Source organism: Helianthus annuus, chromosome 9 (assembly GCF_002127325.2).
Source record: "Helianthus annuus cultivar XRQ/B chromosome 9, HanXRQr2.0-SUNRISE, whole genome shotgun sequence".
Lineage (NCBI taxonomy): Eukaryota > Viridiplantae > Streptophyta > Magnoliopsida > Asterales > Asteraceae > Helianthus > Helianthus annuus.
In genome coordinates, this window is record NC_035441.2 from 184277659 (window position 1) to 184349747 (window position 72089).

Here is a 72089-nt window from a genome sequence, read left to right on the forward strand (position 1 = left end):
ACATTTTAAAAAAAAAATAATTTTTTTTTGCTACTAAAAGTAGCGATTTTTATATAAAAAATATTAAAAAAAATTGTGCGTTTTTTAGCTATTTTTAGGCATTTTTGGTTGTGTTCACATTGGTTCTCGCAGTTCTCGCAATAAAGGGTGGTTCCTAACGGATCTTTGTCCTATATATATATATAGTGCCCTTGAAAAAATGTGCCCTGTCCGAAGGTCCTCCCCGGCAGGGGCGGAGCTAGTGCTATAGTAGGGTTAGCACGGGCTACGGCTCAACCCCGTATTCGTAGTGTATTTTTTCAGTTTTATACTAAGGATACCCCTAAAAAATACGAAAATACACCTAACCAAAAAATAAGATACTTGATATTACTAAAATCCAAAATTTTTATAGGCCCAAACATTGGACAATCCAAAACTTGTAGAATAAACAACCCCGAATGATAAAATAAGCCCAAATTAACAATAATAGAATTAAAATAAGTGATCTTGCTCGTCTTATGGTGGAAAACGAAACACATAGTTCTCGTCTCTTGGTTTATCGGGTGGTAAAGCTAGCTTTGGTTTTACCGGTTGCAACCGCAACTGTTGAAAAATGTTTTTTTTCCCTCTAAATTGAAGTTTGTTAAGACGGATTTACGCAACCGAATGGGCCCGGAATATTTGAACAATTCTATGGTTTGTGTAACATCTTGTTTTTTTAGAGTGTAAATAGGATATTTGGATTTATATTCTGAATATTGTTGAATATTGTTAAACAAGTAAGTAACAAATAATATGAATAATTTAAATATGAGATGTCTATACGACTTATTAGGATTTAAGATACGGTTTAATTATAAGAATTTAAATATGAGATGTCTATACGACTTATTAGGATTTAAGATACGGTTTAATTATAAGAAAAGTTATCTCGTCATAATAATATTTCAAGTATTTTTAAACGAGCAATTATTAGGTGAAACGACCATTTGAATTGTGAGTTGTTTAAACGAGTGTTTAAAAATAACAATTCATTGATAATCACTATATAAATATAATATGTGTTGGTGAATGGTCGATTACTTATAATTAGTATGTATGTATGATCTTCCTATACTAATAAATAAAAATCTTTTTTGGACACATGTCACTTCCTCATGATTTCTCAACTTATTTTTCTATTTATCTCTCATATTAAATAACAATAATAGTTTTAAACAAAATGTTAGATAATAATAAATATTTTGATATATTAAAAACTCTATATTTGAAAACTCTATATTTAAAACTCTTTATTTGAAAAAGATGATATCGAATAACAACAAGATTATAATATTTTTGATACATCATAGGGTTATTTCTACATTAAATTAAATAAAGGTTTAGTTTTGTATTCATATAATTTAAATTATGTTCATTATAATAAATATAACACAACCTAAATTTTAGAAGACTATACGAAATTAGCTGTATTTTTAGTTCTATTTTTATTATGATATTTTTTAGATGTTACACACATAATAAGTTTAAAATCACCTTATAGGGTATTAACTTTTCATTTTGTAACGTTTAGAGGTATTAACTTCTAGGGTATTAACATAGTTAGTCCCTGTGGTTTGCACAAAAAAAAAAAAAAAAAAGATACTAATAGAATGTGATTTTAAACCTACAAATAATGTTAATACCTTCAAACGTTACAAAATGAAAAGTTAATACCCTAGAATGTGATTTTAAACTATTAGTACCTAAGTATGTTACTTTGTGCAAACCATAGGGACTAACTATGTAATTAACTCTTCAAATTATGTAATAAACAAGGTTTTTAAAGATATATTGCTTTTATTATTTAGTATATATAATAACATTTATTCAACCCGTGTAATACACGGAGTTCTAACCTAGTTATAATAATGTATATAAAGCAATTTGATAGCAAAGATTACCTTAGATATTTATGAAGTGAACAAAAACTTATCACATATATATCTACTAATAAAATAACATAATAATTTATAAATAATAAAGATAAAGATGATGACTAATACTCAAAGAATATATATGTATACGTATATAACTAGGTGTTGCCCCGCCCGTGTTGCGGGGCACTAAGCCAAATATTTCTCTTTTATATACGTCTGTATTTCGATTACTTGTACATACTACTCATAACACGATCTCCAAAAACATTACATCGTGAAAACCAATTAAAACAAATATAACATACAAATGTATATGTAGTAAAAAAAATTATTAAAATTAAATTAAAAATGAGTTGATCCAATAGAGAAGTGCCAGACAAGCTGCCTGGCACTATTCCCTCAACTTGAATATGTATATGTAATAAATAAATTATTAAAACATAATATAACATACAATAGTTATATGTTTTATGTTTAATTACAACGTCTGTACACCATTTTTAGGATTTGATGAGAAGCATATTTAAATATGGATAAGAAGCAAGTTGTGTCTAGTTTTAGTGGCCACCAAATTCATATTTTTGCCATCTGTTATAGAATCGATCAATGTATTTATTATATCATCTACTAGGTTTTGTTTCAATATTCTGGCAAAAAAAAAAGGGAAAGAAAAGTATAATAAATTAAAAAAGGAAAGAGAAGTATAATAAATAATAAAGTCAGATAAACATAGGGCTTATGGGTCTTTTTTTTACAACTAGAATTGTAAACGTGGCACTATAAGGGAACATTACTCAGCAAGCTACAAAAGTTACATCGGTGGACATTAATCATTCGTTTTGGTATTTGTTGCATTAGCTGCCGCTAAAGTGAAAATATAAATACACACTCGGTTGTTTCCATCGTATTACAATTATGATAGATACTATATTACAACATAAGAAATATTGGTGATATATTCCGTTGAGAGTCGAGGGTGAAACACGGAAAGGTGGTAGGCGGTTAAGGTTGGTGACAATCGGTAGTAAATAACGGTGATCAGTAGCGAATCTTGAGATTTTCGACAGAAGGGTCGGAAGTCACTAGACCAAAAATTATACCTAAAAAATTATAAAACCGGGGAATTAAAAACGTATACGCCTAAAAAAGTTCACCGATATTGAGTGGTAAAATACTTACCCGACTATATTTATAATTTTGTGTTATTATTATCATTATTGTTATTACTATTAATCAGATATGACAATTTATAATTATGGTAAACTTTACCGTAACTATTAGTTATGCAATTTTTGTTAAATACATAATACTGGTTATAGGAGATAAAAAGAAATCGACAAAAGATTCACCGGCAAGATTCCTTAGACGTCAAGGAGGCACGTTTAGATGTACACGAATCCTAAAATGTTAAGATGTGAGTAATCGCAAAGATTATTAAGGTGAATACGTTAACTCTTTTACAAATTTTGAAATGTTTTACAATTTGAATATGGTATGGGTTTATATTAAATATGTTTAGCATGTATAGTAAGTTTATTGAAGCATTTGGCACACGTGAATATATTTCGAATTTGATCAAATTGGTATATGTTGCGAAACTGTAAAACCAAGTATGTAATCACGGTTGGTAAATTGTACGTAAAACCAGGTATGTATTCATGGTAGTACAAACGAGTAATGATACTCGCTGAATGTGTAGTTTACTAGTATGTGCAAATAGCTTTAATGTTGCTTATGCCTTATTTGAAACTATGGTCTGTTAAACGGTAATCACCAACTTGTCGCTGACGTATTATTTTCCAAACGTTTTCAGGTAAACATGAATAACGTATTTAGCAAGGGTAGATGCTCAAGGGATCATGACTCCTTAGGCACGATAAAACCTTGTGGTGAGAGTTGTAAAAATGTCAGAAGACAGTAAATAATATAAAAAGATTACATGTTAAAGAAACCGTGTTGTTTAGATAAGGGGTAATTAAATCCCTGTTTATGGAAGAAATTCTTTTTTTTTACTCATGAGTTCTTTGTAACCAAAGGAAAAGAAATATTTTCCGATGCGTATTTATAAAAAAAGAAGTACTAACCGATGAGTCGCACGCCCAGGGTGTCGAAATCCAGGGTGTGACAGGTTGGTATCAGAGCCACAACTTTTAACGAATTAGATACTTGGTTAGTATCTAGGTTTAAATCGGACTAAGTTATGAGGATAAGCAAATACGAATACGAATACTTGTGTTTAAAAATATATACTATGTAGGATGTCGGCAAACAATAGTTATTACATCGACTTCTGTTAATGTGACTGAAAAAAAAAAGAGAATTGCATATGTTGGACCAACTTGTAAAAGAATGTTATATGTGTAACATCGAACAATATTTCGTATATGTAATATTGTATAATATTAGGCTATGATATAATGTGAAGAAAATAAATCGAAATATAATATATATATAAAAGAATAATTAAGCCGATCTAGGACCCGCGCGTTACGATGAACCTGTCAAACGGAAAAAAATAGACAACGTAAAAATGTTTAACCACACACGCACGTTGCGCCATGTTAACTCGCAAAATTTAGAACGGAACGGAAAACGAAAATTTTGCTAAAAATAAAAAGTATAGAAGACCAAAGTTGAAAGTAAAAAAGTTGTAAGGTTAAATTGTAAAAGATAGTTTGGGGTTAAAAGTAAAAAAAAAATCAATTAGTTTTAGGTTAAAAGTAATGATGAAAAGTTTTGGGGTTAAAAGTAAAAAAATCAAATAGTATTGGGTTAAAAGTAAAGAATCAAATAGTTTTGGTTAAAAGTAAAAAATCAATTTTTTTTTTTTTTAAAACTCTCAGAGCATAAAGTATAACACCTTTATGCCTAAAAAATATTACAAATTATAGTATTGAGTAATGGGTAATGGTAATATAAAGCGTGGCGTGTTTGTACAACTATTATACAATACCATTAAGCATAAAAAACAATTAAACATGATGTACAATAGCTTAATGCATACAAGTGTTACAAATTATATCTTTTAATAGGAGCCACATGTCAGATAATGCCCATAAGAAGGGCTTGAAGTTCAAGTCTCACTACATATGGTCTTATGCTTGCTACAGACTCACGCGTTATCATGGGGTACCCTACGTAATAATCCCATATACTCTTTTGTGCCTCAAAGTTGTAAACCCACATTGGGTACAACCCTAAGATGCATAATACATCTACAAAGCTTGATGTACAAGCTTTAATGCAATAAAATATTGCAAATTATACTATTATATAATATAATATAATATAATATATAATATAATATATAATATATAATAATGTACAACCAACAAAACAAACAATACAACAAAGAAAACTAAAAACACACCTAAAGCATAAAGTACAAATCCACCATGCATAAACATGTTACAAAATTATAATATATAATTTATTATCAGGTACAACAGTGATTGCTAAAACCCCATACGGATTGACGGTAACGAAAATTAATATGCTGAAGAAACACTTGGGTGAACTACTAGAAATATGATGTATAGGACCAAGTTTTTCATCGTAGGGAGCATTTAGGCGTCGATTAAAGACTCTATGATGATTTTTTTTTTTTTTGAGAAAATAAGTAGTTAATACCTGAGTAAGTTCAGGAAACACTTAACAAGTTATAAGTCTGAAAACGGTTAGACTAGAAGGTATGGTGTGGGGAGGATGGGTCGCCACGTAGACGGGTGTGAGGATAGGCCTAAAGGGGATGGACCAAGGGGGTGGGGGATATGTAGGTATGTATAGGTGTGTGTGAGGGGTGAGGCCCGGCTTGGGCGGCAACTGGGCGACGAAGAGGATGGAGCTGGATCGGCGCCGGATGAAGGGGATGGGAGTTAGGGGCGTCGCTGGGCCGAGGATGGGGCTTGATGAACCCCATACCGTTTAGTCTTAGAGATAGACAAGAGTTGTAAAAAAACGCGAAAGCTGGTAGAGTTTAAATTGAAATAGAGTAAACTGCCATTTTGGTCCCTGTGGTTTGGCCAGTTTTGCCACTTTAGTCCAAATCTCAAACTTATTACATCTGGGTCCCTGTGGTTTGCATTTTGTTGTCATTTTAGTCCAAAATCCAAAATCCCTCTTATTTGACTGTTGGAAGCAAGTTATTTTGTCCTTTATTGTAGGGGCATTTTGGTCCATCTTAATTTATTATAACATATTAATAATTAGATTAATTATACTTAATTCATTTAACTCTAATAAATATACACAACAACAGATAATCTTCATCTTCATCTACCCTCATAACTTCATTTCTCTGCTCTCACCCCCTCCCACCTTTCAAATTAACTCTGGTCCATCTTCATCTTCCCCAGTAAAAGATCCCCCAAACCCCACCTCTTCAACACACTTAGGTACCAAATTACACACACACACACGCACCCCTCACAACCCTCATTTACTCTATATTTTCTCACAGCCGCACATGGAGACGAAAGGGAGAGACGACGACAGCTCTGGCGGCAGCGCCGCCGTGCACGGTGATCTAGTCGGAATCGGCTCCGACCGTTTCTTTTCTGTTGATGACGTTTGAAGATAATGATGATGTTGAAGACGACAAGATGACGGGGCGGTGGTGATTGATGGGGCTGAGAACGGCAACGCCGACAGCGACCAAAAGAACCGCCGGCGTTCCTCTCTCTCTCTCTCTCATTTGGCTCTCTCTCTCTCTCTCCTGTTTCTCTCTCTCTCTCTCTCTTTTTCTAGTGCAGAATGGTGGTGGGGGATGGTGCTTGTTTCAGATATGTTGGCGTGGTGGTGGTGGTGCGCCGTGAGAGAACGAGGTCTTGGTTTCTGGGTTTTAGTTCGGCTCTCTCTCTCTCTCTCTCCTGGGTTTTAGATTTCTGGGTCTTGATCTCAGGCGGTGGTGCTTGTGGTGTTCTTGATTTCTGGGTTTTAGTGCAGGTGAACTTTTCATTTTTTTTTCTTTTGTTTTGAAATCGGTATTGATAGTTGATCTGATTTCGATTTGATTTAGTGGGCTTGTTTGTAATTTGGATACGGTTATTGGGTTTTGATCAAGATTTGATTTTGTTTGTGGGTTTGTTTTTTAAGTTTGTGGGGGGTGTTGGAATCTGGGTTTTAATGATGTTCTTGATCTGGGTTTTATTGCAAATATGATATTTGATGATGTTCTGATGATGGTTTTGATGATGTCTGGGTTTTGATGATGTTTTGATGATGTTCTTGATCTGGGTTTTGATAGTTTGGAGTGGCGGTGGTGGTGGTGCTATAGAGAGAGAGAAGAGAGAGAGAGGGAGGAGGTGGCAGTGGTGGTGGTGCTATATATAGAGAGAGAGAGAGAAGAGAGCGAGAGAAGAGAGAGATGATTATTTTGATCTCTCTTTTATTGAAAAAAAAATGAAATTTAAAAAATGACCAAAATGCCCCTGCACTAAAGGACAAAATAGACAGCTTTTAACAGTCAAAAAGGGGGGTTTTTGGATTTTGGACCAAAATGGCAACAAAAACCAAACCACAAGGACCCAGATGTAATAAGTTTGAGATTTGGACTAAAGTGTCAAAACTGGCCAAACCACAGGGACCAAAATGGCAGTTTAGTCTTTGAAATAGGATGCTGTTATAGGTACCACTTTGGAAAAATGTTACCTAAATTAGAAAGAACGAAAAGTTAAATATCGCATTCCGTCAGACTATTTAAAATTTCAAGAGAATTAGATCAGTGGCTTAGGGGGAGCGGGGTGCAGGCGGGAAGGGAAATCGGGGAGGGGGTTGTCGAGCGGGAAGGGTGCCGCCAATAAAGCGGGGAGGGAAATCGGGGGTGTTTATCGGGGAGGGTTCACCGCAATGAAGGAGAGAGAAGATGGTGGGCCACCCTCATTTTCAACCAATCAACATTTTTTCTTTTTCTTTTTCTTTGAATAAAAAAACAATTCCCCTAAGAGGGGAGTGCTGCCATCAAATTGGGGTGCGAGGGGAGTTTAAGAGTGGAGTTGACGTGGCATAACCTGATTGGGTGTGCGTAAGAGAGGGGACTCCCCTAAGAGGGGAGTGCCCCTCTCACCCTTAGAGGTACAATTATTAGGAGAGATGAATGAAGTGTACAATATGTGAAACATATCCAGAAAAAAAAATTCCTGAGAAATCATTAATCTATGCTATATAATAAAAGAAACCACTATTGGGACACTAAAGCATCAATAATTTGGTTTTCTCACATTAGTTAAATATCAAATATCAAATATAGAGGATTTAATGGATAATTTTTTTAAATTTCAAATCAATTTTAAATGTTTCAAATCGTAATCTATGATTTTTTTTATTTAGCTTTGATTTGAAATTATAAAAAAATATAGTAAATGTAGAAGATTTGATGGATAAGTTAAATTTCAAATTAATTCATAAGCCTTTAATCCCACCGCAGTCTCCCTCATCCTCTAGACCACCGTCATCTGCTTGGAGCTTGGAATCGTAACCCACCGTTTCCCTCATCAGTCGTCGCCTCCGAGCCCCTTTCATCTGCTCGGAGCACGGAATCGTTAGAATAGTCGTCGGTTATTACCATGTCACGCTCACTTACTCCATCATGGATTATCTCTCTTTCCAAGGTAATCAACACAAAATAATTTATTAGTCTGTTTATAGTACTTAATTTGATCTTTTTGTTGATGAGGTTTTCGATTCTATAACTCATACTTGTCGGTTGTGATTGTTCTTGAATGTGGCATGTTATGATAATAAAGATATGTTATTTTATATCATCTAAGGGTATGCTTCATTCATGTTTTTTTTTTAATTTACAAATCAGATTGGATATATAATGTTATAAAAGTGATAAAAGTTGATTTGAAAAGATCTTGAAACCAGGGGAAAGTATACTCTATATTTTGAAGATGAATTGGAAAGGGTTGGGGGAACTCGATTAAACTAAAAAAAAAAAGAACGAAAACATATGACATTTTGTTGTAATCAATTTTTAATAGCATATAAGGGATCATCCTTCATCAATATTGGCTCAATTTCAATTTCTAGGTTTAGTTTGTTCATATTGGTTAATAAATCTTCCAAGTATAGATGATAAACTGTACACTATCAATTTTTGTTGAAACTTATTCTTTAAGGTACTGTTTACATGATGTAGCATCTTATTTGGTAATTCTTCATTTAGGTGTTTAAGGTATTGTTACATGTAATTGTTTATCTCAATCCTTTATTGATTGGAGGTCATATTATTAAACTTTTTGTGTTTATTTGCAAAAATAGAGGAATATGAATAATTGAAAGGAATGTGGAGCTTCATTTAGAAATTCTACACACCAGAAGCAACATATGCGGCAACATATGCAAACAGGCATTGCAAATTATTAAAATGGTTTCTGTTGTAGGTAATGTTATGTAAATTTGTGTGTAGACCCATATGGAAATTTGGGTGGCAACTCGAATGTTGCTACTTCTTTATTGACATACATACATGTATGCATTCTTTCTCTTTTAAAAATTGATATATTCTTTAATTCTAAATTATACGTTTCATATTTACTCATTAAACATGTTAGTGCAATATACAAGCCATTACTAGCAAATGAGATTAACCACACTTTGACAAGGTAATGGCACTATTACTCCTTTTTCTCAGGTTACCATTTTGTTTTTATGTTTAATAATATATTACAGCTGGCTTTTCTATAACTATTCATCATGAATGTGTATGTTGTTTATGCTTTTTACTTATTCGATTATATATATAAATCACATATTTGTTTTGTGTTCATTGTGATTGATATTTAACAAAAAATCACACAGTTACTTTTAAGGGCTAAAGTAATATATTCTATTTTCATTTGTTAAACCGTGTGTACACGCGGGCTATAAACTAGTTATACTTCTATAGGATATAGAATTAGTGAGGAAGCTTAATAAAAAAGGCAACTATAAAAGAGTAGAAGGGAAAGAATAGTTATTGATTACCTTATATATAGGAACTATTTGGATGCCCCGCCCGTGTTGCGCGGCGCTAAGCCGAATATTTCTTAATTTAATAACATGTACGCATGTATTTTAGTTACTTGTGCATACTATTCATAACACGATCTCAAAAAATTTATATCGACTCAACCAATTAAACCAAAACACTGCCATAGTTTTGCTAAAAAAAGGATGGCAAGCCTGAACTGGGGGCAAAATAGTAAATTGTCATAAACAATGAGCGAGTATCAGCCACCTGCTTGACAAAAAAGTTAGATTGAGTAAACCAAGTAAAATAAAACTACTATAATTTTGAAAAAAAAACGATGGCAAGACTCCAGATTTTAACTGAGGACAAAATCATAAGTTTTTAAAAGAGGGCAAACTCATAATTTTAAACTGAGGGCAAATTCGTAATTTTTAGCTGGGGGCAAAACCAAAATTTTGTTTTGAACCGGGGGAAAATCATAGTTTTGAACTAAGGGCGAAATCGTAATTTTTAGCTGGGGACAAAAGCATAAATTTATTTTGAGCTGAGGGTAAAAACATAGTTTTAAACTGAGGGCGAAATCATAATTTTTGAAAGGACAATTAAACATTAAACACCAGAAATAAGCAAGATGTTAGTGCATATATGTGTTGTAAGTTGGGCATTGGGAGTCTTTCAAAAAAAAAATGGAAATTCTCCGTTTTAACCCTAAAGTTTTAATATTTGACAATTTAAGTTTAAACTTCTAATCTTTGTTTCCTTTTTAACCCTAAAATTTTAATCTTTGACAATTTACCCTAAAATTTTAATCTTTGACAATTTAAGTTTAAACTTTTTAATCTTTCTTTCCTTTTTAACCCTAAAGTTTTAATCTTTGACAATTTAAGTTTAAAGTTTTAATTTTTGGTAATTTAACCTCTTTGATTAATTTGATTTTTTACTTCTAATTCAAACGTTTCCATCTTTTGCGATTTAACCACTTTGATTTTTTTTTTTACTTATGTGTTGTAATTTTGGCTTTGGGAGGTTTTCAAAGAAAAAATGGTTATGCATATGGTTGTTGTAACCTTGGCTTTAGGGTTTTTTCAAAAAAAAAATGATTTTTTTTATTTTTCACCAAAAGTATTTCATAAATTACTTTTAACCCAAAACTATTTGTTTTTTTTTATTTTTAACACAAAACTTTTTATATTTTGCAATCTATACTCACAACTTTTTTACTTTTAATTTTGGTCCTTTATAGTTTTCATTTTACGCAAATTTTTCGCTTTATGCTTCGTTCTGAATTTTGTGACTTAAAACATCGCAACGTGCGTCTATGGTTTAGCATTTTTCACGTTTCGTTCTAAACTTTGCGAGTTAACATGACGCAACGTGCATGTGTGGATGAACATTTTTACATGGTCTATTTTTTCCCGTTTGACAGGTTCAACATAACGTGCGCGTCCTAAATTGACTTAGTTATAACTAAAGAATCCCCGCCACAAATGCGGCGGGTCGTAATTCTAGTTATAATTATATTATATTATACTCAACGTGGTGGCAGTACTATTGCCACCATCGTAAATGTATATGTAAGTAAATGGGTTAAATGGCTAACTGCATAAGCAAATATATTAAGGGGTGTTTGAGATTGTTTATTTAACTCAAAAATGACTTTTTAGCAAAATGACTTATTGACTTATGACTTATCAAAAAAGAGTTTTTAAAAAAAGTACTTGGATGAGATTATGAGGTAGGAAAAGTTAATAAGTCAATAAGTTGTTTTAAAAATGTGTTTGGATGAGCTTATAAGGTGGGACAATGTAATATTTCATGAAAAGTTAAAAGGAGATTAAAAAAGCCAAGTTTATCTAGCTTTTCAAAATAACTTTTCCACCTAATACAAAAAGTTGTTTTAATTTTTTTTTTCACTTATCTAAACATTATTTTGACTTATTAGTTTTTTCATAAAGCCAACACTCCCTAAGTAGTTGAACTGTATATGATATATGTTATCATCTTGTATGAATTTTAGAATTGAGAATGTTCAAATGGATTTTATTCACATTAATGACATGTTATGAGATATTACTGGAAATGATAGAATAATCAAACAAGGTAAGTTAACAATTATAATGTAGGGAAAAGATCAAAGAGGAAGTTTATTTTGGTTAGGAAGTGTAGGAAGCAATAGAATTAGGACATGTGGCAACATTTAAAATAAAGAAAAAGGGTATTTTTGTCGATCCAACCCTTTCTTCTTCCTTTTCAAAACCCAGTAACTTCAAAACCCACCATTTTCAAAACCCACCATCTTCAACCATTTTTTCACTTTCTATCTCAATAATCACTACATTATATTGTGATTTTCATCACCAATCAATGATTCAAACACCCGATCAACGTGTTCTTCACTCGATTTTTCCGGTGATTTTGGAGATAATCACTCGATTCGTTCGATTCGAGCGCTGATAAGTGTTTCAATCATTCAGACTTCGTCAATTGTTGAAGAAATCACTTCGATCCATGTAAAAATTTTTTAATTTCATTTTTACGATCTGGGTTTTTGATTTAGTCATTACGTTTTACGATCTTGGCGGGGGTCCGGGGCAGCGCCCCTGGTAGCGGGGTCCCAGGGGCGGCAGCCCCTGGCTTCGTAGACAGTTTTTTTCCGATTAAATTGCTGTAATAAAAATGCATCAGAAAAATTAATTTTCTATAAATTGCCTCTGGAAAACTGCATTCGTAGACAGTTTTTTATCTCCTGCTTCCTGGTTCAGACAATTCACATACAAAACTGCATTCGTAGACTGTGACAACCCGTAATTAATGGCTTCTAATTACGCAACTAACAAACGTTTAAGGCGATAATAAATAGTGTTTAAGACACAAACTAACTTAATTAGGCTCTTGGTATGCCTAGTAACACCTGTCTGACTCTACAGTGCACTTATGGTGATTTGTGGAAAATCTGTTGATCGTTAAGCGGTAACGAACGGACACGGTACAAAATACTGACAACACTGACGAATGCGAATTTTATACGCGTATTTTATATTTATAAATTTAGTTTTGCGAAACTTTCATGCCTTCGAATGATACAAAACGCAAACGAGAACGAAAAACGCGGAACCAGTAACACACCGACAATCAACGGCAAAACGGAAGCATCAGACTTGAATTATGCCTCGGTATTAATATATTATGTTATATTTGGCTTCGTTTTCGAATTTTAATATCCGTAGTTGAAATCATATCGAAAAACGAACAAGGAACGACGAACGAAACAATTTTTACGCGATTTAACGCGAACGATCGAACGAACATGTCAGACATTAGTTTTCGACTTAATTTTTTTTAGTGTTTCGGCTCTAAGATTTCATTTTACGACAACTTATGACACTCGGTTGCGAAACGGGCTCTAGTAACGATTCGGGCCGCACAAAACGGGCTTGTGGGCCTAGGGCCCAAGCCCACTTAAAAGAAATCTAACCTAGCTATAAAAAGGTAGCTATAACCCTAACACCTTCATTTGATCAGCCGCACATACTGAATCCTGTTCTTTGTTTGCTTTGATTACACATATAAACCACTCATATACAAGTTCTAATCTTTCCAATACACACAAAAATCCATCTCATCTCCTTCACCTACTTCAAACCCAACTTATCCACACCTCACGATCACCCCCTCCCACTCTCGATTATCGGCCGACCACCACCATTTTTGGTGGTGGCGGATTTGAGCAGCGACAACCACAACACCACAGGCGGCGGCGCCGTGGTGGGTGGTGCTAGGCGGCGAAGACGGAGAGACAAAGAGTGAGAGAAGGCTGCACAGCGGCGACTGACGTCTCCGACGACAACATCGACGGTAGCCACAATGTTCCCGGTAATCTTTTCGTCTAAGCTCTCTTTTGTCCGCGAATCTTGTAAATCCATTTTTTTTCGGTCGACGTTTTTTATTTCAGGCGGGGGTGGGGTACGACGGTGGTCGACAGCGGCATATAGCCACCGGAATTAACGACAGTCGGGGGGGGGGTGCGGCACGTCACTCGCGGCGGCAGTGGAAGGGATTCCATTGGATTCATGTCAAATTTTGGTTCGGGCCGTATTTCAGTTTAAGTTATAGATCTGTTCGGTTCCGGGTGTAAGCGGGTCAGTCCAGCAAGTTCGGTTCAGTCACGAAGTGATTCGGGTTATTTTGGTTTGGTCAACAGAAGTCAAACCTGGTCAATGTGTCGGGTCAGCGGCTCAGTCAAACCGGGTTAGGTTTCGGGTCAACATAAGTCAACGGGTTCAGGTCAAGCGGCTACGGTCAAACTCAGTTACGGGTCAGCATACTCGGTCAAACCGAGTCAACTCAGTCAACAACGGTCAAACAAGTCAACGCCCGGTTAACACAAAGGACCCGGTAAAGTTTTAAGCGTAGCGAATTAGTTACGTTAGATTTTATATAGTTAAACGCGTAACCGAGCTCGACCGATACTTTTAGCGTTTATTTACGGTTTATTTTGTCGCAAATTTATTATATATTGTTTGAATCAATTGAATCATTGTTGATTTTTGACAAAATACGACAACTTGAGTCGTCAGGATCGTCCAAAAACAGAGGAAACTCTGTCCGATTTTCGTAAAAACCCGAAACCCGACATGTATTTATGGTCTAAAAACGACGCCTTATTGAATTTCGAGTTCTTCATATAAAATAAATACAAATATATAATTTATTTGACGACGTCCTACGATTTACAAAACGAGTTATAACTTAATGAAATCCGAAACTTATCTTACATAAACATAAGGTTTATAAGTGTTTTAAACGACGACTTTAAACCCTTGTACACACTAAATGTAGTTTTTATAGTTATTACAAATGTTTAGTATTCGCAAATCTTTTAAAGTAAATATAATTATTTATATTTCTTTCAATTATTTGAAACCCAAATTATTCTTTTAAAACGAATACAATGGTTTATATTCATTTTTAAACGTCGCTAATTCGTGCGACCTTACAAAATAAATGTAATCGTTTTATTTATTTCAAACGTGATCAGTCCGTATACTTTTGTAAAATAAATATAATGTAATGTTTTATATTTATTCCAAACGTCAACGATTCGAACATAAATATATGTATTTATTTAGTTACGTTTTATGAAAGCTACGACGAGACGTACGTTGACCCATCCACGTACTTCTAATTCTCGATAACCAACACGACTTCATAAGTATATTTATTTATATAAATATATATATATATCCTAAACACTCGGAATCTAAGTCGTTTTCGAGACTTAGTTTTATCCCGAATATAAACGGGATCAAATAACCATAGTTGATTATTTCAAACCATAATAAGAACACCTTAATAGAATCGTTTAGTTAACGATTCGGTAGAGCTCGGACACGTAGTTTAACTACGTCGTTATATTAGAAAACTCATAAGTATTTCTTCGTAGGAATGTTAGAGGTTGCACGCTAGCACGTTACCGTTCTTGGAACGACATCACGGAATCACGTTAAGCTAGCTTTGCACAGGAATGTCAAGGTGAGTTCATAACCCCCACTTTTTACTGTTTTACATTTTTATAAATGTTTTCGGGGGTGGAAAGACATGCAAGTTTTGCAAAAATAAACAACTTTTCGATGAACGAAAACTCATATTTCTAAACCGTGTTACGAATGAATTTCAAGGAACTTAAATGGTTTACGAATGATTTCGATCAAACATACCGGTTTTACAAAACGCCTTCATATTTACGAAACGTGCATGATTTTCTAATGGGTACGGGCGACACAGTCGAGGTGATTCGACACAGTCGAGGTGATTCGACACAGTCGAGGGGATTCGACACAGTCGAGGGGATTCGACACAGTCGAGGTGATTCGACCCAGTCGAGGTGATTCGACACAGTCGAGGGGATTCGACACAGTCGAGGGGATTCGACACAGTCAAGGGGATTCACACAGTCGAGGGGATTCGACACAGTCAAGGTGATTCACACAGTCGAGGTGATTCGACACAGTCGAGGTGATTCGACACTAAAAACCGTCTACACAGGTTGAGTACTTCCTATGTCGCTGCATACGTTAATGTCCTCGCGAAACATTAACGATCAACCTGTTCATAGACGCTTTACATACCCATTCACAACCCTAAAACTTTCATATATTCATAAGACTCATTTAATGGAAACTCACAAATACATGAATTACAAACTTTGGTAACGTTTTTCAAGTTATACCTAAGTAAGAGGAAGCGCTGATCCTGCTTACAAAGGTTCGTTTGGGCTCAGCCCATTCTCTCTCGTGCAATGCACAAAGACTCTCGTGGGCTAGACTCACAGTTCTCATATATCATGCCAAGAAAATGATTTTACTATATTTTCTCAACAACTTTTAAACCGGTTATCAAAAAGATTTATTTTAAATCTTTTCAAAACAAACTATGAACTCGCTCAACTTTATGTTGACTTTTTCGCATGTTCTTTCTCAGGTTACATTTTCAAAACTATGGAACGGTCGGAATAGGAGAACCCATGGGAATTCGAGTACTTAGCGGCGTTCATTTTCTAGAAGTCTTAACTAATTGCTTCCGCTGTGCAATGAAGATACCGGTCCAGTCACGCCAGCTCTGATTTTTCGGGGTGTGACAGATTGGTATCAGAGCATTAGGTTTCAGCGAATTAGGTTTCTGTAGAGATACCTAGGCTTTAACCTTACTTCCTCTGGGAACATAGATTATTAAGACTCGGACACATACAGAACGCCTAGGACTGAATATGGGTTTCCAACCGTTGCCGAAAACAATGAGTCAACAGTTTTGGTTTTAAACATACACAATTGTTGTGTTGGATACAAGGTACATGAAGCGATTACATATAGTAAGCAAAACTTTGAGGGTTTTGGATAACATGCATTTAGGACCTTTGGAAAACTTATGTCAAAACCCATTAAAGGTCCACACTTAGAAACCGTGACTAACAACTCGGGCAAACACCATTATCTATATTGTCTATGCTTTTTAGTTACTCGAGCAGGTAACCTACGTGCAACAAAACGCTATTGCACAACTATACATGAAACTTAAACTATACGTCAGCGGACGTCGAAGTACATCACACACAACTTTCAAGGCAAGGCCTTGGGGAAAACACAAATCGGCACGACAACAACGATGCTAATCCCGTCAGCAGGAGAACAACAACCGAAATGCAGTACTTTGCCACGTGATCTTGCAAATGACACGAGTCAAGCTGAGGTATGTTAAAACAAGATTTCATAACAATCGATGCTTAGTCTAATGAGACGCACAGTTATTGGCGCTGCAAAAGAAGTCACACGTCTTCACATTCCCCCTATTTCATAAATGGTGATTACGCTATGTTCGACATTCCATGGTAAGGTCAACTAACAAACGGTTATCACGCGAAATTCCAGGTAAAGTCCTTAAATTTCTTTTGTTGAAATTTCGACTTCTTGCATTTAGTGAGTAGATTTTTGCATTTCTACTCCCCCTAATGGCCATTGCATCACGAAAATTTTATTTCATGATAACGAACACTTAATTGCTTCATTCTTGACAAATTCATATGTTACACATGCGTTGTTGGTTACGCATGTGGCTTCGCTCGAAATTGTTGCTTTAACAACGTTCAATATTGTTTCGCTATGTCGAATTTTACATTATTGCAAAACGTTGACTCTTTGATATCGGGTCAACGAACTCGTTGAAACTCATTTCCTTTCAAGCTACATACATGGTGTTTTCGTTGTAACCATGTCGAAATTTTCTTGTTGATACATACATCCGTTGTTGGATGGTGCTTAAACCAAGTTCAATTGTTTGAACTTACTCGTAATATATATTAGATTCAAGATTCCATATGATGGATTGAGGCCCTCATATTCGAAATAATCCCAACAAGCACTTCATTTGCTTTGAACCATAACAGGCTTGTTTGGTCTTCGACTTCATTGAATCGTTTCTTTGATCACGATCACCTTGTGGTGGCGTATTTCACAAGTTTGAAGCTTGCGCTAATCTCGTTGCTCACATCATGTACGGATTTAATTATTTGTTTATTAAATCCGCCTTGTTGATTTATCGTATTAAATCAGTCTTAATACAATTGTGTGTTAAGACAATGGTACACAAGTTCATGTCATATTTCGGTGTGCCTCTTAACGGTTCTTTCAGCATCGATCAAACATTTTGTGATATTTATTGCTCTTTCATTTTCGATCGAAAAACATTATTTATTTGTTTTATCTTCGGTTGAAAATCATATGAGAATTGTTTGAAACAAATATTCAGATTTACTTCGTTGAACTTCTCAATTGATTTCCAGAATACCGGTGATACTTGTTCGATCACCGCTATTATTGAATTATTTCAAATCACTACGACACCTTGTGGTGTCGGTATAAACTAGTAGCTTGTGCTAATCTTGATCAATCGCTTCATGCGAAACTACGTATGCTTTTTGATTTACTAACCACTCAAATAGTCTTAATGCAACTATGTATTAAGATGATGATACACTAACTTCGGTTGTAATTTTGGTGTATCCTTGCAACTTAACAATGTCAACACACTGATTTTATCTTGTTCATTTATTGGTTCAATAGTTGACAAATCATTTCTTGATACTATCCATCTGAGCTTGTTGATTCAAATTTCAATCATACAACAACCAACGCAAGTTTCCGTTGGTAGTAAATTCTATTGTTTCAAAATTGATTTGCATACTGTGAACGTTCATTTGGAATTCTATTGGTCGAAATTCCTCTTTTGTTGAACCCTGTAAACTTGGTTGCATTGGTGATAGTATCACTACGCTTCGTTCACTTGACATAGATTTCTTGAACAAACTCAGTTGAACCGTTGGGTTCTTATTGTTGATATATCCTCACATTCACGTAATTTGAACGAGTCTTGACTCAATTAATTGTTCACTCAATTGGACAATATATTCGGACTTACCTAGGAATGACACAACTCTGAGGAGATAACATAGACTAAATTTCGTGGACGAAATTTCTGTAACAGGGGGAGAATGTGACAACCCGTAATTAATGGCTTCTAATTACGCAACTAACAAACGTTTAAGGCGATAATAAATAGTGTTTAAGACACAAACTAACTTAATTAGGCTCTTGGTATGCCTAGTAACACCTGTCTGACTCTACAGTGCACTTATGGTGATTTGTGGAAAATCTGTTGATCGTTAAGCGGTAACGAACGGACACGGTACAAAATACTGACAACACTGACGAATGCGAATTTTATACGCGTATTTTATATTTATAAATTTAGTTTTGCGAAACTTTCATGCCTTCGAATGATACAAAACGCAAACGAGAACGAAAAACGCGGAACCAGTAACACACCGACAATCAACGGCAAAACGGAAGCATCAGACTTGAATTATGCCTCGGTATTAATATATTATGTTATATTTGGCTTCGTTTTCGAATTTTAATATCCGTAGTTGAAATCATATCGAAAAACGAACAAGGAACGACGAACGAAACAATTTTTACGCGATTTAACGCGAACGATCGAACGAACATGTCAGACATTAGTTTTCGACTTAATTTTTTTTTAGTGTTTCGGCTCTAAGATTTCATTTTACGACAACTTATGACACTCGGTTGCGAAACGGGCTCTAGTAACGATTCGGGCCGCACAAAACGGGCTTGTGGGCCTAGGGCCCAAGCCCACTTAAAAGAAATCTAACCTAGCTATAAAAAGGTAGCTATAACCCTAACACCTTCATTTGATCAGCCGCACATACTGAATCCTGTTCTTTGTTTGCTTTGATTACACATATAAACCACTCATATACAAGTTCTAATCTTTCCAATACACACAAAAATCCATCTCATCTCCTTCACCTACTTCAAACCCAACTTATCCACACCTCACGATCACCCCCTCCCACTCTCGATTATCGGCCGACCACCACCATTTTTGGTGGTGGCGGATTTGAGCAGCGACAACCACAACACCACAGGCGGCGGCGCCGTGGTGGGTGGTGCTAGGCGGCGAAGACGGAGAGACAAAGAGTGAGAGAAGGCTGCACAGCGGCGACTGACGTCTCCGACGACAACATCGACGGTAGCCACAATGTTCCCGGTAATCTTTTCGTCTAAGCTCTCTTTTGTCCGCGAATCTTGTAAATCCATTTTTTTTCGGTCGACGTTTCTTATTTCAGGCGGGGGTGGGGTACGACGGTGGTCGACAGCGGCATATAGCCACCGGAATTAACGACAGTCGGGGGGGGGGGGGGGGGTGCGGCACGTCACTCGCGGCGGCAGTGGAAGGGATTCCATTGGATTCATGTCAAATTTTGGTTCGGGCCGTATTTCAGTTTAAGTTATAGATCTGTTCGGTTCCGGGTGTAAGCGGGTCAGTCCAGCAAGTTCGGTTCAGTCACGAAGTGATTCGGGTTATTTTGGTTTGGTCAACAGAAGTCAAACCTGGTCAATGTGTCGGGTCAGCGGCTCAGTCAAACCGGGTTAGGTTTCGGGTCAACATAAGTCAACGGGTTCAGGTCAAGCGGCTACGGTCAAACTCAGTTACGGGTCAGCATACTCGGTCAAACCGAGTCAACTCAGTCAACAACGGTCAAACAAGTCAACGCCCGGTTAACACAAAGGACCCGGTAAAGTTTTAAGCGTAGCGAATTAGTTACGTTAGATTTTATATAGTTAAACGCGTAACCGAGCTCGACCGATACTTTTAGCGTTTATTTACGGTTTATTTTGTCGCAAATTTATTATATATTGTTTGAATCAATTGAATCATTGTTGATTTTTGACAAAATACGACAACTTGAGTCGTCAGGATCGTCCAAAAACAGAGGAAACTCTGTCCGATTTTCGTAAAAACCCGAAACCCGACATGTATTTATGGTCTAAAAACGACGCCTTATTGAATTTCGAGTTCTTCATATAAAATAAATACAAATATATAATTTATTTGACGACGTCCTACGATTTACAAAACGAGTTATAACTTAATGAAATCCGAAACTTATCTTACATAAACATAAGGTTTATAAGTGTTTTAAACGACGACTTTAAACCCTTGTACACACTAAATGTAGTTTTTATAGTTATTACAAATGTTTAGTATTCGCAAATCTTTTAAAGTAAATATAATTATTTATATTTCTTTCAATTATTTGAAACCCAAATTATTCTTTTAAAACGAATACAATGGTTTATATTCATTTTTAAACGTCGCTAATTCGTGCGACCTTACAAAATAAATGTAATCGTTTTATTTATTTCAAACGTGATCAGTCCGTATACTTTTGTAAAATAAATATAATGTAATGTTTTATATTTATTCCAAACGTCAACGATTCGAACATAAATATATGTATTTATTTAGTTACGTTTTATGAAAGCTACGACGAGACGTACGTTGACCCATCCACGTACTTCTAATTCTCGATAACCAACACGACTTCATAAGTATATTTATTTATATAAATATATATATATATCCTAAACACTCGGAATCTAAGTCGTTTTCGAGACTTAGTTTTATCCCGAATATAAACGGGATCAAATAACCATAGTTGATTATTTCAAACCATAATAAGAACACCTTAATAGAATCGTTTAGTTAACGATTCGGTAGAGCTCGGACACGTAGTTTAACTACGTCGTTATATTAGAAAACTCATAAGTATTTCTTCGTAGGAATGTTAGAGGTTGCACGCTAGCACGTTACCGTTCTTGGAACGACATCACGGAATCACGTTAAGCTAGCTTTGCACAGGAATGTCAAGGTGAGTTCATAACCCCCACTTTTTACTGTTTTACATTTTTATAAATGTTTTCGGGGGTGGAAAGACATGCAAGTTTTGCAAAAATAAACAACTTTTCGATGAACGAAAACTCATATTTCTAAACCGTGTTACGAATGAATTTCAAGGAACTTAAATGGTTTACGAATGATTTCGATCAAACATACCGGTTTTACAAAACGCCTTCATATTTACGAAACGTGCATGATTTTCTAATGGGTACGGGCGACACAGTCGAGGTGATTCGACACAGTCGAGGTGATTCGACACAGTCGAGGGGATTCGACACAGTCGAGGGGATTCGACACAGTCGAGGTGATTCGACCCAGTCGAGGTGATTCGACACAGTCGAGGGGATTCGACACAGTCGAGGGGATTCGACACAGTCAAGGGGATTCACACAGTCGAGGGGATTCGACACAGTCAAGGTGATTCACACAGTCGAGGTGATTCGACACAGTCGAGGTGATTCGACACTAAAAACCGTCTACACAGGTTGAGTACTTCCTATGTCGCTGCATACGTTAATGTCCTCGCGAAACATTAACGATCAACCTGTTCATAGACGCTTTACATACCCATTCACAACCCTAAAACTTTCATATATTCATAAGACTCATTTAATGGAAACTCACAAATACATGAATTACAAACTTTGGTAACGTTTTTCAAGTTATACCTAAGTAAGAGGAAGCGCTGATCCTGCTTACAAAGGTTCGTTTGGGCTCAGCCCATTCTCTCTCGTGCAATGCACAAAGACTCTCGTGGGCTAGACTCACAGTTCTCATATATCATGCCAAGAAAATGATTTTACTATATTTTCTCAACAACTTTTAAACCGGTTATCAAAAAGATTTATTTTAAATCTTTTCAAAACAAACTATGAACTCGCTCAACTTTATGTTGACTTTTTCGCATGTTCTTTCTCAGGTTACATTTTCAAAACTATGGAACGGTCGGAATAGGAGAACCCATGGGAATTCGAGTACTTAGCGGCGTTCATTTTCTAGAAGTCTTAACTAATTGCTTCCGCTGTGCAATGAAGATACCGGTCCAGTCACGCCAGCTCTGATTTTTCGGGGTGTGACATAGACAGTGTTTCTGGTTCTGTAAACAACAGGTTATGGTCATTGCGTTTTAGTTAGATTCTGGTTCTGTAAACAACAGTTTCTGGTTCTGTGAACAACAGTTTCAGGTCATTGCGTTTTAGACAGTTTCTGGTCATTGCGTTTTAGAAATAAAACATTTTTGAAGTGTTTTTACTCATTGCGTTTTAGGTAAACACATTTTTATGTGTATTCATTTCATTGCGTTTTAGAGAGAACAATTTCTTTTGTGTTTTTAGGCCATTGCGTTTTAGAAATAAGACATTTTTATGTGTTTTCTAGGCATTGCGTTTTAGAAATAAGACATTTTTAAGTGTTTTCTGGCCATTGCGTTTTAGAAATAAGACATTTTTAAGTGTTTTCTGGCCATTGCGTTTTTGAAATAAGACATTTTTAAGTGTTTTGGGTGCATTGCGTTTTAGGTAAAACACATTCAGTCCATTGCGTTTTAGAAAGTAGACTATCTTTTGTGTTTTTAGGCTATTGCGTTTTAGAAATAAGACATTTATTTGTGTTTTCTGGTCATTGCGTTTTAGAAATAAGACATTTCTTTGTGTTTTTGGTGCGTTGCGTTTTAGAAAAAGTCATTTTTTAGGTTTTTTTTTTCATTGCGTTTTACGGAACTGTGTTTTCTCCATGGCGTTTTACGCAACTGGGTTTTCAAAAAAAAAATCGAAAATATAGCAATAGTATACTCGTTTTAAAGATAAAAAACGCTTGTTTTTTGGTGCAATTTTTATAAAAAAAAAAAATAATGTCGTATGAAAAAGTTATTAACGTTTAAAAAATGGGGGGAATTGGAGGAGAGAGAAACTATTGTGCTGGATTGACTAGAATGCCCATAACAAACCCACGCGCCTCTTTTTTTGCTTCAATTTCATTCATTTAATCTTAGCCCTTGATTAAATAAATGGATGGTCAAAATCACTTCCTACCCTTCCTAGCCAAATAAACTTCCTATTGTATATCCACCCTTGTAATCTAATTACATTTGCACATGTACAATAACAAAGGGTTGAGTTATAATACAAAGTGTTTAAAAATAAGAAGGGTAAGAAGCCACCAGAAAATGACAAGTGTCCTATGAGTAATTAAATGAAAAGGATAATTTTGTCTACAAGAGGAAAAAGAATATGCACATGCAAGTCACATGTTATTCCCCCCTCAATTTTTAAACGTCCGTAACTTTTTTATACATCATTTGTTTTTAAAAAAAATTATACCATAAAATCGAGCGTTTTTTTATCTTTAATATGAGTACCATATTGTTATATTTTTCAAAAAAAAAAAAATTCAAAAACCCAGTTGCATATTACACAATGGACATGATGTAAAACACAATCAATGACAACAGATAAAGACACAATGAACAACATACTAAAACACAATGACCATAACGTATAACACAATGGCGATAACAAATAACACAATAAGTATCAGACTAAAATAAAAACACAATTGATGACAACAGATAAAAGACACAATTAATGACAGCAGATAAAAGACACAATGAAGAGCAGATGAAGACACAATGGAAAACAAACTAAAAATACAATACACAACAAACCAAAACACAATGAACAAAGATAATAAAAAAAAAAATTGAACAGATTATTAAAACACAATGGACAACATATTAAAACACAATAAATAAATATTAAACACAATGACCTGAACTAATAACACAATTTATAGAAAACCCAGATATAACACCATCTTCATTGTGTCGTATATTGTGTTATAGGTTCTTATAAAACGCAATGGATAAAACCCAAATTAACATGGTGTTATAGGTTTTGATAATAACACAATGGACATGATGTAAAACACAATGTAAAGTAGATCAAAAACACAATCAATGACAACTAGATAAAGACACAATGGACAACATACTAAAACACAATGACCATAACGTATAACACAATGACGATAACATATAACACAATAAGTATCAGACTAAATAAAAACACAATTGATGACAACAGATAAAAGACACAATTAATGACAACAGATAAAAGACACAATGGAGAGCAGATGAAGACACAATGAAAACAAACCAAAAATACAATACACAACAAACTAAAACACAATGAACAAAGATAATAAAAAAATGGAAAATTGGATTTAAATAATCCCAACTCACTGTTATTGGCCAATAATAATCCCAACTCATTTAATCACCAATAATAATCCGAACTATTCACTTTTGTTTGTAAAATACTCACAGTTAAAAAAACACTAACTAGGTTAAAAATTTGCTGATGTGGCTTGCCACGTCACCTACCACATCAGCTGCCACGCCATCAAAATATGCCACGTAGACTGCCACATCAGCTGCCACGTCATCAAAATATGCCACGTAGACTGCCACATCAGCTGCCACGTCATCAAAATATGCCACGTGGCAAGCCACATCAGCAATTTTTTAACCTAGTTAGTGTTTTTTTTAACTGGGAGTATTTTACAAACAAAAGTGAATAGTTCGGATTATTATTGGTGATTAAATGAGTTGGGATTATTATTGGCCAATAACAGTGAGTTGGGATTATTTAAATCCAATTTGCCTAAAAAAATTGAACAAATAATTAATACACAATGGATAACATATTAAAACACAATGAATAACATATTAAACACAATGACCTGAACTAATAACACAATTTATAGAAACCCAGATATAATACCATCTTCATTGTGTCATTTATTGTGTTATAGGTTCTTATAAAAACGCAATGGATAGAACCCAAATAAACATTGTGTTATAGGTTTTGATAATAACACAATGTATAGAAACTCTACTGACCAAAACCCAGTTAAAAGACACAATGACCTGAACCTTTAACACAATGCAAAAAAAAAAAAAACCCAGCAAAAATGAAATTTTTTATTTTATTTTTATATGATAATATGGTACTCATATTAAAGATAAAAAAACGCTCGTTATTATGGTAAAAAATTTTTTAAAAAAACATGTCGTATGAAAAAGTTATGGACGTTTTAAATCGATGGGGGAATTGACATGTGCCTTGCATGTGGAGAGAGAAAATCCATAAATATAGGATTCCCTTTATGCCCTTCTATTATCTTCTTTTCCCTACAACTAATCTCAGCCATCCAAATCTAAGATCAACGGACTAGAATCCTTCTTACACTTCTTATTTATTTTATCCTTTGTATTTGATCCTAACTCCCAATAACAAAAATCTATTTTGTTATAATGATAAATAACTTTTTCATAAGTCAAGTCAAACATACCTAAATCAGGCAAGATCATCACAAAGGACGAATCTATTAATGGAAATTTGATTCTAGATATAAGATTACCCTATTTTGGTATAATTTAGCTATGGACTTTGTATTCATATTGTTGGCCAATTGAGGCATTCAGAACCGATTCATTTATTCTTGGATCCAGTATATATCATAGAATATACACCAACTAGAAGGACAATTACACTACATGAAAGACCAATCATAGTGAAGTTATGATTTTAAGTTAAGAAAATACTTAGACTAAAGGGTATGGGGGCCGGCTAGGACCGGCGCCGGTCTCCCACACCGCCCCCTGAGGGTCGGCTCGGCCCAAACGGCTCCCCACAGCCGAATGAGACGTGGCCCCACTTCAAAAATCTAGCCGTTTGCAACGGCACTTTTCTTTAAAAAAAAATCATTTTTCAATTTAAATACCCTCTATCTCATCCATTTTTATACAATTCTATCCTATTCTACTCCCATTCTTCTCCAATTCTCTTCATTTTTTATAAAAAACACTCCATATTTTTTGTACCTTTTTCTCTAAATCATGCATCCTTTCAACCCAAACAACCCCAACCCAAACAACCCCAACCCGAATAATTACAACCCGAACCAACCTAACTTTTTTTCGACCCCCGCTTACACTCCGAGTATGGATCAATCGTGGGGGGCTCCGCAATTTCCTTTTTCGGGTTTCCAACAAACACCCAACGCATTCTCACAAATGTCTCAAGTTCAACAACTCCAACAATACCAAGCGCTACAACAAATCATGCAACACAACTCGTTTGAACAACTCCAATCGCAACCGCCAACTTCCCAACCGGTTCACCTTGACGATGATGATGATGAAGAAGTCGTCCCCGAATCGCCACCGCAAGAGCTCAACCGAAAAAAAACAAGGGGAAGGGGAAGAAGGTTGAAAACGTACCCGAAACCGCGCCAAAAAGCGGTTCGAGAGCAAAGGGGAGACCTTGGACGAAAGTAGAGGAGGACGCGCTAGCAATAGCGTATGCTAAGTCCTCTACTAACCCGATAGTCGGTATGAACCAAAGTTTAAATTTTTAATTTAAATTTTAAAAATTGTTATTTTTTATTTTTACTAACGCATTGTTTTTTAAAATTTAGGAAACAATCAAACGGGTGATAGTTTTTGGAAGAAGGCAAAGGCTAAATTTCATGAGATTATGGGGCATAGCTCGGATCGTGATGTAGAAGCCGTCTCGGGCAAGTCGCGTAAAATGAGCAAGATCATCAATAACTTTAACGCAATTTATAACCAAATTTACACTTGTCCTCCTAGCGGGAGTAACGAGTCGGACATTCTTAACCTTGTTATCGCTAAGTGGGACTCTCAAAATCCAAAGCCTTTCCCGCACTTCCGAGCATGGAACGTAGTAAGGAAAGAACAAAAATGGACGCGGATTCCAACTGAGGTAGCAACCGCCAAACGGACTAAAACTTCCGAGTCCGGAAGTTATAGTGCGGGAGGCTCCACCGCTCGTTGTCAAATCGACATAAACGACGAACCGGAAGATGACGAGGACGTGTTGCCCATTCACGAGGCGGAACGTCCCACCGGGAGGGACAAAGCAAAAAAAGAGGCGGCCAGAAAGCGCAAAGGGGCCGGCTCGGGTGGAGGGGGCGGCTCGGGTGGAGGGGGCGGCTCGGGTGGAGGGGGCGGCTCGAAGGCATCAACGAAAATGGACGAGTTGATAAACGAATTCCGTTCGTTCAAAGAGTTCGCGGGCCGAAAAATACACTCACAAGAAAACCGTGTCGGCCGACCAAGCTCGAGCGGAGGATTTTAGGATTATGAGGTTGGATCTCGACTCGGTTCCGGAGGAGGAACGAGTGGTTTATCGGAGGATGAAGGAAGAAGTGATGAAAAAATGGACGTCGTAGGTTTTTTTATTTTTATTTTTATGAAATGTAATTTTTTATTTTTATTTTTCGGTAATTTTTTTTTTAGGAAATGTAATTTTTTTTTATGTTATGAAATGAAATTATTTATGTTGTTTTATGTTGTATTTTTTAATTTTTATTAAGTTTTTATTAAGTTATTAAATTAAAACTTAGAAAATTATAAAATAATGAGGTGGGGCCCCATCCTCCATCCCCCTCAAATATCATGGAGGCTCATCCCCCACGAGCAGCCTACGTGGCGCCTACGTGGAGGCTCATCCCCAACCATACCCTTTAGTCTTACGGAATAATTGTCAGACAGACTTAAGGAGTCAACAGGTCAAGACATGAACACTATAAATGTATAGTATGTATAAAATGGCATACTCATTCAAAGAATAAATAATTAAAATTTTAAAATCAAGGACACCGATGAACCAAGGGTTAGGAAGATTATAAGCAATGTTTTCAGAATCGGACCGGAGGACGATATTTAAATAGAGGGAGGATGTAACATCCCGTTTTTTTAGAGTATAAATAGTATATTTGGATTTATATTCCGAATATTGTTAAACAAGTAAGTAACAGATAATATGAATAATTTAAATATGAGATGTCTATACGACTTATTAAGATTTAAGATACGGTTTAATTATAAGAAAAATTATCTCGTCACAATTATATTTCAAGTATTTTTAAACGAGCAACTATTACGTGAAACGACCATTTGAATTTTGAGTTGTTTAAATGAGTGTTTAAAAATAACAATTCATTGATAATCACTATAAATATATATGTGTTGGTGATTGGTCGATTACTAGTATATATGTATTGCAAAGATTACCTTTGATATTTATGAAGTGAACAAAAACTTAACATATATATCTACTAATAAACTAACATAACAACTTATAAATAAAGATAAAGATGATTAGTTTTTTTTTAAACGGTAAATTTCTTTACTCTTGTCGTCTGTGAGACTCGAACCCAAGACCTCCCCTCTCAAAGTGTTTTAAAGGCATTACCTTTGTCATTAGACCACCACCCCAGTGATTATAAAGATGATTAGTTGGCCGTCAAAGTCATATGTACTAATATTCAAAGATTATATATATGTATATGTAGGGTGAGGTTATTGTAAAAAAGGGGTTTTTGTGAGAAGTGTAAGAATGAATATGGTGAGGACATGTCGCACTAATTAAAATTAAGACTTAAGGGTATAATTGTAAATGCATTAACAATTCAAATATGGTAATCCTTGATTTAAGGATTTGGAGAGAGAAAATCCTTGATTTAATGACTTGATAACCGTCCATAACATCATTCCTACTTCATTTTAATTTTTTTTTTGCATCATTCACAAAATCAGAGCATGTTCATGACATGGTGTTTTAAATAAATTCATAGTTCAATTATGGTGTTTTTAAAATATGCGTTCCAGAAGCTGCTCTTGGTATGGTGTTTTAATAGCGTATGGTGTTTTCCCATTCACAAACATCAGAACACATTCCTAACATGTAAAAAACACCATTGATTGAATCATAAATACAATGTTTCCTACTGTTTAAAACACCACGCTTGAATCTTATTACAGTTCTTTGAGATGTTAAAACACCACCCTATATAACACCATGGTGTTTTAACATGTTAGGAATCACCATTCAGCACATCATTAATGAAAAGAAAAATAACACCATTCAGAGAAGAAAAAAAAATACTATTAAGAAAAATAACACCATTCAGAGAAGAAAATAACACCATTCAGAGAAGAAAAATAACACCATTCAGCGCAATGAAAAGAAAATAACACCATTCAGCACATCATTAATGAAAAGAAAAATAACACCATTCAGAGAAGAAAATAACACCATTCAGAAAAGAAAAAAAAACACCTTCAGCACATCATTAATGAAAAAAAAAATAACACCATTCAGAGAATAAAATAACACCATTCAGCAAAGAAAATAACACCATTCAGAAAAGAAAATAACATCATTCAGAAAAAGAAAAATAACACCATTAATGAAAAGAAAATAACACCATTGACGAAAAGAAAATAATACCATTCAGAAAAGTTAGGGCTCGCTAATTTCATCGGTTTTTGTTGTATCAGAGCTTCGGCACTCGATTTATCATCTTCCGCTTGCATAGGTTCCGGTGTTCTTGTTCTCTGCATTCTAGGGTTTGTCCGTTAAAAAAAGGGGGCATTTCGTGAAACCCTTGCGATCTTCATCAATCGGATCAAAACTACAAAAAAAGACTCAAATCGATGACCTACATAAAGCCGATTCACAAGATCAATTGCTGAAATCCGATATTCGTTTCATGTTTTCAACGATTTCTGCTTCATATTTCCAGATTCTACACTATTCGAACCCAAATCAAACAATCGGAACATAGATCTGTGATAATTCGAACCGAATCTCTCACTGTTTTTGAAGATTCAAACGTGGAGAAATTATTTCAATTCAGAACATAGAAATTGTTTTTGAAGATCTGTGTAATTCACTGCTTCAATTGTTTAATATGGAAGAAGAAAGAGAGAGAGAGAGAGAGAGAGAGAGAGAGAGAGAGAGAGAGAGAGAGAGAGAGAGAGAAATTGTGAGCGTATGAGAGAGAGATGGAACGAAATTGCAGGGATTTGATTTACAAAATGAAGATAAAAAGACACAATTGCCCCTATATATTTCAATTCAGTCCAAATTAACAAAAATATTTTGCAATTTGGTCCCTATTGATCTCAACCATTAGATCAAAAGATCTAATGGCTGAGATTCTTTCTTACCTTTCTCACACTTTAGGCCTTTTTTACAGAATCCTAACTCTGTATATGTATATACAGTGGAGTTATTGTAAAAAAGGCCTAAAGTGTGAGAAAGGTAAGAAAGAATCTCAACCATTAGATCTAAATTAATTGAAAAGGGTAAGATTGTAAATTCAAATATGGTAATCCTTGATTTAAGGATTTGGAGAGAGAAAAACTTGGATTTTAAGACTTATAACCGTCCATAAATATAACACCATTCATAGCATGTTCATACATGGTGTTTTAAATATAACACAATTCAGAAAAAAATAACACCATTCAGCAAACAAAATAACACCATTCGGTACAAGATAACACCATTCAGCAAACAAAATAACACCATTCAGTAAACAAAATAACACCATTCAGCAGTAAAAAAAACACCATTCAGTACAAAGAATATAACACCATTCAGTACAAAGAATATAACACCATTCAGTACAAAAATAACACCATTCGGTACAAAAATAACACCATTCAATACAAAAAAAACACCATTAATGAAAATAAAAAAACACCATTCAGAAAAAAAACACCATTCAGAAAATAAAATATAACATCTCTGTATCATCTTCTTCACTTCCGGCACCACCACCACTGCCACTTCCGGCACCACCACTGCCGATCCAACACCACCACCACCGCCGCCGCTCGAACCACCACCACCGCCGCTCGAACCACCACAATAAACATGCGATCTTCATCAATCGGATCAAAAACCACAAAAAAAACTCCAATCGATGACCTACATAAAGCCGATTCACAAGAACAACTGCTGAAATCCAATTTTCGTTTCATGTTACCAACGATTTCTGCGATTGGAGAGAGAGAGAGCTCTCTGGTAGTAGTGCGATTGGAGAGAGAGAGATTGTAGGGATTTTAATTACAGTTACCTCTTTTGAATGGATTTAAAAGACTTTATTACCCCTATAATTTTCAATTCAGTCCAAAAAATAAAATAAATTTTACATTTTGGTCCCTATTAATCTAAACCATTAGATCAAAGATCTAATGGTGTGTATTCTTTCTTATCCTTCTCACACTTTTAATCTTTTTTACAGGATCCTCTACCTATGTATATAATTATTAAAACATAATATTACATATAATAGTTGTATGTTTTAGGTTTAATTACAACGTCTGTACACCATTTTTAGGATTTGATGAGAAGCAAATTTAAATATGGATAAGAAGCAAGTTGTGTCTAGTTTTAGTGGACACCGAATTCATATTTTTGCCATCTGGTATAGAATCGATCAATGTATTTATTATATCATCTACTAGGTTTTGTTTCAATTCTGGCAAATAAAAAAAAGGAAAGAAAAGTATAATTATAAATAATAAAGTGGGATAAACATAGGGCTTATGGGGCTTTTTTTTACAACTAGAATTGTAAACGTGGCATTATAAGAAAACATTACTCAGCAAGCTACAAAAGTTACATCTGTGGACATTAATCGTTCGTTTTGGTCTTCATTCAATATCTACAAACCCCATAAGGGTCGACAGTGGTTGCCGTCTATTCGGTTAAATGGGCGACAAAGGGAATGGTGCCAGGCAGCTGTCTAGGCAGCTGTCTGGCACTTACCTATTGACCCAACAAATTTACTAATTTATTTAGTTTTAAAATTACGATTTTGTCACCAATTTAAAATTATGCTTTTGCCCCCACTTAAAAATAAATGTACGCTTTTGCTCCCAGCTAAATATTCCAGTTTTGCCCCCGGTTCAAAATTACGATTTTGCCCCGTTCAATTTACAGTTTTGCCATTAGTTTTTTCTCTTTAAAATTACGATTTTGTCATCAGTTCAAAATTAGGTTTTTACCCCCACTTAAAATAAATTTACGCTTTTCCTCCCAGCTAAAAATTTTAATTTTGCCCTTGGTTCAAAGTTACGATTTTGACCCGTATAAATTTATAGTTTTGCCATTAGTTTTTTTTTCTCACAGTAAAGTTACGATTTTGCCCTCAACTTAAATTTACATTTTGTCCATCGTTTTTGTTTGTTTTGCTGGTGAAATTACAATTTTGTCCCCAGTGTAAAATAACAGTCATGCTGGCAGCTGCCTGGCACTCCCCCCCGTTGGTCCATTTAATTTACAATTTTTTCCCTGAATTAAAATTATGATTCGCCCTCAGTTAAAAATTACGTTTTCTCATCGCTTTAGTTGTTTTAGCAAAACTATAAAGGTGTTTTGTTTTAATTAGTTGACTGGATTTAATTTTTTTTCGTGTCAATGAGCTGCATAACACTGTCTCATTAGTTTTGAAAAATTACAATTTTGCCCTGAGCCCAAAATTACGGTCTTATCATCGTTGTTGTTTTTTTTCCTAGCAAAATTATTGTAGTCTTTTTTTTAATTGATTGAGAGTTATTCAGCCATCGTCCCGCAACGCAGGCGAGACATCAACTAGTTTGTTATATTTGCTGCAGCGAAAGTGAAAATATAAATACACAGCGGTTGTTTCCATCGTATTATGATAAATACATGTTTGTTGGTTTCCCTATAATAAAAAAATATTGGTGATATGTATTTTGTTGAGAGTCGAGGGTGAAACAAGGAAAGGTGGTATGCGGTTAAGGTTGGTGACAATCGGTAGTAGATAATGGTGATTAGTGGCGAAGTTTGAGATTTCCAATAGTGGATCGGAAGTTATCGGACCTAAAATTTATACCTAAAAATTATAAAATCGGGATGTCAAAAACGTATATACCTAAAAAATTCTATAAAAAAATTACATATCAGACACTATTGAGAGAAAAGTTCAGGGGTCGCCCAGGCCTCCGCTATGCTACGCCCATGACGGTGGTGATGACGGAGGCCGGTTAGTTGAGTAACTAGGATGAGTCTCGTATAAGTGAAATTGAATCACCGATATTACTTACCCGACTACATTTATAATTTTGTCTTATTATCATTATTATTATTAATCAAATATAACAAATTATAAATACTGTTAACTTTACCGTAACTATTAGTTATGCAACTTTTATTAAATACATAATCTATATTAGTTATAAGAGATAAAAAAAATTGACAAACAGAGCCGTCTTCGAGAACTCTAAAAATAATTTAGGCCTCGGACGAAATAATAAACTGGGCTCAAAATTATGCTAAAGGGAAAATGAATTTACAAAAAAAAAAAAAAATTAACATCTTGGTGTTGGAGCCAAGTCTTAAACTTGAGAACTTCATATTATCTTAAGATAGTTTTTCCACTTCACCACCAACACCTTTATGTATAATGAATGAATGCATATATTAAATATATAATTTACTATACATATAAAAGCTTATAAAAACCTTTCGGGCCCTTTAAAAATTTGGGTCTCGAGCGACGGCACGGGTTGGCCAGCCCAAGAGCCGGCCCTGTTAACAAAAGATTCACCGACGAGATTCCTTAGACGTCAAGAGACACATTTAGATGTACACGAATCCCGAAATATTAAGATGTGAGTAATCGCAAAGATTTTTAATGTGAATACGTTTAACTCTTTTACAAATTTGAAATATTTTACTATTTGAATATTGCATGGGTTTATATTAAATATGTTTAGCATGTATATTAAGTTCACTGAAGCATTTGGAACATATGAGTGTATTTCGAATTTGATCAAATTGGTACATGTTGGAACCGTAAAACCGAGCATGTAATCACGGTAGGTAAATTGTACGTAAAACCGGGTATGTATTCACGGTAGTACACATGAGTAATGATACTCGATGAATGTGTAGCTTACTAGTATGTGCAAATAGCTTTAATGTTGCTTATGCCTTATTTGAAACCATGATCTGTTAAATGGTAATCACCAGCTTATCGCTGACGTATTATTTTCAAAATGTTTTCAGGTAAACATGAATAATGTATTTAGCAAGGGTAAATGCCGAAGGGATCATGACTCCTTAGGGACGATAAAACGTTGTGGCGAGAATTTTGTAAAACTGTTTGAAGATGGTAAATAATATAAAAAGATTACATGTTAAAGAAACCATATTGTTTAGATAAGGGGTATTTAAATCCCTGTTTATGGAAGAGATTCTTTTTTTTACTCACGAGTTCTTTGTAACCAAAGGAAAAGAAATATTTTATGTTGCGTATTTATCAAAACAAGTACCAACCAATGAGTTGCACGCCCGGGGTGTCGTAAATCCCGGGTGTGATAGAACGATTTTAAACAATGAAAAAAGAAGAGAACAAATCGATTAGGTATTTGTTTGACTTTATTTATTGTCGTTTTTATCGTTACATGATTGTACGGTAAAAAAAAATTGGGATACCCCTAAATTAACGGGCTAGCTCCGCCACTGCTCCCGACCACCCTCATAACCGGCTCTTTTCATACTAATACTGTAGCAGTGCCATAATAAACCGAGCCGATGTCGATAAAAAAAATTGGTACTGGTATTGTTATACATTTCGTCGGTTTTCGATTGGAATAAAACACGTGTTAATATCCTTTAAAAACTTTTCTATAATTAAATCTAACAATACCACCGTAAATAAAATTTACTCCCTCCGTCATATTAAATGTGTCTTATTTTGAATTTTCAAAGTTTTTATTTATAAACTTTGACTTTAATTATATATTTTTGTGTTATATAAAACTTGATGAAAATTAACCCGATAAAAACACTTGTAAAACACACTCAAATCATATAACTTTTATCAAGTATTATCTAACACAAACAAAATTATTTAAGGTTAAAGTTTATAAATAAAGACTTTAAAAATTTAAAATAGAACACTTTTAATAGGACAAAGCGAGTATTTTTTATTTTTAACGCATGTATATTTTACGTGCTGTATCGCATAGAGGAATTTCCACTAGCTTCCCATTATGCGATTACTTTATACATTGGATCTCCATAAATATTCGGATCAAGGGTAGCTTCGTACATTCACAATTCACCTAATCGGGTGCCGTTCACAAAGCAAAACTTCGGGGGTGAATATTTAATATTATACCGTAATTCATATAACTAACCCCACTGAACCCTAAAATTGCGCTATATATATCCCTAAGAAACGCACAACAACTTGCAAATGAGGAACTTATTGTTCTCAGTCTCCGAATCCGACGGTGGAAACCAATCTGATCACCGGAAAATACCATTTTCCGATGTGGTCGTCACAGGCACTAGAAACCAATGGGAAAGAAAATGGCGACCCATAGACATCCAAGTGGCGTCATGGGTATTTTTTGTTCATTTGCTTTCACTTTTTGCACCATTTACGTTCTCCTGGGATGCTTTCCGGGTGGCGTTTATCGGTTATTTGCTAACCGGACTTGTGGGCATAACCCTCTCCTATCACCGGCTTCTGGCCCATCATAGCCTCAAACTTCCCAAATGGCTCGAGTATACGTGTGTTTATTTTGGAGTCCATGCCGCACAGGTTAGTTTAGAGTTTATAGTTTTCATTGATCTTTAGAATATGTAATGAAATTGATTTCTTTTGTTATTTGATTAGTTTATTATTTGCATGTAGAGAGATCCGATATTCTGGGTCAGCATGCATCGATATCATCATCAGTTTGTCGACTCAGAAAAAGATACGCACTCACCCATCAATGGTTTTTGGTTTAGTCATATGGGTTGGCTTTTTGACAGCGGATATATTCTTGAAAAGGTATGGGATTTGAATATTTTAATTGTGATTTCGAATTTTCGATCTATGGTTAAATTAACAACTATATATGCGGCCCACAGTTAAAAGCATTCGAATCTCACGTGCTAACAATATAAATAATCCTTTGATTTGGATATTTTGAATTTTAAATATATTTTAATTTTAATTTAATATAGTATGATATAATATAAAGTTTATTTCATTAGAGACACTGAATATATACACACATACTTTTGTCGTGCAGTATCAGGAGCGGAAAAATGTGGAAGATTTAAAAAAACAATGGTTCTATATGTTTATTAGAAAAACCTACATGTGGCATATCATTGGGTGCGGGGCTCTCTTATATGTCTGGGGTGGATTCCCTTACCTAGTTTGGGGCTTGGTAAGTCTTTTTACACAAAAGAACCTATATTTTGATGCATTTTATTTAAAAGCAAATGTTACTAGTCACTTGTTTTCGTAGGGCGTTAGGATTGTATGGGTTTACCACCTCACTTTTTTGGTCAATTCCGCTTGTCACATTTGGGGATACCAAGCATGGAACACCGGTGACCTCTCCAAGAACAACTGGTAATTAAATTTCTTAAACTTTGATTAGTACGTTAATCATATATTAGAGAACTTTAAAATGTATTGTTTCCCTTAAAATTCTCGTGAATTGAAGGTGGGTAGCGGTGCTTACTTTTGGAGAAGGGTGGCATAACAATCACCACGCATTTGAGTTCTCAGCTCGACATGGAATAGAATGGTGGCAGATCGACATTTCTTGGTACATTATAAGGCTTCTTGAAGCCATTGGATTGGCCACCAACGTCAAAGTGCCAACTGAGGCTCACAAGCTTAAAAGATCATTCAACACTTACGATAATGCGCTCAAATGATTCTATCGTTCCGCGAAACAAACTTTTTAAACATTGTGACAGTGAATTTATACGTACGAACCGTGTATATTAGGTTCTTTGTGACGCCTTTTGTTGATACGAAAGGCATAATTTTGCTTGGCTAGTTAGTTTCAGTTGCAAATAAAAAAAACCGGAGGTGTTCTTTTTATATTTTATTTGCTTGTAAACGTAATTTTCGTTCATGATGTTTCTTATATATTTTACCTAGACGAATAAAATGTTGAAGTAATAATATATTAAGTTTAAGTTCTTTATTTGAGATGTCAGAATATTTGTAAGACGATATTAATTATTACTATTATTATCATCTATATTAAATTTGCAAGATTTGTGAATCACACCGAGGGCTGCAAACGAACCAGCCGTTTGGTGAATAGTTCGTGAACTGTTTGGCAAGGAGTTCGAGTGTGTTCGTTCGTAAGCTATGTTAAGGGTATTTAGGGTATGTTTATCTTATCATTATGTTCCGGAGTGTATGTTGCTATACGAATCGGCAGACTTTTGCAGTTTGTCGCAAATAGTCCCTGTGATCGAATAAACTTGTTTTTGCCATATCAAACCCTTCAAAACTTATTTCTAAGTTATGTAAATGTTATTTAAGGTATGTTAAGCTTATGTCACTGTTCCGGAGTGTATGTCGCGTTAAACTGATTACGTTTACGCATCAGTTTGCGTATAACTTTCCAGAAAGCGTTTAAGGGTTTGAATTTGAACAAGGATTGATATTGTGCAAATATCATAGATAATTACACAATCCAATAAATAAAACACAAGGTTTTATTGCTTACGAAATTGTTCGGGGTTGGTTAGTGATAACTGTAGGCACAGTTGTCAGAAGAGTCTAGTTAAGTTTTGCTAGTGTCTCGTGGGTTCGATGTCTGGATTTCATTAGGCTTTGCTACAGTCGATAGGTACACTTGTTGCCTTATAGTCTAGCATTAGGAGAGCCAGTGCCGTCTTCGAAAGCCACAATTTTTTTTGGCCCTGTGCAAGATAAAATTTTTTGGGCCCTATTCATTAATCCATTATGTTTGTTTATTGATTTGGGCCAAGTCATTAATCAAGTACACACTAAAACAGTTGGGCTTCGAAACAATTGGGCTTCTAAACAGTTGGGATTTAATGTTCTTGGTTCATAAATCCAGTAACAAAAGTTAATTTTAATAATATTAACACAGTCTAATTTATTAAAACCATACATTAATAATAATAATAATAATAATAATAATAATAATAATAAAAATAATAATAATAATGATAAGGCTACACTAAAATTCATGTTTATGTAAATTTGCTCACCTTCACGCACAATAAACATGGGTATGAATGGGCTTGAGGGCCCAACCTTGGATTAAGGAAACCAAAGAAATCTGGAAAAAAAAAAAGATGGATAACAGGTCTCGAACTGGAGACCTGTTTATTAATCAGGAAGCGCAGAACCAACCGGATTATCGCAGGATCCTTGTTTTTATTGAGACTATATATATTTTATATACAAACAAAGCAAAAAAAGATTGATGGGCCCTAAATGTTTTTGGGCCCTGTTCGGTGGCACGCCCTGCACACCGTAGGGGCTGAGCCTGAGAAGAGCTAGATTTAACAAGTGTGTCTAGGGTAGGTAAAGTATTAGTTGAACATTTTATGATCAGTTATAATTTTTAAGTCTCTTTTACATAGATCTCTCCTTTTATAAGGAAAGACTAAATAAACCTATGTTATAAAATTTCCATGATGGACTAGGATCTACTTTATAAGAGAACTAGGTTAGAACCCCGTGTAATACACGGGTTGAATAAATGTAATTTTATATACCAAATAATAAAAAATATATCTTTAAAAACCTCATTTATTAATAAATGTAATTTTATATACCAAATAATAAAACAATATATCTTTTAAAACCTCGTTTATTACATGGGTTGAATAAATGTAATTTTATATATTAAATAATAAAAAAGTTATATCTTTAAGAACCCCATGTATTGTACGGGTTGAATAAATTTAATTTTATATGTTAAATAATGAAAAAGTTACATTTTTAAGAACCTCATGTATTGTATGGGTTGAGCACATGTGTAATTTTCTATATCAATCAATCAAAAGTTATATCTTTTAATATCTTTATAAACCCTATGTATACGGATTGAATAAATATAATTTTATATACCACATAATGAAAAAAGTTATATTTTTAAAAACCTGGTGTATTACACGAGTTGCATAAATGCAATTTTGTATAGTAAATAATAAAAATATTATATCTTTAAAAAACCTCTTTTATTGAATGAATCTAATAAAAAATGATATCTTAAAAAAAACGAACGAATATACTCGATATATGATGGATGGGGTGATTGCGGTGATGGTTCTTATAAATGCCACGTAAACATAGTGAATATCGTATTTGAGCACAGAGTTGAACACGTAAATAAAAGTATAGAACCAATAAACATTGATTAATGTTTTTGTTTACCTTTCATAAACATTTTGGAATAAGTTCTACCCTTACCTACTTTAGTTTAATAAAATAAATAAATCATTCACATTATATTAATTTATATTTAGTGTACCTCTTTTTTTTTTAATTTCAGGATAAATAATTTGAAATCTAATAAATGTTTTAAAATATTATATTATCTTCTATACGAATTGTTTAAATTTATATTAAATTTAATTTTATAATTATCTTTTAATTAATATTAATATTATATTATCTCCTATACGAATTTTTTAAATTTAAATATTAAATTTAATTTTATAATTATCTTTTAATTAATATTAATTATCTATATTTAAGTAGGAGAGAAAAATTAGATGGCTCCAATGAATGACATGTGTCCCTCTATTGGTTTCTTTTATTATATAGTATAGATTTTCACCATTTATATTTTTTGCAACCTCTGATATGGGAAGACCAAAATTCATCCTTAGTAGTAATTTATGATCCTGAGGAACTTATATAACACATTGTTGATAACTTATGTAGTATAGTACCTAAATTTGTAGCTCTATTAGTGCAAAAGTCTTTGATATGGGTACATGCTGATATGTCTTCTTGTACCAGAGTGCGACAGAAAAGGCTTCTTTATAGCTTTTAAAGGAACGTTCATGAACTAAAAGATTGCATGGAGTTTATACATGAAGCGATGAACCCAATGTTATAGCAACAAGTATCTCTTCATGGTAAGATACTTAGATTAAAATAAGCATAAATTACACTTTTCGTCCTTTATGTTTGTACCATATTGCAACGGATAGCCTTTAACTTCAATAATTACAGTCACAGTCCTTTTTTTTATAAAAACCATTACACCCTACCTCCTTTGTCTCTAACCTGGTTAAAATTTTTAGTTAAGTATGCAATGTGCAAGACATCTGAGGGTACTTTTGTAATTTTACTAGTATATTTAAAATATGTTTAAACAAATAAACATAACAACCTCAATCCCTCAATCTCTCAATCTGAATCTCATCTCTCTCTCTCCAACCAACCCCTCACCACCATTAACAGCCATCACAATGAGATTTCAAACTCTCACCACCATTAACAGTCACTACAACCAGATTTCAAACTCTAGAAAGAAAAAAAAACTAACGTAAAATAGATGATTGATTTGTAATTTCTCTTTTTCTCAAACCAAAAAATCCCCTTTTTATATAGATGAACTAATGAACTCTGAAAAGATCAATTCTTTGGAAAAGATGCAGCACTAGCTGGCAGTGGCGGAACTAGAAGAAATATTCAGGGGTATCCTAAATTTTTTTACGATACATTTATAGAACAGAATTTTTTTTTCCTGTATTACGGGGCGGGGCCGATCTTGAAAATTCAAGTGCCCTGGGTGAGTAAAAAAAAAGGCCCTTAGGCCTTACCGAATTAAATTTTATAAACTAGTTTTTTTTTTTTTAAGTTATTAGTATTTAGGTTAACGAATCAATATTGAGCATATCACATTTGGGCTAGGCTTTATGAATTAATATTGGCAATAAGTTTTTAGATATTAGATTGGGCTAGGTTTATTTTTAATTTTTAGATCGAAATTAAACAATTCAAGAACTCAAGAAGAAAAGAAATAAAGAATACTCAAAACTCACAATCACAATTAGCACAACAATCTAATACACTATTGGGTTATTATTTGGTTATTTGGGCTAATTACTATTGGGCTATCATTTGTTTTTTTTGGCTAATATAATCAGTATTATTTGGGCTTGATTTCAGTTTGTAAAATTTTTTTTTCAGGGGTGTCCTAGTACTTGTTGAGGGGTGTCCTTAGTATAAAAATCGAAAAAAAAAATAAAATTTTACACTACCGGAAAAAAGTTGAGCCGTAGCCCGTGCTACGCCCCAACCTACATTAGGTCCGCCCCTGCTAGCTGGCACCTAAAAGATGAAAGCAAAAGGATCAGGCCAAATAATAAAAGCTTGTATTTTGCGGAGACAACGATTGTACCTTAAATCTAGAGGAGACAACGATTGTACTGGCAATTTCTTAGATATGAGGAGACAACGATAATAAAAGCTTCAATTTTGCGGATCTGCGATTTCTTAGGGTTCTCGTCACCCCCTCTAGCATCTTGAGGACGACGGTGGTGTTGGTTGTGGGAGTCGGAGACAACGACGATGGTTAGGGTTAAGGATGACGGCGGTGATGATTGAGGTTAATAGTCACGAAGATGATGCTGGTTGTGGCTGAATTTGATGCCGATGATATTAGTTGTGGATGTCGTAGTAGGTGACCATGGTGCGTTTGGGGGTTTCACAGCGACCGGACGATAGAAGGCTTGATTCCATTTAAGGGTTTGAAGACGGTGGTGCGTTTGAGGGTTTCAGGGTGGTGAGTAGTGGTGGTTGTTTGCGAAGGATGGTTGTTGATGGTGGTGATGCTAGGGCAGTTCAACAGAACGTATTAGAGCATTCACATCCATTCCACCAAAGTTTGTGTGAGGAGTTTTTATAATATAAAGAGTATAAAAAGGGTTGTGAGTGGAGGAGAGAGAAAATGTTACTGTTCATCTGTATATTTGGGGGGACACTGTTCACCCCTTATAATTTTTTAATATATTTTGAAAATGATTGTGAGTGGTAGAGAGAGAAAAGATAATGATAAAGGTATAAAAGAATATTATTTAATTGAAAAGGAGAGAGAAAATATAGTGTTTTTTAGTGTGATTTAGGGTGAAAATATAGTGGAATAGATGTGAATGCTCTTAGAGGATAAAGAAGATGTAGTTAGTTTGGGTTTATATTCATGTTTTTTTTTGTTTTATTTATAAATAAATATAAATATACTTTTAAATAAAATGATGGGGTAAAATGACAGGAATACTCTCATGTGCTTTGCACATGACTAGACTTAACTGATAATTTTAACAAGGTTAGTGCTAAAGGACCTATGGTGTAATGCTTTTAACAAAAAAAGGACTGTGGCTGTAATTATTGAAATTAAAGGTTATTCTTTGCACACTGGTACAAACATAAAAGACGAAAAGTGTAATTTTTCCTTAAAATAATACTACATCTAGACCCACACTTCATGTCTATTATATATCTAAAAAGACTTTCAACATCGTTAGTTATGGTGCAAGTAGTTTAAAGGGAATTTAGTTATTTAGCAAAAAATCATGGTTGTAGAAATCGCTAGGCCAGTGGTGTGGGGACTAGCGATTAATCGGAATTAATTGTGATTACCCGGGATTAATCGGTGATTAATCAGCGATCAGTCTGTGATTAATCAGCGACTCGTCAGGATTTTTACAATCATGGCAAAATATGTTGGTTGAAAGTTTTTAATTAGATTTGCATCAATCTGAAATATTGATAGGTTTCTTACATAAGATGAGAAGTATTCTAAAATTTCCACTTATTTTATACACTATTGTCTAAAGAACATCACATCTATATTTCGAATAGCTATATGAGAATCATTTCAGTTCGGTTAATTCAGTTATGGCACATACAAATCTGTAAGTGAGCTACAATTTTTGGTTAAACGGTTTGGCTTAACCAAACTATTTGTTATTTTTTTGGTTTGGTTAAATTGATTTATCGATCCAACCTGTCTGTTCCGATTTTAACAAGTTATCAGAGTTGATTACTTGATCATTAAATTAAAACACCAATCAACACTATTACTTGTTTGGGGTATACCCTAAGGTTCTAGGACTAAATCAATTTCAAGTAACCCAAAATTATTTGCTTAAAGTATAACGGGCCGGGTTTCTATGTTCAAATGTTCCACAACCAACCTAAACCCGAACCAACCACTAACCCAATTGCCAAAAACAAACTCATCACAATTCCCGCAATGTTCGAATCCTCAACAGGAACAGATTTAGGAGCCACAATCATAAGCACACTAGTCAAATACCCGTTGCTAACCCCCAACAACAACGTCAAAAGTGCCACTGGAGCCTCATGTCTGAACCATTTGGGCCCAAAAACACAACCCATAAAAAGTGGATAGAACAATACCCTTGTGATACATGCCCATACCACCCATTTGCTTCTCTTAATCACATAGATTGCAGTCAAACACTTGCCCGAAAAGTCACCAACATTGAAAGTTGTTATCAAGAACACTGGATACCAATCACCAAAGTAAACCGATTTGACATTCTCACTCAAGTAGCCAGGGAATATTGATAGCGTAACGATGTAGATTGTGACCATGGACATAGCTAGCCACCGGAGTTTTTTTAAGATGTCAAGTGTTTTTAGTGGTTTGGAGATGGTTTCGGGTGGGTTATTGAGCTCGGCTTTGGTCTTGTAATGTCGAATGGTTGGTAGTTTGTGTATTAGGTTGCAGAAAAGGATGCAAAGGAGTTCGATGAGTGTGCTGGTGAAGAAATAAATGTGTGTGCTTGTTCTAAGGCCTTTTCTTGAGTGTGGAAGTGATGCTTTGGTTATGATCCTTAACATGCATACTAAAACCCCTGCAAAGTCATGGAAGTACAAAATAATTAATATATAAACACATATACATATATATTAATTTAGATGCGAAAATTTTAAGATAAGTGACATGTTTAAATTGTCAATTTTATGTGTAACTACTAACTATTTTACATACTTACACATTAATATAAACTGAATTACAAAGATAATCTTAATTTACTTTATAATGAGAGAATATCCATTAAAATTATTATAAAGCCAAATTCAATTTTAATAATTTCACATTTTCTCAGTTCGGCAATAATGATCCCAATTGCACCGGTCATTACTTTCAAATTTTTTTCAATGGACGACCGTTAAAAAAGCTTAACTAAGTTAGTTTTTATGCTGACGCAGATAGTTTTCGCTGACGTGGACATACGAGGTGGAAAAAATATGCTAACGTGGACATAAAAAAATTTCCATCTTGTATGTACACGTCAACAAAAAGGTAGTTTTTTAAAGTGGATCCATTAGAAAATATAGGGACTGTTACTCTCAGTTGAAATTATTATTGACCGACTGAGAAAAGACGAGATTATTGAAATTTAATTTGCCTACTATATATTATATTTGTTTGATGATATCTATCTTAATTTAATTTTTTCTTTAAGGAACTTACAAACAATGCAATACGATTTCGAAATAACTAGTATTAAGTCCCCCAGCGTTGCGGCGGGACATAAACCTTGTCAAGTAGCACTAATGCTACACAACTACCAGTGACCAATAAAACCGGAAAAGCTCATAAAAACAAAATAAACAAAAAGAAAAAAGTAATACCTAACGAAAAACATATGTAAATCGTTGAATCACACATGCCTGTTGCGGCATTTTAATGCGAAGAAATTAGACTGAAACGTAAAAATAGAAAAGAAAAACTATGTCGATCTAAGACCATGCGTGTTGCGACAAACCTATCAAACAGGGAAAAATAGACGCGTTGTGACGGTCCTGTCAAACGGGAAAAAAATAGACGAAAAATGTTGAAACCCACACGCACATTGCGGCGTGTTCACTCGCAAAATTAGAACGAAACGTAAAACGAAAAATTTACAAAAGATAAAAAATATGGGGATCAAAGTTTAAAATAAAAATGTGATGAGTTAAATTGCAAAAAATGAAAATTTTTAGGTTAATAGTAAAAAAAAAAAAAAAAACAAAGAGGTTAAAGTGTAAAATAATGAAAACCTTTGGATTAGAAATGAAAGCTCAATTTTTTTTTTTTTTTTTTTTGAAAAACTCCCCATGCTTATTGTACAACTTTATAAAAAAACATGTTCCTAATTTATAATATGGTAACATACAATTTATATACTACAAATTACTAACTTTTGTATGCATTGGGTATGTTATACCATATGCTTTAGATGGTTTTCATAGAAAATTTTGAAATTTTATTTTTAACCTAAATGTTTGAAATTCTTGAAATTTTAATTTCACAAAATTGATTTTTTTTTACTTTAAAAGCCAAAACTTTTCTTTTTTTACAATTAAACCTCACAACTTTTTTACATTTAACTCTGGTCCCCTATACTTTTCATTTTTCGCAAATTTTCGTTTTACGTTTAGTACTAAATTTTGCGAGTTACCACGGAGTAACGTGTGTGTGGTTCCACGTTTTTACGTTTCGTTCATAATTTTGTCAGGTAACACGGAGCAACGTCCATGTGTAGTTCAAGGTTTTTACGTCTATTTCTTTTTAATTCATAGGTCTGTCGCAACGCGTGAGTCATTGATCGACTTTGTTAATTTTTTATATGTTCTATCTTTTGGTTTCTTGCAATTTTAACCTCACAAAATAATTTCTTTACTTTTAGCCCAAAACTTTTTTTAGTTTCAACTTTGGTCCCCTATACTTTTCATCTTTCCCAAAACTTATGTTTTACGTTTCGTACTAAATTTTGCGAGTTAACGCGACGCAATGTGCGTGTGAGATTCAATGTTTTTAAGTTTCGTTCATAATTTTGTGAATTAACACAGCACAACGTCCATGTGTTGTTCAATGTTTTTACGTCTATTTTTTCTCATTTGACAGGTTCGTCACAACGCATGAGTCCTAGATCGACTTAGTTATTTTTTTAAATGTTCTACATTTCGGTTTATTTCTTCGCTTTAACACGCCACAACTTCAATGTTGCTGGTCACTAACTGTTGTCTAGCATTGGTGATATTTGACAAGCTTTTACGTCTCCACCGCAACGCGAGGGTGCTTTATTCTAGTTATTTTTAAATACAAAGATCATTAATCTAAATATTAATAAAAGACTACAAATAATGCCACATGGCATTCTCTCCTTCAACCACATAAATTTTATTTATATTTATTTAATTAATATATTTTTTAATACTAATAACCAATATATTTAAATATCACTTATCTTTATCTTTATCCTTATCTTTATTTTAATATTAATATTAATAAATCCAATTAATAATATTATAAATATCTAAATCTAATATCTAATAAATTATTAATATCCTTTGTTTTAGACCCTTTGTTTTTTTCATTATTAATAATATTACCAAAAACTTTTATAATTTTGCAATTTAAACCCTTTGTTTTTTTTACTTATTAATCAAAAGCTTTTCATTTTTCCAATTTAACCCCAACTCTTTTTAATTTTCAATTTTGTTCCACCATACTTTTCATCATTCCCAAGCTTTTTGTTTTGTTCTAAATTTTGTGAGTTAACGCACCGCAACGTGGGTATGGGGTTCAACATTTTTCATATATTTTTCCCGTTTGGCCCGTCAAAACACATCTATTTTTCTCCGTTTGACACGTTCGTCGCAACGCACAGGTCTTGGATTAACTTAGTTATTTTTTCTATGTTTTAAGTTTCGATTTAATTTCTCTGTAACGAGCGTGCGTAATTCAAAGATTTTACGTCTGCTTTTTGCTCGGCTTTATTTCTTTTCCGTTTTTGTTTATTTTGTTTTTACGAGTTTTCCAGTGTTGGTGATCGCTGATAATGGTATAGCACTGATACTATTTGAGACAGTTTTACGACAACCGCTGCAACGCAGGGGCTTAATACTAGTTATAAATAATATCATAACATATGTTATTATGAAAGTATATACTCCTTTAGACAGTTCAGTTCGGATAATATCATAGTATCATACCATATATCATTATGAAAGTTTTTAGGGAGAAATTGGATTTTAATAATTATAATTTCTAACTTTTTGGGTGGGATTGTTCTCAACTCGGGATTGATTACTATTACTATTACTAATAGTCATAAATTTGAACATAATTTCCTTCGGTATGTGATCCCATGCTAATTAAAAATTAATCCAATTAGATTTTATTGACGTGAAAAAACTAATTGCGTTAACTTTTAGTTAGTATGGATTATGGAATCCATCAAAAAGTAATGTTAAAAGTTGAAACTTTATGTAAACATTTTCTGAATATTAAAATTCAATATCTCAAAGTACAAGTACATTGATGTATGATTAACATTTATCTAGCTGCCACTAATATTTGAAATATAATATTACATTTGGTTAATTTATTATAATGTCCAAACAAAATACTCACCATAAACATGGTTAATTTTTTTTTTTTTGCGAATGATCTCTAGATCAAGTGGTGAAGGGCTTGTATTTCTCTTGAGAGATGCAGGTTTGAATCTCACTTGGTGCAGAGTGAGACATTGGTGGACAATGATAGGAGACCCATGGAAACCTGGGTTGGATCCTTGAGCCAAACGGGTTTTACCGGTAATTTCACCGTCGTGCCTACGGGTGGGTGGGTTACAGGGTTTTCCCCGGAATTGGTGGTGGACTCGGGTTACTCTCGGAGTACTCCGTTTGTCCAGTGGGTGTCCCGAGAATGCTCGGGATTGAGTTTGTTGGCCGTTAAAAAAAAAAAAAACCATAAACATAGTTTTATGTATAATCAACCGATACGTTTTAAAGGGTTTTGGATCAAGTAAGTATTTTTTATTACGGGTAAGTTAAAATACAAATCTTAGCCTACTAACATTTATAATCTCTTTTTGCAATTTTTTATTATAAATAATGATATACTACAAAACAAGATATTAATTAACTAACTCATATAGCATTATTGACTAGTGGCATTTTGGGGTGAGATAAGGCTTATAACAATTTGGTTATGGATTCGATTCCTACAAGGAGAGTTTTTCCTAAATTTATTACGTTTCCACCTGAATCTGTATATATGTATTATTAACTAGTGGGAGTGGATATAATCGAGTGGTTCCGCTTGTGACACGATAATACTCCAGTGGTCTGTCATTGATCCAAATTTGTGGTTAAAAAAACTAATTCATAATTTCATATTTATTTTAATCATTTATAAGGACTTTAATAAAAGCTTAATTGACCACATTTTTAGTTTATAATAAATCTATTAAAAGAAATAAGAGCTCAATTCTTTCATTGAATTATCTATTAAAAGAAATAAGAGCTCAATACTTGCATTGAATTAATATTTCATTAAATATAGATGTTAATGCGTACCGGCAGAAGCATTGCCTGCAACAACCGCTTGCATATACCGTCCGGGCAGTTTTCCGGTGGCACCAACCAAGCTTCCACCAGTTAACCCTTCAGCAAAACCAGTTAACACCACCATTGAAACCAAAACCACGAAAGCCATATTCGAGCCTCTTTTAACCTCATTCCGATGGGCATTCCGATGAGCAATCCAGTCAGTCACCGGTGCCACCATTAGAGCCAAAACAAACAAACCATACCCCAAGTTCATCCTCACTTTAACCCCCGGCAACTTCACCACCCCAGAGCCAGAGCTAGACCAACATGTTAGAATAATTAGAACAGTCATGGCTGCCACCATGTATGCAACTGAAAACACCTTGCTGACGTGTTTATCTGGATAAAGATCTTGAAAGTAGTCGACGGCGGTGATGAAGGAGTTCCATGGGACAAGATAACCTGCTCCGAGAAGAAAGTGGATCATGTATGTGATGTGATAGGGATCTTTTGGGTCAGTTTGATCGTCTCTGGTAGGCTGGTTTTCCATTAGGTTGCCGGAGATGATTGCTCCGGAGAGCTACTTGTTTATACTTTGAAGGGGGTGTTAAAGTTGTGTAGCATTCATGAGAGTTTGTTGGATTAAATGTACGTATTTTGGGATTTAATTGAACATATGAGTCAATGAGTTAGTGTTGGAGTGGTTGGGAAAAGAATAAGTATTCCTTGTGATCTAGGTTTGACTCCCACTCTCTCCATTATTTTTGCGGCATCTAGGTGAAGGGCGAATACGGGTGGTGACGGTTCGTTTTGGATGGGAGGCGAAGTTTTAGCAATTATTCCATTGTCGTACCTTCGGGCAGGTGAAGGCCGGGTTTCCACGCATCTAAGGCCAAGGGGCTGACGGCTGTCGAGTAATCAACCTTGATCAAACGCTCGATATCAGGATAATTGACACATAATTACTTGCCTTTAAAGAAAAATGAACATAAGATGTCACCACGTGGATTCACCATGCAATAAATAGTACACCATTCTCATATATGTTTTTATTTTATTTTGTTGAACCTTGACTTGAGCTCAAGACCATCAAAACTATGTGTTTCTAAAGATTTTTCTCTGTTAATATATGTTTTTTTAACAAGGAATATCTTGAACCTTGACTTGAACTCATGTCCTTCAAAAATACGTGTTTCTTAAAATTTTGTATTTGACAATGGACCATCAACCTTATTACTATTTCCATATGTTTAATGTATTCGGTGAGCGAGTGATGAAAAGAAAGTTAGACCGAGATAAAAGATTAATTTTTTTTGAACAAAAAGACTCACCTGAATATATATATGAACTGGCCGAGTTACATCAATATCGCAGGTAAGCGAGCAACAAGCTGCGCCGCTACCCCTTTCTGAATAGCAAACCCTAGCCTATTAAAGACAAACCCCTGCCCCCCTGTTGATGAGCAACTGTTGTGGACAACCTTTTGGAGCCTAGTCAACAAACGGATAGTTTCTGGAGCTAGGGAGCCAAAGGTGTCGAAGGCGAAGGGGACAAATGCATGTTGGTTATCAGCACAGGCTTTAGCGTGTTTATCCACCTTTTTTGATTCCGCTTTCGTTATAGCTTGTCCTGCTACAAACCCGCTTTCCCTTAAGCCAGCTAAGGGGAGACTCCTGTGAGATCCACACAAGCATTCCCTCCCGCCCAGCCAAAGACGAGCAGATCCGCTGGTCTCAATGTAGATCTCCCTTCCATGGGATCTGTAAGGAAATTCACAGGGGCCTCCTTCTTGGAAGAAATCCCCGCTCTCCGCAAGATGTCCCCCAAAACATCCCTCACCCATGCTTTAGCAACTTCCACTGCATTACCTATAATCGTGCCATCATCCAAATACCAAGCATGAAAGGGGAGGTTACAGTGATCCTGGACACGGAGAATAATGGGGTTTAAGGCTAGGTCAAAGAGAAGGGGCCCCAAGGGATCTCCTTGTTGCACTCCAGTGGTAGCCCCATACACTCGTTGCCAACATACAACCTAGCGGGTCGGGCGTACAGGAACTGGACCCACCGATAGATAGATGGGCAATGTTGGTGGACCTGTTGGAGGAACGCTGAGCGGTCAACCATGTTTAAAGTATTGGTGAAGTCTACCGTAAGCAAGGCCATGGACCCATCCTCATAAAAAGAGCTCAGGAACCTGTTCGCACTATGAAGCACCGCCTCCGTCCCATTTAGTGTACCAATCCCGAATTGAAAATCCCCCAAATATTGGGCCATGTCCTTCCCAACAAACAGGAGAATCTTATGTTTTTATGGCTTGATCCTAACCTATAAATCAAACATTGTTAAATGGCTTTTTTTTAAGGTAATCAAGTTTAGTGTCGTTTTAACATTTGGATGGCCATGGGCAAAATATAACGAATATAAACATCCTATATAACACAAAAGTTAAGAGCATAAATTAATTTTGAGTTAACTATTATTTTCGTTTATGTGGTTTGTTCACTTTTGTCATTTTAGACCAATTTTCAAAAATGCATACTGGAAATGTGTCACTTCAGTCCAAAAATTAAAACCTAGTAAAGTCAGACAGGTTAAATAAGGGTATTATGTCAATTCATAAAATAAGGTGAAAATAAAAGATATATGAATCGACAATAATACTCTTCATTTAACCTGTCTGACTTAACTGAGTTTTAATTTTTGGACTGAAGTGACACGTTTCCAGTATGTCAGGGAGAAAACTGGTGCAATTTTTAAAATTGGTCTGAAATGGCAAAAGTGAACAAACCACAAGGACGAAAATGGCAGTTCTCTTTTAGATTCACATACCATAGATAATATACGCCTTTAACGAATTTGTATAACATGTAAAAACTTATTTTTCTCTAATAATTTTTGTTTGTCAACATTTCGGTATAAATTTTGAAAACAGAATTTTACTCCATATAAAACGTTTTTTTGGTATTGTAAACTATACGAAGAACTTGATACTGTACCATAATGAACTGAACTGACCTTAACCGAACAACATCGATACTATTGGTGTTATTGGAACTAGTAGTCATATTCCTTATTATTGTTTCCGATCGATATAACCATAACGAACCGAATAAATTTCGACCGAATGAAATCGGTACATATATTAGTATTAGCATTTGTTATATACGCTTTTACCCTTTAAACTTTATTTAATTTTACTTTCCTGTAATAACTTGTATTCGTTGAACTTTCAAAATAAAGATGAATACCCAACTATGCTTAATTGTTTTCTCGACATTAATGTTGTATTCAAAATAAAGTGTCTATTTCGTATCGTAAGCTATATAAGTGTCAGTATCGTACTGGTTTCTTGACAAACCGAACTAATTCCGGCCGAACATATGTACTGACATTGTTTTATCAAAAGCGATATCAATATTCGTTTTTTATGGTTTCTGATTAATGTAAACACGTGCGGATATTTTTTTATGCATATCACAACTTTATTTTTTGGGTTTTCCTTTTCAATTGCTATGGCAAGTGTCAGTACCGTAACGAACCGACCGAATTCCAGCATGGTAGCGTGAGGAAATCCCACTAGTTGATATTAAAGTTTAATTAAGATACGGTAGTTAGCAGATAATTTTATTAACTGAAATACTATTCGTACAACTATAATAATACTATTAATATGGATTTATAATTACGTTATCAAAAAACTTATTGGGTTAACATTCAATTAGTATGGAATCGTTGGAGAAAAATACGTTCAAAGTTAGGACCATATTTAAACCTATTCTTAGTTAGGATTAATCCCGACAATAAATGGAAGTTAGGTTTATTAAAATCTAATAACTTTAAAAAATAATAAAGAAAGAGTTGGAATTAAAAAGCAAAGAAAAATGTAGGAAAATAGTAGAAAGAATCAGGGTTCTCAAATTTGCATGGCACATGTGAAGTATGTTCAAATCACGGGCTTGATGCCTTAAATTAATTCGGGGCCAAGTTTTCTCCTAATTTCTACACACCTACACAAATGTTCTGATTATTTAGAGTTAGCAGCGTGCATGATTAGTTTTTTCTGGTCTAAACTGCCACACCTTCGACAAATCACTAACATGTAGGTTTGTAATGTAAATGTAGACATACAATCAGCACTCAGTTGAGTGGCGGAGCTAGCCCACTAAATCAGAAGTATCCCAAAAAAAATATTGTGTAATCAAACAATAATAAAAAAAAACACGATAATAAATAAAGTAAAATAAACAACTAATAGATTTGTCCAAGAAAAAAATATTGGAGACGAGTTGCACGTTGTCGATATTGCCCCTACTGCAGACTGCAAGTCTGATCGATGTTGACCTACGTTTGACCTAGGTGATTTGTGAGTGTTTCTTGTCCTTTGATTTCTTGTGTTGTTAATTATGTAGAATTGTAGTTTGTAGGTTTGTTAGGGTTTAAGTGTTTAGATAAGTTTAATTCGGGGCCAAGTTTTCTCCTAATTTCTACACACCAACACAAATGTTCTGATTATTTTTAGTTAGCAGCGTGCATGATTAGTTTTTTCTGGTCTAAACTGCCACATCTTCGACAAATCACTAACATGTAGGTTTGTAATGTAAATGTAGACATACAATCACAACTCAGTCCAGTGGCGGAGCTAGCCCACTAAATCAGAAGTATCCCAAATAAAATATTGTGTAATCAAACAATAATAAAAAACACGATAATAAATAAAGTAAAATAAACAACTAATAGATTTGTCCTCTTCATGATAACAAGAAAACTAGAAAAGTATAAGTTTTTTGTACAATTTAACTTATCTAAACACTTAAACCCTAATAAACCTACAAACTACAATTCTACATAATTAACAACACAAGACATCAAAGGACAAGAAACACTCACAAATCACCAAGGTCAAACGCAAGTCAACATCGATCAGACTTATAGTCTGCAGGAGGGGCGATATCGACAACGTGCAACTCGTCTCCAGCAGTCCAACGACCATCCGTTTCCAAAATCTAATTGCCTTCTTAATCTACACTGGGATATTTTATTGTTTTTTACTTTGGGCTTGGGCAAAGTTGGGCCTCCTTTCGATTAAATTATTCTTGATTTGGACTAACTTTATCATTTGGGCTTACTAATTTTACAAGTTTGGGTTATAAAATGTTTGGGCTTATAAAAATTTGGGATTTTAATAAATTTTAGTATCCTATTTTTTTTCAGGGGTATCCTCGTATTTATTCAGAGGTATCCTATGTATAAAACCGAAAAAAATAAAAAAATTACACTACGAAGACGGGGTTGAGCCGTAGCCTGTGCTACCCCTAATGTCACTATACCTCCGTCCCTGACTGAGTTGTACCCGAAGCATATAGGACAGGTATGGGGTATAGTAATCGGGTATGGAACTGGATATGAGATCATATTTTACTTTTTTTCTCGGATATGAGACATGAGACATATGTGATTTGATGATGTAGCCGTTTACCCGACTCGACAACGTATACCTGTTTATCCGACTATATACAAAAATAATTTCCTTTTTTTTTGTTTAATTTAGTTATGTCATACATATGATATATCCATAAATTACTTTGTTTTTTTTGGCACCAAATCATTGTTTAGTACCCCAATATCCATACTTCCTCAAAAAAATATCCTTAACATCTTTCAAAATTCCTATGACAGGTCTTAACGATTTGTCAAAAACTACATATTGGCCTTCAAGATTGGCATACAATTTATTTGTAATATTTTGTCAACATCTAGATTGTATATGATTTATAATTACACAATACATACCCGACGGTTTTAGGTTGGGTATACTCAACGGGTACTTTTAATAAACTAACGGGTGTACCTAAAACCCACGGCTATACCCGATACTCAATGAATAATCACCCGATAGATACCCGACAGATTTTTGGCCGGATATAAGACAGGCTTTTATAATTGAGTATGGGGTTGAGATTACCCAAACTCGCCTCGTTATCATCCCTAAAACCATAATACATTTATAACTATGGGTCTAAACAAGGCGAGCCACTCATCATCTACTCGAGATCATCTCTCTAAAGGCTTGAGCCCGAGCTCAAACCTAAAAACAAACTCATTTAATAAACGAGCCCAGATTGTGCTTTACTTATGAGCTCAAATTAATAGACTCGCAAGCCTAAACAAACCTGTTAGTTTTATAGCTTGTATTTCATTTTATACAACAACATCATCATCAACAACAACAACAACAATATAAAATATGATAAAAATAACAGTTATAGCCAGAACGACACTCGAACTCGAAAAACTACTAACGGGTTTATTGGTTTAATTTAAGTTTAAACTTTAGAAACAGAGTACATAACAAACATAATCGGAGCTAGGCTCGTTTACACTAGTTATAGGACTTTGTCATTTTTTTATACCAAACCAGCTATTTATTTATTGATTTCGCTCACACGAACCAACAAATATTATTTTTGGTATGGCCTACTTGCTTGTTTGAGTCGATTTTTTTATATTAAAAAAATGTTAAAAATATCCAACCATTCATGTTGGAGAAAAGATCTAACTAATAATGTTTATAGAAACATGGCCATTTTCTATAAAATAATAACTCATTTTTTAAATGAAGCGCAATTCTAACCAACTCGAGTATATCATGATATATTAACCGTTTTTTTCCGTTAATGATGACATATAATATGGATTAAAATCTTCTGGTACAAGTCAAATCCCTCTTTTTCTTAATATGTCGTTTGGTCCCATTACTTCTAACATGTCCACAATAAAGACGTTTTCCATGAGTCCAAATATACCGTGCAACAAAAGCATCCTAAACATGTTTTAGGCAGGAAAGCTTATTGTCTCCGACCCCATTGATTCGAGCAAATTTCATGTTCGATCACCTTTCCATTTATGACGGTTTTTTCTTAAGAGTCATACCTGTCTTAAAAAAAAAACGGAATTCTTTTAAAACGATGGGTATGACCCAGATTAAAAAAAAAAAAGTTTGGATGATTTATTAGATGATCTTGATAATGAGGTTACCCAAAACCTATAACTAGCTATAAGTTGCCCTTCATTCATTCATTCATCTTGGGAATCTTGCATTAGCAACTCTAATGGCATTCCTGAAGGTGAAGCATCCCAATCCACAAGCCACCATTCTCAATTCCTTAGTACAAAGCCTTTGATTACTATGCCTAAAACATACTATTCCTTTTATTTCAATCTTAACATCATATAACCTCCAATATCCTAGCCATGGGCTCGGCTAACCGCTTCTTCTTCTGGTCCTTGATCATTTCGGCTAACCGTATGCGCAACTCCTTTTTTTTTTTTTTTTCTTACTTATTACATGCTTGTGTTAGATGTTTTTTAACTTGTTTTTTTTTCCATTGACAGTGGTGACGTCAAGCGCATTCATAGGCACGTATGGAGTGAACTATGGACGGATAGCCGACAACATTCCACACCCCGAAAGTGTGGTAACGTTAATGAAGGCCGCTAAGATAATGAACACACGAATCTTCGATGCGGATCATGAAGTTCTTAAGGCTTTTAAAGGGTCAGGTATTGAAATAATGGTTGGGCTCGGGAATGAATTCTTAAGAGAGATAAGCGTGAATGAAGATCGGGCTATGAATTGGGTTAAAGAAAATGTAGAGCCGTTCCTGCCCGGGACACGTATTGTCGGTATCGCGGTTGGAAACGAGATATTAGGGGGCGGTGATCAAGAACTATGGGAGGTGTTGCTTCCCGCCGTGAAAAATGTTTATAACGCCCTTGACCGGCTCCAGTTAGCTGGTAAAGTTCAAGTCTCGAGCCCACACTCGGCTGCAGTATTTGCAACTTCTTACCCGCCGTCTGCTGGCGCGTTTAAGGAATCGGTTATGCCGTACATGAAACCGTTGCTTGAATTTTTTTCCCAAATTAAATCACCATTTTATATAAACACTTACCCTTTCCTTGCTTACATTAGTGATCCTGATCACATTGATCTTAACTATGCTCTTTTTAAAAAGAATCCCGGGATCTACGATCAAAAAACAAATCTACATTACGACAACATGTTTGAGGCCCAAATCGATGCATCCTACGCTGCCTTGGAGAAAGCTGGGTACGAGAACATGGAGGTTATAGTGTCGGAAACGGGCTGGGCCTCATATGGAGACCCGAACGAAGCAGCTGCAACGGTTAGCAATGCCCGTACTTACAATTACAACTTAAGAAAGCGGCTCCTTAAAAAGAAGGGCACCCCTTATAGACCAAAACGCGTGGTCAAGGCTTACGTGTTTGCAATGTTTAACGAAAACCTAAAGCCCGGCCCGACTTCCGAGAGGAATTTCGGGCTGTTTAAAGCCGATGGGAGTATTTCTTATAGTATCGGGTTCACGGGCCTCGTACCTTCCTCAGCAAAATCTTTCATCACCATGAAAGTATGTCAATAAACTCATAATAACTCATTTTCTCAGCAAAATTTTGTATTATATTTGTCATAATTCTTTTATCTCCTCTTTTTTTTTTTTTTTTTGCTGCAGGGCTTCGGTTCAATACGATTGATGTTTTACACTATATCGGCCGCAGCTCTGGTGCTGATAATATCGTTGTGACAACGGAAACAGACTCGGGTGTCGAAAGAATCCTCTGAATTAAACAGATGTTATTAGGGATTTAGAAACATTCATGTACAATATGACAGTATTTCTTGAATACAAATCTTCTGTTCATTTTTCTCTTCTGTGCTGATTTAAAATTCAGATTTTTTACTTTAAAATAAATAATTGAGTTAAATGCCATTTTAGTCCCTGTGGTTTGGGCCATTTTGCCAGTTTAGCCCAAAGGTTTCATTTTTAACCTGTGGGTCCAAAAAGGTTTCACAGTTGCCATTTTAGTCCACTGGGTTAACTTCATCCATTTTTTCTGTTAACGAGAAGGCCAATTCGGTCATTTTATATGGCTGAATTGCCCTTTCAGTTAACAGAATTACATACAAAATGACCGAATTGGCCTTCTCGTTAACAGAAAAAATGGATGAAGTTATCCAAGTGGACTAAAATGGCAACTGTGAAACCTTTTTGGACCCACAGGTTAAAAATGAAACCTTTGGACTAAACTGGCAAAATGGCCCAAACCACAGGGACTAAAATGGCATTTAACTCTAAATAATTTGACTTGGATAGACAATTTAACCTAAGAAAATAGAATTTGTCAATAGCAAATCACCTAAGGAGTGTATTTAAAAAAAAAAATCAATGATTTTTCTGCCTACATTCTGTAATATTTCTAAGTTCTTAAACTCAAACTCAGCAATTCCATCTTCTAATATTCAAAAATGATAATTGATTATATATCTTATTTCGGTGATCATTATTATTAGGTTTGCCTGTACTTCAAACATTTCAGCATGTCTTGTCATCAAGAAAATAGGAACATTTTGAACTAAAATTAGCAAAAACAATTCATAATCTATGCACAAGAGGGGGTATGTAAATATGTAATCAATACTCAAATTCATTAATACCAAAGTAATAAATATTCAACTTAATCAGAAATAAAGACAGATAATCAGATAAATAGTTTCTACCTTCACACCTAAATATATAACATAATTGATCAAGGTTGAAAGAGTTTATCACCGCATTTGCATTTCCAGGAAAGAAGATAATAATGATCTTCATAATGAGATTGATCTCGGTACCGAATCGTCTTATAGTGAGGAGGAATGACCAAAGTAGCCTCACATGGCCTGCAATTCACACACTTGTGTACACACCTTGGTGGTCTTGACCCCAAAATCTTCTTGTTTTGCCTAACACTTGCCACCCATTTATCATCAAAACCTAAAATCAACAAAAAGATTAAAAAAAAAATCAAAACCAACCCTTTTGATTTTCAATTCTAAAGATTAAACTTTAGGCCTTTAAAGTTTGTTTCTTACCTGATATGGAATGTGATGCTACTGTGAAAAATAAGAGAAGAATGGCTGTAATAACAGCTTTGAGTTCAAGTGCCATTAATAGTTAACAACTTGAAGAAAGATAAATTGTTGATATATAATTGTATAAACAGAAGAAGAAGAGTAAAGATGAGTATGAACAGGGTCTGCAAGAAATTGATAATGGTTGCCGTGCATGCAGTACTATTACAAGAAATAGTGGATATTATAAAGGAGATTCTGAGGGGGATTGGGTTACTATTTGGGTAGGGAATACAACAAAAAAAGATATATCAATGTTTGACAGCAAAGTCAAATAAATGTTTGGAGAAAAAGGGACAGGTTTCCATTGATTTTTAAATCAAATTCTTTACCCACTTAAATTTTACTATTTCTCTTCTTGTTTTTGGGAAAATGTTACAGTTGGACTGGCTTTGATCTGAGTGTCTCAAATCTTGAGCCCTTGTTTCTTAAGTTACCAGCATTATTCTTGTGATCTGAGCTTGCCAAGAAAACAATGCCATTACAAGTTATTGGTCAAACTGTCAAAGTGTCGGTAGATGAGCATTTAAGCTATGCGTTATGGTTTCACTAGTTTTTAGTCACGTCAAGAAGTGAATGCTACATTAGTACGGGGCTTCCACTCACTTATTTTCGGGTTGACACATTTAAGAAAACTGGACTGACCCGTTAACCCGTTTAAGTATTCAGAAAAAAAAAAAAAAAAAAAACTTTTATATATTTGTTTTGTTTTTTCCGTTTTTCATTTTACATAGTTGGTAAAAAAATAATAATAATAATAATAAAAATAAAAATAAAAAAATAAAAAAAGTCATAATATTAGTTTTGCCACACCATGTTATTTACTTGTCGTACTCACCATTAAACACGTTATCAATGACCCGTTTATAATTTGTCAACATTTAAAAACGGGTTAAACGGATTGTGTTCGGGTTGACCAGAATATATGTGTTCACGGGTTAGAATTGAAATCTTTTACACGAATAATAATATGGGTCATTAGGTCGGATTCAGGTTGCACATGTGAACCTGCTAATCTGACATGATTGACAACCCTATGTTTAACGCCCTATTAACTGCCACATCATCAGGACGTTGGCTGATAACAAGTGGCCTTATGTAATTTCAATTTAAGTTAGCATAGTGAAAGGTTATCTTCAAGATAGAAAACTCGGAAGAATAGAAATTATATGTAAAAAAGTTACCAAAAGCAAAGAATTATTAAGAGAAAAAGCCATATTCTTACATGAATTGGGTTCCACGTTACGAATGAAGTTTTAAAATACAGGGCCACATGAAAAAATTCGAAGCGTCATTTCATCAAACAGTTGGCGTGCACATCTTTTACCTTTCTTGGTGATGGTCACAGTTTTCCGATTAAACTCTCAATTACGAAAGGAAACGACTGCACTAAAATGGCTCGCAGTGATTCGTACCAAAAAGCAAAAGCCATGGCCACCAACTCATCATCAAGAATTTAACAGTTTGTCTCTTTAAGAACCCAAGAAAGATTTAATGGTAAATATTGCTTTATGCACAGTGTAGTCAAAAAATATTGCTTTATGCACAGTGTAGTCAAAAGGGCTCAGATATCACATGGAACCCATGATAAAAAGTCATCTCTATTCCACTAATTTCCTCTTCCATTGTCGCCATGTGCACATTATGAGGTGTTGATGTTCATATTGATATATTCCGGCCAGATTTGTGTATATACCGGTTTAGGGCCGGTAAAACCGGAAACTGAAATTCCAAATCACATTCAAGTAATCGGGTCAGTTTCGGACCGGCTGTTCCACCGGTCTAAATATTTCTAATGCATAAGTTTTTATTTATATTAAACTATTAGAACCCCGTGTATTACACGGGTTTAATAAATGTAAATTTATATGATAAATAAAAACACAAGAGTAGGAGTTCTGCGAAAAGTGTGTTTTTCCTAGAAAGTCTAGGAAGCGATCTGGGCCATCCGATTGGTGTTTTTAATGGCTTAGATCTAATGGATGGCATTTTCGTAATATCTGAGTTATATAATTAAAGACTTTTAATATAGTGAGGGTATTTTGGTAATTGAAAGTGTTTTAAATTAGTCAAGAACTGTCATATCAATAACCAATCCCTAAAATCATGGGATTTCCCCTCTTTCTCTCTCTCTCTCTCTCCCTAAACGCAACCAAAGAAGAAGCAACCATTTTTCCTGCAAATATTCTTCTCCGATTGGTCATAAATCGGTTGTTTTTCATACTTGTTTCAACTTTTTTATCTATCATTGAATCGGGTTCTTATTTTTAGTTAATGGACCTCAATGTTTGACATGTTAGAGTGGGCTCTAGGTTTATGTGTTTTACCATTTTAATGTTGATTGATGACAGTGTGTTGAAGACGAAGACAATTGGTTGTGTTGAAGACGAAGACACTGACAGTGTGTCCAGCTATCTGCTTGATGTTAAAACACAATGTCAAGAAATATGCTTGCTGTTAAAACACAGTGTCAAGAATCCTCCAGCAATCTGCTTGCTGTTAAAACACAGTGTCAAGAAACCTTCAGCAATCTGCTTGCTGTTAAAACACAGCGTAAAGAAATCTGCTTGCTGTTAAAACACAGTGTCAAGAAACCTTCAGCAATCTGCTTGCTGTTAAAACACAGCGTAAAGAAATCTGCTTGCTGTTAAAACACAGTGTCAAGGAAATCTGCTTGCTGTTAAAACACAATGTCAAGAAATCTGCTTGCTGTTAAAACACAGTGTCAAGAATCCTCCAGCAATTTGCTTGCTGTTAAAACACAGTGTCAAGAATCCTCCAGCAATCTGCTTGCTGTTAAAACACAGCGTCAAGAAATCTGCTTGCTGTTAAAACACAGTGTCAAGGAAATCTGCTTGCTGTTAAAACACAATGTCAAGAAATCTGCTTGCTGTTAAAACACAGTGTCAATAATCCTCCAGCAATCTGCTTGCTGTTAAAACACAGCGTCAAGAAATCTGCTTGCTGTTAAAACACAGCGTCAACAAATCTGCTTGCTGTTAAAACACATTGTCAAGAAACACAACGTCTTGTATCATTTAAATTGAAACTGCCAATTTGATTTAAATGGAATATTTAGTTTCCATAGTTAGTTATCCTAATAAAATAATCCATAATTAAAATAATATTCAAATTACACAATTGCCCTTTTAGTTAAAATCTTTCAATGCCACATGTCGCGTTCTTATTGCTTCCTAGACTTTCTAGGAAAAACACACTTTCCGCATGAACCCTACTCAAAACACAATATATTTTTAAAAACCTCATTTATTACACGTGTTGAGTAAATATAATTTTATATATTTTAAATAATAAAAAATATAACTTTAAGAACCCCGTGTATTTTACGAGTTGAATAAATATAATTTTATATACCAAACAATAAAAAAAATTGTATTTAAAAAAAAAACCCTGTATATTCACGGGTGGAAGAAATGTAATTTTATATACTAAATAATAAAAAGTTATGTTTAAAAAAATCTCTGTATTGTACGGGTTGAATAAATCTAATTTTATATAGCAAATAATAAAAAAATGTTATATCTTTAAAAACCCTGTATATTACACGGGTTTATATATTGTTAAAAAAATCTTTCAAAATCAAAATGGACTTTTTTATTATTTTTTAAATTAAGTTAATACTATTTTAAATTTTTTATTTGATTAATAAATTGTTTAATATAATTTTTCATAGTTAACAATAATAACATTAACAATAAATTTATCTACTGTTAAGTGATACAATGTTTTTTGGTTTAGATAAAGACTTTACGATTATCTACTGTCAAATATTATCGTAATAACATTTTATATTAATAGGTTTTGTTCATAATTCATGCAGATGACATATATTTCAATTTTATATTAATTTTAATATAACTTTGGATAAATTAATATGATGTGTATAAAAAAGTATAGAGAATATGTATATAGATTGAGGTAGAATTGTATAAAAAATTGTAGAGAATGTGGGGTATTTATAGGTTAAATTTATAAAATAGGAATTTTTTTTTTAAATTGTCACCGTTCAACAGTAGCATTTTCAATTAATCAACCTCGATCATGCCAAAGCAGCTCGTTACCATGCTGAGGCCGGAACCATAGTGCCCCTCCGTAATTGCCGCGGTGTGGTGTGGTGGCGCCATTAGGCGCTATCGACGCTGAAGTGGCTTGGTTGGCGCCTCCACACCCTTCGGCCTAAGAGATACGTGTCGACCGGTCTTAAAAATCAGTTTTCTTCTCCGTTTAAAATCATGTGGTATTCCATTGGGGTCTTTTATAGCATGTACATGGATAAAGTTTAATAAAAACTTATGATATAAATTTGAATTAAACGACACACTAACCCTTTAATATTTTCATTGGGTTGCTATATATGTGTTCTAGATATACGGATTTTAGTTAAAATTGTGTGGAAAAAGATTGAATTTTCTATTCGAATTTTAATTAGTTTTGTTTATCTGATGCTTTTTTTATTAAACATATATCTTAGTTTCTTTCTAACAATAATACGTGAGATATAAGATTTAAAACAAAACCATAATGCAAAATATTGTTTAAATTTAATTTTATAATTATTTTTTAATTGATATTAATTATCTATAAAAAATAGATGCCCTCATTGAATGACATGTGTCTCAAATCAGATTTCTTTTATTATATAGTATAGATCCTACAATAAGTTAGACTTTACGCTGTGAACAATGAAATTTATATCCTTCTAAAAAAAGTTAATGGCATCCATGCCATGTTGGATCGTGGGAAGCCACGTCAAAATCTAGCCTCCGTACGCCCCTCTTTGGACGTGGTTAGACCGGTGGGTATGGGAGGATAGTCTCCTACGTAGGCGTCACGTAATCACGGGAGAAGGATAATCTCTTTGGGGACTACTCAAGGGTGTGGGGATTAACCAAGTGTTAAATATCATGGTTTGAAGATGAATCAAACAATACTCAAGAAATACAAACACAGATCTAGCGACAAAACGATGACAAAACTCTTATTTAACCCAAACAAAAAAGATTACCCCCCAAATCCCAAACGATCTTACAATAGTAAGATCTAACAAGTACAGAAATACAAAGTAAAACTGATGATCATCAACAGATGATGATCATCTACCAAACCGTATGAACAATCTCTCAAAACAAAGGAGAGACAACAACAAGAATGAATACAGCTGCAACAATTTGCAGTGAAACCCTAGAACTAATGCGGAGAAGATGTAACAACTTTGGGGGTGAACAACTGATTGATGAGTGAGAGAGAGAAAGCCTTTTTATATCCCAACACTGCTCAATTTACACTTTACACCACAAGTTCTCTGCATGACAATCGAAGCCCCTGAAAGTTACAGAATGCACCCTCCAAAATATCTAGCCCATCAATCTGTTACAACAGACTAACAACATAACTATTAGTAACAAATAGCCCATTACACAAGGCCCAACACACAACCCAATAGAAACCCAATAGAATGATCAGTCCAATAACATAGAGTTTCAACACTCCCCCTTCATTCAATTGGGTTTAAACAGGTCTAACATGCCCAATTGTTTACAGAAATCATTATGTTGTGTAACACTTAAACCCTTGGTAAAGATGTCAGCCAGTTGATCCTCAGATTCAACCCTTTTTGTAACTATGAAACCATTTGACACCTTTTCCCTCAGGAAATATAAATCAATTTCAAAATGCTTTGTACGTTCATGAAACACAGGATTTGCAGCTATTGACATAGCTGCATTACTATCACAAGACAGCTGAATAGGCAGATTACATGCAACTCTCAATTCATTCAACACGTTTACAATCCAAACAAGTTCACATGTGGCTGAACACATAGCACGGTATTCAGCCTCCCCAGTTGACCTTGAAACAGTGGATTGCTTTTTGCTTTTCCACGAAACAAGGTTTTCACCTAAAAATATGCAGAAACCAGTGACAGACTTACGTGTATCTACACACTTAGCCCAATCAGAGTCCGCAAAACATGACAGATCAAAAATACTACCTTTTTTTAACACTAAACCTTTCCCTGGACTAAGTTTTAGATATCGCAATAGACTTAAAGCAATTTTCAGATGAGCAGTCAATGGTTTATGCATAAACTGACTTAAATACTGCACAGCATAACTAATATCAGGACGAGTTATTGACAAATAGATTAACTTACCAATTAACTTTTGATAATTGGTAACATCTATCAACTCTTCCCTATCACTATCAGCCTTTTTATTTACAACATGACTTAGCTCAATTGGGGTATTCACAGGTTTGCACCCAAGATACCCAAATTCAGCTAACAACTCTAAACAGTATTTTCGTTGATTTAAACACAGCCCAACTTTATCTTATACAACTTCCAGACCAAGGAAATACTTAAGAACTCCCAGATCCTTAATCTGAAAACTATTACTAAGTAAACCTTTCACTTTGCTAATCTCTAGATCATTATTACCAGTAACAATAATATCATCAACGTACACAAGCAACACAATAAACACAGAGGATTTAGATAACACATATAACGAATGATCACAAGAACTTTGAATAAACCCTATACCAAGCAAAACATCAGTCAACTTTTCATTCCACTTTCTAGGGGCCTGTTTCAGCCCATACAAAGACTTGACAAGCTTACAAACTTTGGACTCATTTTTACTATAATAACCTTCTGGAAGAGACATATATACATCTTCTGAAATTGAGCCATACAAGAATGCATTATTTACATCTAACTGGTATAACGACCAACTGTTTTGAACAGCCAAACTCAGAACACATCTTATAGTAACCATCTTAACAACCGGTGAAAACGTTTCACCAAAGTCAAGCCCTTCCCGTTGGTTATACCCTTTAGCAACTAACCTTGCTTTATAACGTTCAATCTCACCATTAGATCTGTACTTAATCTTGTAAACCCATTTACAGCCAATAGGCTTCCTACCACTAGGTAAATCAACAAGTTCCCAAGTGTTATTTCGCATTAAGGCTTCCATTTCAAGGTTCATTGCCTCAATCCACTTAGGATTTTTTGAAGCTTCATTATAACTACTGGGTTTAGTTGATTTACTTAGTTTACTAATAAAGCTAACATTATCAGCAGATAAAAAAGCATAATTCACCACTTTATTAATATCATATTTCACATTACTGTTCAGCACAAAATCCTGAAATTTCTTAGGAATAGACACATTTCTAGAAGACCTTCTAAGACCTAACATGGTCCCCTCAGATGGGTTTATCTCATCTTCTAACATGTCAGTGTCCTCTGCCTCGCCAGACTCATCTCTATCACTACCTTCTACACTAGAATCTACACTATGACCTAAGTCAGCATGTCCAGGAGTGGCAGACGCAGAGGGAGCTGGCTGCTGATCATCACTGACCATGCCATGAGATATATTAGCACCCTCTTCATCATTGGGAATAGAAGGAACTTCAGGTGTATTTGTTTCATACAAATCAAAGAAGTTTAACAGATTTAAACTCTTATCATGCACAACTTTATTTTCCATTTGTTTTGATTTGAAAGGGTAAACATGTTCGTAAAATTTAACATCTCTTGAAAAAAACACTTTATTTTCATCTAAATTCCAAAGTTTATACCCTTTTTTTCACATTCGAATAACCTAATAAAACACATTTATCAGCATGATAAGCAAATTTATCAGGTTCATTAACTATGGTACTAAAACAAAGACACCCAAAATTCCTAAGATGAGACAATGAGGGTTTGAAGTTAAACATAAGCTCATATGGACTTTTCCCATTTAACACAGATGATGGCAGCCTGTTAATAACATAAACAGCAGTTAGCACACAATCACTCCAAAATCTTAGAGGTAGGCCACTCTGAAACATCAATGTTCTGGCTGTATTTAAGAGATGTCTGTGTTTACGCTCAACAACCCCATTTTGTTGTGGGGTATACACACAAGAAGTTTGATGTATTATGCCTTTTTCCTTACAAAACATAGACATTTGATTATTTATAAACTCAGTCCCATTATCACTCCTAAACACTTTAACTTTCTTTTTAAACTGAGTTAATATCAGTTCATAGAACACCTTTAAATTTTCAAAAACTTCTATTTTACTTTTAAGCATATAACACCACACAGACTTTGTAAAATCATCAACCACTGTCAAAAAATACTTATACCCTTCATAACTTGTTATCCTGTAAGGACCCCATAAGTCTAAGTGAATTAAGTCACCTAATTCTTTAGACTTGTGATCACTTAAAGGAAAGGGAACTCTAACCTGTTTAGACCTATGACATATCTCACACGGTTCATGTTCAATTGATTTTACACCCAAACTATCTTTTAAAACAGCCAAGACTTGATCTGAAGGGTGGCCTAACCTACTATGCCACAAATTTGACCTAACAACACTGTTAAAACACATATTCACATTATTACCATTTTTACCTATAAAATACAGCCCGTTTTCCTGTTTACCAATCACCAGGATTTTCTTTGATTTCAAATCCTGTAACATACAATTATTTTCATTAAACAACACAGCTATTTTATTATCTTTTGCTAACTTGTGAACAGACAAAAGATTGACACTGTAATCAGGAACATAGAACACATCTTTAATAACAACATCATTAATCAACCTAAGTTCACCAATTTTTAGCACACTAACACTAGTTCCATTAGGATGACCAACTTTTAACCCACATTCAGAAACATCAACACAATTAAACATATCTTTATCACTTCTAATCATATGCTGATTAGCACCTGAATCAACTACCCAGTTATAATCATGGCTAAAACTCACACTACCAGAGCAACTAACAAATTCAGACATACAAGCAGACATACCTCCCATATTTGACTTCTCCTGATCCCCATCAGATTTTTCACCAACTAAACTCATTAACTTTGCAATATGCTCTGGAGTAAAAGGTAATGCAGACATAGCAGAACTAGATTGACCAGAAGACATACTGGATCTACTAGTATTATTATTACTATTATTTCTACCAAAAGATCCACTACTTCTCTTTTTCATTCCAGGAGGGTAACCAATTATCTCAAAACACCTATCAATTGTGTGACCTATCATGTTACAATGGGTACATTTCAAATTTGAATTAGGTCCTCTAAAGTTCCTTCTTGATGTGTTTTGATTAGATTGGTTAGACCTAGCCACATATGATACATTTTGACCCTTAGACCCACTACTTGAGAGTCTATGTGACTCTTCTCTAGAAATTAAGGCATAAGTTGCCTTAACTGAAGGAAATGGTTCTCTTGTCAACAATTGTGTTCTCACATGTTGATACACATCATCAAGACCCATGAGAAATTGCATTAGTTTGATTAAAGTTGAAAAATCATTATAATCTTTGGCTGCCTGACAAGAACATGAAGGCAGTTGCACCATTGCATCAAACTGCTTCCACATAGTTGTCAACTTGTTATAATACTCAGCCACAGAACAACCATTTTGAGATATACAGTTAATCCTTTTATACAAGTCATAGACAACAGAACCATCTACCTTATCATAAGTCTCTTTCAGATCTGTCCAAACTTCATAAGCAAGTTTGGAAAAGACCTGCCCTAAAAACAACTCTTCAGACACAGAGTTTAGCAACCAGGTTAACACAACTGAATTACATCTATCCCATTGAGCAGCAAGAACATCATTATCTTTAGGTTTCTCACACTTACCATTTATAAAACCAAACTTATTCTTTGCTTCCAGTGCAAGTTTCATTGCACTGGACCACACAGAATAATTTTCAGTGCCTATAGTTAGGGCACTTGTTTAATTTTAGGTTAACTATAGTTAGGGCACTAGAGTCACTGGGATGCAAATAAAGAGGGTCTCCTATATCCAATTTACTGATAAGGGTAACCGATGTTCCCACACCACCAGTCATAATAACAACAAACAATCAAACAAACAATCAGCAGATAACAGACAATATACGCAACAACAAATAACACACAAAACAGAAAATAACAAAGGGCGAAGCTGAGTCAGGGACCAGATTCCAGGTTCATCACTCAAAGGTGCCTGGACAAGCCTTTACTCAGGAGCCACTCTAACCCTAGAAATCAACAGATAACACAAACAATATAAGAATGCCGGTCCTCACTACCCCGACTTCAACTAATCCAACCAACAGAAATAAAACCAGAGAGAATAGAACGATCTTACAGTGGGTACAAATATCTTCACTAAATATCAGATCTGTAGTTTTCAAGAACTACAAGATCTGATAAAGAAGAAAACCCTTCCGGTTAGTTTGCCCTGAATCTTCTAAGGATTCAGAGACCAACGCAGAAGTCTTGGTCGAAGAATACCAACAAGCAATCAACCCTAAGTTAGGGTTTTACCCAACACTACCAGGAATGAACAGATCTAACCAGATCTGTTGTCAACAGGAGTTTCCGAGCACAGAAACCCTAGACAAACAAAAAACAAACAACAATCAGAAACAGATAAGACCAAAGGCAGCGGATATACAAAAGACCAAATCATCAACAGGAGCTTGAAAGCTCTGATACCATGTTAAATATCATGGTTTGAAGATGAATCAAACAATACTCAAGAAATACAAACACAGATCTAGCGACAAAACGATGACAAAACTCTTATTTAACCCAAACCAAAAAGATTACCCCCCAAATCCCAAACGATCTTACAATAGTAAGATCTAACAAGTACAGAAATACAAAGTAAAACTGATGATCATCTACAGATGATGATCATCTACCAAACCGTATGAACAATCTCTCAAAACAAAGGAGAGACAACAACAAGAATGAATACAGCTGCAACAATTTGCAATGAAACCCTAGAACTAATGCGGAGAAGATGTAACAACTTTGGGGGTGAACAACTGATTGATGAGTGAGAGAGAGAAAGCCTTTTTATATCCCAACACTGCTCAATTTACACTTTACACCACAAGTTCTCTGCATGACAATCGAAGCCCCTGAAAGTTACAGAATGCACCCTCCAAAATATCTAGCCCATCAATCTGTTACAACAGACTAACAACATAACTATTAGTAACAAATAGCCCATTACACAAGGCCCAACACACAACCCAATAGAAACCCAATAGAATGATCAGTCCAATAACATAGAGTTTCAACACCAAGACTACCCCACCATTAATAATATATTAATATATATATATATATATATATATATATAAAGGAGGAGAGAGAAGTCAATGGGGGGCCCACCAATTTTGCTCTGTCTCCTGACTCACAATTCCGACGTCTTTGCCGCGACGGCCCCTAGGGGGCGGTGTTGGACGTTTCCTAATGGGGGGACGGGCCATGTAACGAAGCCCATACCCATTGGTCTTAGAACCTGCCTTCCCCCTTCCACATGGGCCCCGCAAAGTATTGCCACGTTGTTGCTGAATCGGCTTACTCGACCAGGGGTGCATCTATCTTCGAGACACCGGATTCCAAGTAACCCATTCGTTTTCGAATTATTAGTAAAAACCTATACAGAAAGTGAACCCATAAATAAATTATGAATGAATCTTTAACAAAGAATCTGGTGTAGACTTTGGTTTGAATCCCGCCCGGTTCACCTTTTCCTTACGTTTTTTAGAACTTAGTTTTTAATTTAAAATCCATATCCAATAAAAATTCAATGTATGCGCTCCGCGGTTCACTGGCAGCCTTGTTAGTTTTTACGTTGCTGGTCTCAAGTTCGATGTTGTCTCCTTTTTTGAAAAGTATAAAATCCATACCCCTCATGCTATATAGCCTTTACTTCAAATACTCAAACAAAATCCACAGAATTTGACCGTTCAAATAAAATCCATATTGATGGTGATGGTTGTATTAATTGTACACTTATATTTATAGATTCGCAGGTGATGTTTTCTTCTTCTACAGAAATTCTCTTTACAGTTTTTTTTTTGTTTGGAAACATTAGTTTTTTCAACGGTTTAATACTATGCAACGTGTGTGTTATGTTTTGTTTTTTCTTATATAAAGTTTTCACTGAGACATACTTATTTTCATGGTTGCAAAAATCGCGACTAGCCGGCGATTAATCGCCGACTAGTCGCTAGTCGCCTATCAACTGAGTAATTTTCAGCTAATCAGTAAAAAAATCGCTAGTCGGCCCTAATCGCGACTAGTCGGTCGCGAAAAATCGGAAAAAATTGGGAAAAAACAAAAAAAAAACGGAAAAAATCGGAAAAAACACATATTCCGACCAAAACCTCCTAGATTCCGCTCAAAACTTGTCCACTTAAAAAAATTACGTATAAAAATATATGTATATATGTATAAAAACTTAAATTATACATAAAAAGTCCGATCCGATTAATCCCGAGTAATCCCGAGTAGTCGCTAGTCCTACCTCACCGACCCGCTAACAACTAGCGAGTTCTCCAACCTTGCTTATTTCTATCTACATATTTTTTAAAATTTATTAAAAAGTGGTCTTTTCCCCTCTACTAGTTAGGGTTAAAGTAAAAACAAGATCCTCTACCCTCTCCCATCATTCATTCCTTCGCATCGCTACTCGTTCCAAAACAAAAGAAGGCCGAACCGAACCGTCGAAGCGACCCGAAATTGTTAATGTTCGATCCTATGAAATTAGAGCATCTAAAAAAATGAACCCAGTAGAAAAAAATTCTGGATCCGCCACTGAACTCGACATCCCTAGCCATGGAGTACTAGCAAGGTCTAATAGTTAGACCTTGGTCGTGTAGTGAAGCCTTAAACTTGAGACCTCTACTTTATCTTGAGAATCTTCGGGCCCTTTGAAATTTGGGCCTCAGATGACGGCATGGATTGACTGGCCCAAGAGCTGGCTCTGATTATATATTGTATGATAACCTTTATTGTTGTAATTGTTGTAAGTTGTAACATGCTAAGAGATGCGAGCTTGAAGCAATTATTTCTGTATTTGTAGATCATAATCGAATAGGGAGAGAAAATTCTTGTTAAAAAAAACCACACTCAAGAACACCTTTGTAAATATACCTTTTAAGTTAGATAAAATAAATTATGAAGTAAAGAATTTTATAGGCAAATTGATACCGGAAAAGAAAATAGGATGAAAAGCGGTGGAGGCTGAGAAGATTCCCAAGTGTCTTGTGTTAAATGTTCATTCACTTCAGACTATGGGGTATGGGGTGGGGTTGGGTACAAACGCCCGCGTCATCACTTCTGGTGGGTTTGGGTTTCGACGTGGCCCCTTGGGCGGGGGTTTCAGCCCGGGCGTTGGGCGGGGCTACCCACATGACATGGCGGAACCTCATTGGCCGAGAGCACTAGCCCTTTGAAATTGGTTTTTTCCACGCCATACCAGCCACGCCCCACCACACCCCTTTGAAATTAGCTTTTGGTCTTGGGTGCCCCATACTCCACGTGTCGCACCATATCCCCAACTCACGCCTCACGGTCTCACCTATTCTCTATATA

At 34.8% G+C, this 72089-nt stretch overlaps 4 protein-coding genes and 2 long non-coding RNA genes across 6 annotated transcripts; 5 read left to right on the forward strand and 1 right to left on the reverse strand.

Annotated features, from left to right (window-relative positions):
- Positions 1-13351: 13351 nt before the first annotated feature.
- LOC110864710 lies at positions 13352-14411 on the forward strand. Its single transcript, XR_004868193.1, has 2 exons — positions 13352-13728; positions 13808-14411. It is a non-coding gene; the product is annotated as an uncharacterized LOC110864710 (long non-coding RNA).
- A 5191-nt stretch (positions 14412-19602) lies between these two features.
- On the forward strand, positions 19603-20670 carry LOC110864711. The gene is made up of 2 exons (XR_002550046.2): positions 19603-19980; positions 20060-20670. It is a non-coding gene; the product is annotated as an uncharacterized LOC110864711 (long non-coding RNA).
- Positions 20671-25694: 5024 nt separating this feature from the next.
- LOC118482279 (squamosa promoter-binding-like protein 15) lies at positions 25695-27974 on the forward strand. Its single transcript, XM_035977993.1, has 2 exons — positions 25695-27067; positions 27154-27974. The coding sequence occupies exon 2, from the start codon at positions 27213-27215 to the stop codon at positions 27834-27836; it is 624 nt and encodes a 207-aa protein (XP_035833886.1). The 5' UTR covers positions 25695-27067; positions 27154-27212; the 3' UTR covers positions 27837-27974.
- Positions 27975-35682: 7708 nt separating this feature from the next.
- On the forward strand, positions 35683-37514 carry LOC110864712 (palmitoyl-monogalactosyldiacylglycerol delta-7 desaturase, chloroplastic). Its single transcript, XM_022113829.2, has 5 exons — positions 35683-36135; positions 36229-36369; positions 36614-36754; positions 36836-36942; positions 37037-37514. Exons 1-5 carry the CDS (start codon positions 35785-35787, stop codon positions 37251-37253), a joined length of 957 nt encoding a protein of 318 aa, XP_021969521.1. The 5' UTR covers positions 35683-35784; the 3' UTR covers positions 37254-37514.
- Positions 37515-43385: 5871 nt separating this feature from the next.
- On the reverse strand, positions 43386-49301 carry LOC110944395 (equilibrative nucleotide transporter 8). The gene is made up of 2 exons (XM_022186058.2): positions 48709-49301; positions 43386-44210 (listed from the first exon to the last, which is right to left on the reverse strand). The coding sequence occupies exons 1-2, from the start codon at positions 49229-49231 to the stop codon at positions 43504-43506; spliced, it is 1230 nt and encodes a 409-aa protein (XP_022041750.1). The 5' UTR covers positions 49232-49301; the 3' UTR covers positions 43386-43503.
- Positions 49302-55655: 6354 nt separating this feature from the next.
- Positions 55656-57402, forward strand: LOC110864713 (glucan endo-1,3-beta-glucosidase 14). The gene is made up of 3 exons (XM_022113830.2): positions 55656-55986; positions 56076-57109; positions 57212-57402. Exons 1-3 carry the CDS (start codon positions 55935-55937, stop codon positions 57281-57283), a joined length of 1158 nt encoding a protein of 385 aa, XP_021969522.1. The 5' UTR covers positions 55656-55934; the 3' UTR covers positions 57284-57402.
- Positions 57403-72089: the final 14687 nt, after the last annotated feature.

Bases quoted from the DNA above. Each gene is read 5' to 3' on its own strand.
- LOC118482279 (XM_035977993.1), top strand. From the start codon at position 27,213: ATGGGGCATAGCTCGGATCGTGATGTAGAAGCCGTCTCGGGCAAGTCG.
- LOC110864712 (XM_022113829.2), top strand. From the start codon at position 35,785: ATGAGGAACTTATTGTTCTCAGTCTCCGAATCCGACGGTGGAAACCAA. The intron at 36,136-36,228 runs GTTAGTTTAGAG...ATTTGCATGTAG, and splicing joins TTGGAGTCCATGCCGCACAG to AGAGATCCGATATTCTGGGT. The intron at 36,370-36,613 runs GTATGGGATTTG...TTTGTCGTGCAG, and splicing joins GCGGATATATTCTTGAAAAG to TATCAGGAGCGGAAAAATGT.
- LOC110944395 (XM_022186058.2), bottom strand. From the start codon at position 49,231: ATGGAAAACCAGCCTACCAGAGACGATCAAACTGACCCAAAAGATCCC. The intron at 44,211-48,708 runs GTACGCATTAAC...ATGACTTTGCAG, and splicing joins TGCAGGCAATGCTTCTGCCG to GGGTTTTAGTATGCATGTTA.
- LOC110864713 (XM_022113830.2), top strand. From the start codon at position 55,935: ATGGGCTCGGCTAACCGCTTCTTCTTCTGGTCCTTGATCATTTCGGCT. The intron at 55,987-56,075 runs GTATGCGCAACT...TTCCATTGACAG, and splicing joins CTTGATCATTTCGGCTAACC to TGGTGACGTCAAGCGCATTC. The intron at 57,110-57,211 runs GTATGTCAATAA...TTTTTGCTGCAG, and splicing joins AATCTTTCATCACCATGAAA to GGCTTCGGTTCAATACGATT.